At 37.3% G+C, this 60948-nt stretch overlaps 1 protein-coding gene across 1 annotated transcript; it reads left to right on the top strand.

Moving 5' to 3' along the window:
- The first annotated feature begins 13995 nt into the window (after nt 1-13995).
- On the top strand, nt 13996-31185 carry LOC145768730 (tRNA-dihydrouridine(16/17) synthase [NAD(P)(+)]-like). The gene is made up of 15 exons (XM_082580310.1): nt 13996-14260; nt 16546-16702; nt 17334-17446; nt 18945-19078; nt 20831-20967; nt 21447-21565; nt 22031-22123; nt 22309-22385; nt 26642-26702; nt 27061-27180; nt 27868-28017; nt 28559-28643; nt 28890-29036; nt 29184-29372; nt 30278-31185. Exons 1-15 carry the CDS (start codon nt 14057-14059, stop codon nt 30388-30390), a joined length of 1899 nt encoding a protein of 632 aa, XP_082436436.1. The 5' UTR covers nt 13996-14056; the 3' UTR covers nt 30391-31185.
- The last annotated feature ends 29763 nt before the right edge of the window (nt 31186-60948 follow it).

The following is a 60948-nucleotide window of genomic DNA, read 5'->3' as shown; positions in this document are numbered from 1 at the left end:
TCGGAAAAGATTGCTTTTATTTCTCCCGACTCCGCAGCGGGCTCTGTTTAGGCAGCACCACTCTCTTCTCTCAAGGGTGGGAGTTTGTTGTAGACTTTCGGAAGGACTTGGGATGGCAGGATGTTGTGTCCTATCGGGCTCAGAGGTCCACATTTCTAATCGTGCAGCTGTCGCGCTTGTGTGTTCCAATGGGCCGACTTTGATGAAGCTTTTGCGTGACTTGAGTCTTTGACTTAAGTCAAACCTGCTTTTGCTACACAATGCCCCTCCCCCCCTCCAGGACAGGAGAATAACTAACTTTTATGATTTAATTTAGGGTGCTTTTAACAGAACATTTTTGCACGTAAAGCATTAAATTCCCACTTTGGGCCCTTAATTTGCTCGCAAAACACTCGATTACCTTTCTGGGCCCTTTTGCTAGATTACGGGCCCCCAGAACTAAAGAATAACAACTTTTATGCTTGTCGTTTAGGATGGTTTTTAGGATGATGAACCAGTCGTTTAGGATGGTTTTAACCAAACATTTTTGCGCGTAAACTATAAAACCACAATTTCGGGCCCCCCAACAAACACAGGCATTGGGTAGGGTACGATTCTAAGCAAAGGAAAACACGTACGAAGGGTACGCCGTACCCTTCGTACCCCCCCCCCCCTCTCATAGGCCTTGCCGGTAGCCTATTAGAAAAGCTCAAGGACTTGCTTCTGTCCAAAAAAAAGACGTCCACAATTGCTGTTTCCTTCTGCACCGACGTTTCACGAGATGGCGCCAACACACCAAAAAAATTTATCCTGGGAGTCGTGACTGGTGTTGGTGTCACTCTTCTCGGGATCAACCTGGCTTGATGTCACCCGCAACAGTCTAATTACATCTGTCTTGACTTTTTCTCGCAGTGCATCAGCATCATCAGTGGAAACGTACGTAGTGCAGAAATTGTAGCCACGACGTCTTGAAGGAGGGATGAAGACATGATGCAATAACGTATTTCATGTCGTTGAAGCACTTGTTGAATCGTTTTTTCACCCCTTCAAGGACTTTCCCTTTCAACTCCCCACAGGTCACAAGATCACTAACGGTCGCTACTTGCGGATCCTAAATAAGATTTGACGTTACAAGATGGTCTCGGCTTCAACGCAGCAACCAAGCGAATTAAATGATAGATTTTTTAAAGATGTTTTGTACATTGATTGCTTATTCCACAATTCTTGTGCTTTTGAAAATGCAGGCCGATGATGTTTCTTATAAGCAGCACACGCTAAGGCCTTGTTTGCATCCGAGGTCGCAACGAGGTTAAGCGTGTGCGCACTGCGCAGCTTATCGTTGGTTGAACTGCATGTAGTCTATATTCTATAAATCATATATAACTTTACTTCGGCTATTATTAAAATTAAAATGAACATTATCGATTTCATGCCTTGATCGCAGGACCGCAGCTCCATACCAGAAAACGAGATTTCCAAAACACCGAAACTTTACAACCAAACCGATGATACAGCTGCTTGACCACGCCAGTGTTGCCAAAAAAGGAATTTTTATCACTCTAAATTAAAAAGTAGCGGGTAGCTGGATTGCGACTGAAAAAAGTAGCGCCTCTCCCGCTACCGCTAGTTTGGAAAAAAGTAACGCCGCTACCGCTAGTTTTACTAAAAAAGTAGCGCGCTACTGCCCACTTCTGGACACGAGTCAATATATACTAGCGCGCTGCGGGTTTCCAATACAGACTATGTAAATGGCGGAACAAAGAATAAGTATCGATAGCGAGACACGGGTCATTATATAGGCTACTAACGCGTTACGGGTTTCTAATACAGATTATGTAGGCTAAATGCACAGACACTACATTATTGATTATAAGCAGCAGCAGCTCGTAACAACCTAACAACGTAGCTTGGTCCGCAAAGACGTTAAACTAGCGCAATGAAATTCCACGTCGATATTGTTAACGCAAGTTTCTCCACGTGTTAATTTTATTCGTAGGCCTTTATCCATTGTTCGTTCAACCGTTTCGCCACTGTCCAAATTGTTTGCTCCACGTTGGCAGTGATTGACGTTGGTTTTGCAATGCCATCGCTGTCAACGTGGAACCTTTTTCGCTATAAATACCAGTTCATTTGTAGTGTTATTCATTCGCAATTCAAAAGTTGTACTGAAGAGAGCTAAATGCTCGAAATCCGGATATACAACAAATTCATGTTGTGCATGAATTGGAATTAAAAGCGAATTGAAGTTCATCTGGTCCTTTGTCTCCATTCATAGAATTTGAGCATACGCTGACGAACGTAGATGGACGCACAACTATGTATATGTAACGTAATTGTGAAAAGGCAATTAAACACTTTGTGGAATTGTAAATCTAAGGCTTGTGAAAAACGCAGGAATGAACTATAAGCCTGCAAGATTGCACAGATTCCAGTCAGAGAACATAAAAATGACGTATACAAAGCTCGCAGTACCTACATGCTTATCTGGCAACACCTTTTCTTTCTGCTTTTATTTTTCGTTCGGCAACATGACTACTTGTTTCTGTCATTGTCATGCTATTTTGCTGTCATCATAAGTTCAGTTCAGTTGTTTTTATTTCTGACCATCATATCAAAACAATACACGTCAACATAGCAAAGGTAGAAGCGACAAAACGCGAACGTTAAAACGTGCTTGAGACCGAAGTAAGTTATTGATTTGAAAGAAATTTGGCACGGTCGCAACACCTTCAGAAAAATTGAAGATATAAAGGGAAAATAAAAAAGAAACCTAAGTCAGCGGTTCTCAACCAAGGATGCCAGAGCTTGGTTTTTCCACCAAGATCTGGGTTTTAAGTTTTTTTATTTCAAATTTAGGTAAATCTAGGTTTTTTTCTTCTTTAACTTTGTACAGAGCTTGCACGGTATTAAGGCACTGGGGTCTTTGATAAATGGTCCACACTGCAACACAAAAATGATAAGGTGCCGGTAATGTTTTTTGCATCAGCTACTGGGCTGTCTTTAAATGTAGCAAACCTCGCAAATCACAAGGTTGCCAGATGGTATTTTTTTAATTTTATTTTTTTTTATTTCTTGGCGTTTTATTTATTGAGTGCATTTTTTTTAAAACCCTTTTGATTATGTTATTTGTTTAGTGTTGATGTCTTATTTTTATCAGTAAAAAGATATCAAAATCTCTGCTTTGTTGGTTATGGTTAGTTTTGATATAAATACGTTTAAAGCAATGCTTTTGCGATCAACATTTGTGAGATGTTGAAACTTGAAAGGTAATATTAACGCAATTTATATTTGGTAGTCAGACATTCGAGAATCAGTACTTAATCCCTTAGACCATGGTTGGGTGAGTTCACTAATCAGTGGTTCTCTAAAAACCGGGCTGCAGACGATAAATAAAACTTAACTTTTGCAGGTGACCGTAGTTCCTGGGCTACGCCGTGTGACACAAAAGGAAGAAGTTCCTAATGACAAGTTTTTGTGTGTGTTTAGAATGTAAGGAATATTTTGTAAACGAAACCGGTTTTTCCAAAAGTTTTGGTCATTTGAAGTGTGTTTAAAATGCCTATATGCTTTGGCTCCTTTTTGGGCTACGGTACTTGCAAAAAAAATTGGTTTAAAATGTGTTTTTAGCTGGGTAATTTTGTGGAATCTGGCAACTTTACGAAGTTTGCTTCTTTAAATATAGCAAACCCGCAAATCTTGAGAAAGGTTTCTACAATTGATGGCCGATGAGGTTTTCAACTGTTCATAGTTTGCACCAAATAGATAGGCCTAGACTACAGACAACCTTATCATTACTTGCTGCTAGTCTAAATCTATCTTCTTCATGAAAACCTATTGCGGTAGGCTTTCAAATGCAGAAACCTTCTCAAGCTTTGCGAGGAATTCGGAGTTTGCGACATTTAAAGACGCCCGCTGAGAAAACCTCATAACACAAAAATATTTTCCCGTAACTGTACAAATGTACAAACCTTGTGAGGTTTGCGAGGTTTGCTAGGTTTGCTACATAGAAGCAAACCTTGCAGAGTTGCCAGATTCCACAAAATTACCCAACCAAAACACGTTTCAAACCAATCCCAAAAACAAATCATTTTTTTGCAAGTAGCCCAAAAAAGATCCAAAGCATATAGGTATTTTAAACACACTTGCCTGTGGTAGGATTTCTTTGTGGGGTTTTCTTTGCCTGCCTTGCTCTTCTTTGCTATGAGCTAAACGCATCAAGACGTGTTCCCCTTATGACCATCAGCACTCTTGATAACGCACCATGGCCGATCTTCATAGCAACTGTCCATACAAATCTTAAATATATCAGCTAAAGCTATGTGGGCTAATAAAGCTATAGCCTAAATATATTGTTTTCGTAACATTTTCTTTTTTTTATTTTCCCTTTATATCTTAAATTTTTCTGAAGGTGTTGCGACCGTGCCAAATTTCTTTCAATTCAATAACTTACTTCGGTCTCAAGCACGTTTTAACGTTCGCGTTTTGTCGCTTCTACCTTTTTCTCGACCTTTGCTATGCTGACGTGTATTGTTTTGATATGATGGTCAGAAATAAAAACAACTGAACTGAACTGAACACTTCAAATGACCAAACCTTGGAAAAACCGGTTTCGTTCACAAAATATCCTTTACTTTCTAAACACACACAAAAACTTGTCATTAGGCACTTATTCGTTTTGTGTCACACTGCGTAGCCCAGGGCTGGAACTACGGTCGTCTGCAAAAGTTAAGTTTTATTTATCGTCTGCAGCCCGGTTTTTAGAAAACCAGTAATTAGTGAACTCACCCAACCATGGTCTAACTAAGGGATGGAGTACTAATAATAATAATGGTGTTGCAAGCACAGCAGTGCTTTTTCACCTTCATAACTTACGTATCAATATTAAATCAATAAAAAAAACGAAATAGAATACCAACAAGGAAGTCATAAACAAGAGGAAAAACACCAAGAAAAACGAGTCAATACTACCTAGATGATACATATCTTATTTAAGGCACAGCATAACACTAAAATCAAACAAAAACACCTGGGGCTGGAGACACCATATAAGATAGAATATAACTGTCAGTAGAGATAGGTATACAATACATCATACAATAATGGGCTACATACGTTATATACTGTACAAGTTACAAGATGTACTGAATGTCAACATTAGTGGAGGCGGCCAGTAGCCTACTTGCAAAATATGACTACCCAATTGGGTCAAATTTAACTTCTCTATTTCGCAATTTCGCAAAGTACTGATTCCCGAATGTCTGACTACCAAATATTGTGTTAATATTAACTTGCAATAGGCTATCTCACAAATGTTGATCGCAAAGGCATTGCTTTAAATGTATTTATATCAAAACTAACCATAACCAACAAAGCAGAGATTTTGATATCTTTTTATAGATGAGAATAGAACTTGTGCAACATCAACACTAAACAAGTAACTTGTTCAAAAGGGTTTTAAAAAACATGCACCCGATAAATAAAAAGCCAAGAAATTTAAAAGAATACAATAAAAAATACCATCTGGCAACCTTGTGGTTTGCGAGGTTTGCTACGTTTGCTAGGTTTGCTACGTTTGCGAGGTTTGCTAGGTTTGCTACACAGGGTTGCCAGATTGGCCTTTTTACGGCCAAATCTCAGAAATTTGGCCTTTTTGAAAAGTGTTTGGCTGGACAATTTTTGTTTGGCCGCTTGGCCTTTTTTTGGCCTTTTTTAGTTTCCCGATTGGCATTTGTTTGGCCTTTTTTTCTTTTGGCTTTCATAGTTCTTTTGGTTATCCCTAGCAACAGTGAAAAGTTTTGGTGTAGCGTTTTACATCATGCCCATTTCAAAGACCTTGCTAGCTATGCTTTAACATGTCTCTGCATCCCTGTCAGTAATGCAGTAGTAGAGAGGATTTTTTCATTACTTACTGCAGTAAAATTAAACACGAAACAAAATGCAGACTGAGCTTTTGGAAACGATTTTGCGAATACAAACGGACAGGCTGCTGAATGGAAAATGTTGCACAAACTTTGATGGCAGTGCCATAATGATAAGGCGTTTCACATCTGATATTGTTTATGGTGAAACTAGCAGTAACGAAATGGCAGAGACGCTAGCTTTCCTATAATAAGGAGTGTTCATTGTGGAAGGATGTTGGACATAAATGCAATTGATTTCTCTGATTTTGCAGTGTTGGGTGTTTAATGTAGCCTACAAGTAATTATATTGGGTATAAATATCGTATATACTATTTTATATTGCATTAAGTGATATGCCAATATTAACTCCTTCTCACTAGTCACCTGGGTCTCACTGGTGGACGTTAATGGCTTTTTAGTCTACAGGATGACGCTTAGCCTAATGTTGTATGCATATTTCAGTTGTATTGTAATTGTTTCCATACCTATCTGTTTGTATTTTATGGATTGCATTTTTTCAGGAATTTTACTAAGCGATTCTTCTTTAACAGATAACATGTAGAACAATAGAAACTGGGTAAATATGATCTAATTTGTTGTTGAAAGTAAGTGCAAAAACACCACTGATTTCAACAAAGAGAACAAAACCTCAGGTTTGGCCTTTTTTTCTATAATTTGGCCTTTTTGGGGGATGCATTTGGCCTTTTTTGTTTTATCAATCTGGCAACCCTGTTGCTACATTTAAAGACAGCCAGCTACGGCAGTCAGTGAGGTACGGTAGGCCTACAGGATGCTGAAGAAATGATCCAACTTTATGAAAATGTGGATGACTAAAAATTGGAGTAGTACAACTATTTGTGTTACTTTTCCTTTTGTTGGTTTTGTTACTGTATTTCTTTTTTACAATATCATTTCTTTTTGCGTTCTGACAAAGAAAAATAAATTGAATTGAATTGAATTGAACATTTATTTATTTTGAATTTGAGTTATTCTTTTCAACATTATGTTCAAATGAAAAAGGCTAAGCAGGGTTTATTGCTAAGAACCAAGTTATTGTGGTTGTACACCAAACTGTAAGCAGGCATGATGATTCTCCTCAGCCGCAGTCTACAACTCACACAGCAAAAAGTTTAGATCAAAAGTCAAAACTAACCTTAATGGCTAGCCTATACACTCATACATCTAGTCAGTTTTAGAAATTTTGGTTAAACACACACTGAACCTTGATAGCTAGACGCTTTACCATAAAGGTAATTTTGAACCAAAAATTTTTGCTGTGAGCCCATATAGGCCTACCAAGCTCTTGTTTTTGTATATAGTTATTTTACATATATATTAACTACAGGGCCGGATTTACAAATAGGCTAGGCAGGCTGAAGCCTAGGGCCTCAACGTCCAGGGGCCTCGAAAATCAGTTTCAAAGTTTGTAATTGTTTTAAAAACTTGACAAGTTTAAACCCTACTTAAAGTATACGGTACTATATATATATCGAACTTTTCAGAGTAGAAAATTCGGTGCAAGTATAGAATCCGCCACTTTGGTCAACATGACGTCACAAAACGGACGCAACTATTATTGGAAGGGTGAAAAAAAGGATGTTGAAAAGCGGCGGAAAGAAGGTGATAAAGCGGAATGGATATGGATTTTTTGACAATTTTAACAATTAATTTAACTACCATACTAACATAAGCATGTATAATATACGGTATAATTATATATACGTGTTATGATACTATTTGTAGCTTTCTGAGGCTTCTGTGTAATGATTTAAAATGGGTGCAACCTAGTTCGTACCTTGAACCATTCGTACAGTCAGTTCGTACCCTGAAAAGATCGAGAGAAAAAATTAAAAAAAGCCGAAGTCGCTGATCGCAGTTTCATAGCACAAAGCCGAAGTCGCTGATCGGAGTTTCCCCAAACAGTTTGAAACAAACTCGAGGGTTAGGGTTAGCGGAAACTACGGAAAAATGTTTGCGGAAACTGCAATCAGCGAGGGTTAGGGTTAGAGCATAGATTACTCTATGGTTAGAATTAGGGTTAGCGGAAACTGCGGAAAAATGTTTGCGGAAACTGCGATCAGCGAGGGTTAGGGTTAGAGCATAGATTACTCTATTGTTAAAATTAGGGTAAGGGTTAACGGAAACTGCGGAAAAAATTTTGCGAAAACTGCGATCAGCAAGGGTTAGAGCATAGATTGCTCTATGGTTAGAGTTAAGGTTAGCGGAAACTTCGGAAAAAGGTTTTGCGGAAACTGTGATCAGCGGACTTCGGTTTTGAGCTATTTTTCTCTCGATCTTTTCTGGAGAAAATTATAAATTGATTGCGGAAACTGTGATCAGCGACTTCGGCTTTTTTTAATTTTTTCTCTCGATCTTTTTAAGGTACGAACTGACGGTCCAAACTGTTCATGGTACGAACTAGGTTGCATCCATTTAAAATGGTGCTGAAAGCACATGCAGTTTTTTTTAACCGCTTTACTACATATTTTCTGGACCTGGGTTTTTATTGCCTCATCTGGGGTTTTTTTAGCACACAAAGTAAGTTTATTGGAAATTTATTGCTGGCATCCCTGTTCTCAGCCAGTGGGCCATGGCTCACTGGTGGCCATGGAAGCATTTTGAGGTGGGCCACAGACATATTTAAAAAATTGAAAAATTTATTGAAACATTATGTTTCATTTTTGTCACTATAGTCAATTTTACACTTGTGCAGGGCTGCGATTTGTGCCTTTTTCGGTGACGAGGTCAGTCGACACACGCCATCATTATTCGACAAGTTACGCCGTGCCTTACGGAAAAAAAAAAACGAAAAAAAAAGGAAAATAAAAAAGAAAAAAAAAAACTGAGAAAACTGAGGTCTAAACGTCGTCAGGTAGAGGAACAATCGGGGGGGGGGCATCACGTGATGCAATCATAAATGTGCTGACTTACGTAAACTTTCTTGCGCCAGGTACTTTAAAGCAAGGTCTAAAAGTGACGCTTCACACGAGAAACTCCCAAGGCGTTAGCGTCGCCATTTTGAACACTGCGGGAGAATGCTTTGATCGAAGTTCCAATGCTTGGCATCAAACATTTCGCAACGCACGTTTCGTGCTATTTGACACAACGGGTTTCTTTTATAGATGAAATAACCGAAGTAGACTACTTTTAGTTGTCAACGTCTATGCCAGTTTGTATTTCGTCGTTTCAGCCAATTAACAATATTGCTCTGGTAAAATGACTGTTGGATACTTGCTATGAAAGTTTTTCACATGTAGAAAACAGCCTAGTTTTCGACCAGATGTTCAGAAATACAGATGAAAAAAGCCGATATTTTTATGGAAAGGAGTTCTCTTCCAGAACATTTTGAACACTGCGGGAAAATGCTTTGATCAAAGTTCTAACGCCTGCCATCAAACAATTCGCCACACACGTTTTGTGCTATTCGACACAACGGGTTTCTTTTATAGATAAAATAACCGAAGTAGGCTACTTTTAGTTGTCAACGTCTATGCAAGTTTGTATTTATGTCTGACTTATGCACTTGTTGTTCCAAGATTGCACAAATGTTTTGCAATGTGAATAAAGAATAGTAGACAGATAAACACGGTTGCAACTCGACTTCTTTCCACTAAAAGAGTTTCTGTGATTACGTACGTAATGGGTGATTTCGCACATTCATAAAAGCACACAACCCAGCTAGCAAAACCCATCGTTTTTACATTGATTCAACGTCTGCAGACGTTGAATCATAAAAAATGCATGACATAGTTTGCTGGCTGGGAAGTTTGGACATCTGCAGGAAATTTGTCTCGCACCAGGCGAGATGCCATCTTTTGAAAGATTTTACAATGATAGATTTATGTAGCCAGTGCATGATGACGAAAATAAATTTAAGATTTCCTTTCCGTTATATAACTTACAGCAGGTGATTGATACGAACACAATAAAGCCTACTTCTTACGCAAGTTTTTTACATCAAGAAAATAGCCTAGTTTCCGACCAGATGTTCAGAATCAGAAACACAGATAAGAAAGGTCGCTATAATTATATAAGAGTTCGCTTCTAGAAGAATAGTAGGTAGTCACTGGGAGTGGACAACGCAAGGTAATAGGCAAGTTGTAAGAACAGCATAGTTTTGCCCAACTACAGATAGGATAGTCTTCAGTTAGTCAATATCCTATAATGACTAAAAAATGAAAGAATACTCCGACAACACGGATGGCAAAAGCTTCGATCGGTCTTACCGACAAGCGGTTAAGGTTCAGCAAACAGCGAGTAAAGTGCGGGATCTGTTCGAACGAGCTATCGAGAGAAGCATTGCCACGTCACTTTGGAACTTATCATTCAGGTAAACTTCCGGCTAATAGCGTTTAGTAGCCTAACGTCGCAAAGCATTCTCAATTTTGAACATGTTTAATTGAATAGTGGTAAGCAAAAGCATGCTTAGTAAAATGTGCCTACTACGTTTTCACTTTTCAACAATAAAATTTTATGGATAAACCCGTTCAAGTTCATAAGGAACAACGCATCGATACATTCTTTTCTCGACGAGACAGTGATAATGTTTCTGAGTTTGCCCAAGCACAACCAACAAGCAGTTCAAGTTCGGTCGGTGAGCTTCCATCAGCAAATATAAGGTCAGGCCCTGGTGATAGCACGGCTTCACTAGATGTTCAAGCTCATCGGTAATCAGGAAGTTAAAACGACCTCTCATGTTGAAGTACCAACAAAAATCGAAAGATCTGGGTCTGAAGTTGCAATGTTGGCCTACTAAAAGAGGCTTGTTTGCCATCTTGGCACACCTTAAATGCTGTAACATTACGCCGTTGTTTTGTATTATCGTAGTATTCTTCCGTTATCTTTTATCTGCAGTTCAATTTTCGCTTTATCTTTGCTGTGTTTTTTGGTAACATGCATATTCGCTCCTAACTGTGTTTGCGTGCGGGCAGGTGCATTAGGCCGTTGCGTTTTGAGGTCAATTTTTTTAAAATACAAGTAATAGGTTTGGCTAGGTGAGAAATCACATAAAACCACCCAAAAAAAAATTTGAGCAAAAAATATCAATGTTTAGGGGTCCCTCCGCCTCCCCAAAAATGTCCGAGCCCCATTTTTCCTTAAAATTGCATAACTTCTAAACCGCTTGAGGTAGAAACTTTGTTTTTGGCTCTAAAGACTCAGAAGTCACATGTTCCTATCTGCTCTAAGAGGAATGTGTTCTTTAAAGTGTTGAGAAAAACAGTTATGAGCCAAAAAATGATTTTCAGGCCATTCGAGACTTTGAAAATCATAGTAACTGCCTAATCATGCATATTTTAAAAACAAATGTTTAGTTGCAGAGTAACTTGTGTTGAAAGGTTTTGTGTATACCATAAGTAAACAAAGTAACTGTGGGAAAATATCAAAATAAATGTGAATATTCTAAATTATCCCAAATTGGGGTCATTCTACCAGAAAACATCTTTAGCTCAGGAATGCATTTAAGTTAAAATACAAAAAAATTCAGGTGGATGTTTATGAAATGCATGTGTCAGCTCAGTAACAAAATAAAAAGAACAACGCTTAGTCTGGTAACTGCCTATTTCTCCATAACTTTGCGCTATGTGGCTTACTTGATTTCTAGATACAGATGGTACTGCTAATTTGCATTCATCAAATGCTGGCATTTGCACAACAATCTAACCTCTTAGTGTAATTTATTAAGTTAAGAATCGATTTCGCTATAGTAATAGCATCTTCAGCTAGCACATGTAAAAAAAGAAGAAAATTTGAAAAATACGTAAAAGGAACAAATAAAGCAAACTCCGATGTTATCAACACGCATAAAAATTATATTTTAAGTAGATGGTTACATAATATTAAAATCAAAACCTGCAAGCCTAAATCTTAACTGGTGTTCTCCCACGATTTCCAACAATATATATACTGGTACAAAATTCAAGAAATACATTAACCTGATCATCCGTCTAGTAAATTACAACAGTTTAAGAAGGCAAATACAAAGAAAAAACGCAATTTAGTTTCAGTCCATTGCCGTCAGTTTATATCGATAAAGCGTCAATAAAGAATAAGTGTAAATGGGCATCCATCTAGTAAATTACAACAGTATCTTTATGTTTTCTCTTGAAGGTATCACAGTTGTGATGTGAATTTGTTGCATTCAGTGTTCGCTAGCAGTTTTAGCTGTTTACAGTGTTCATTACGATTCCTTTAGTGTTTGTTTGTGTTCATTCAATATTCTTTAGCAGGTTCCTCTCTCAGTTTAGGAACTAAATTGAATTAGGCTACTGTACGTTGCTAGTTAACGTTGTTCTTTTCATTTTGTTACTGAGCTGACACATGCATTTCATAAACATCCACCTGAATTTATTTGTATTTTAACTTAAATGCATTCCTGAGCTAAAGATGTTTTCTGGTAGAATGACCCCAATTTGGGATAATTTAGAATATTTACATTTATTTTGATATTTTCCCACAGTTACTTTGTTTACTTATAGTATACAAAACACTTTTTAACACAAGTTACTCTGCAACTAAACATTTGTTTTTAAAATATGCATGATTAGACAGTTACTATGATCTTTCAAAGTCTCAAATGGCCTGAAAATCATTTTTTGGCTCATAACTGTTTTTCTCAACACTTTAAAGAACACATTCCTCTTAGAGCAGATAGGAACATGTGACTTCTGAGTCTTTAGAGCCAATAACGAAGTTTCTACCTCAAGCGGTTTAGAAGTTATGCAATTTTAAGGAAAAATGGGGCTCGGACATTTTCGGGGAGGCGGAGGGACCCCTAAACATTGATATTTTTTGCTCAAATTTTTTTTTGGGTGGTTTTATGTGATTTCCCACCTAGCCAAACCTATTACTTGTATTTTAAAAAAAGTGACCTCAAAACGCAACGGCCTAACGTGCTTAACCATTTACGTACTAAGTGACACTAAAGAAATGCCAAAGGAAAAAATCTCTATAACACAGTAGGTTACGCTAGCTTTATAGCCTAAGCCAAGGTATAGCCTAAATAGCTCTTGTGACATCATATTACTATTCGACAAACAAACGCAGAATTTTTGGTCGTTCGACAAGAAAGAAAAAATTGCAGCCCTGCACTTGTGTGTTTGTTTAGTTACAATGAATGATGCTGCTGTTTTTAGCTACAAAGTGGAAATCATCATTCTAATTATTGCAACATAGCCAACAGTTTTACATCAACTCAGTTTTTACAACACTCTATGATGTATGGTAACAGTAATAGACTAGTTTGTGATTAAGCCATCTTTATAAGCGATAGCTTTGTTGAACTTCTGCAAATTTGCTTTTTAGTAGGCTACGTGCAGCATTTTATTTTGTGATTATGTTGGGGAGGAATTGACAATACTTGAAGCTTTAAGTTTGATGAAAATTACATTCATTATGTATATACATCAATTTTTGAAAACAGAGAAGAAAAAGGACAATGTGTATTATGTTGTAAAGTTCTTAGTCATCATTCATTGAGGCCATCAAAACTGAAGCTTCACTTGGAAAATGTTCATCCAAATTACAAGGATGAAGATGTGAACTTTTTTTTAGCGAAAAGAAGATAGTGTGAAGCGTCAGCGCCTGGATTCAACAAGGGAATTCCAGCGACATTCCAAAGGCAATGTTCTGCTGCTTTTTGTTTATAAACCTATGCATAATTTTTTTCTAACATAAAAACTGAATGGGCCACAGAACTTTTATGCAAACAAAAATGGGCCACGAAAGAAAAAAGGTTGAGAACCACTGACCTAAGTAATCTATGATAAAAGTGACTTATAGCACTAAAATGCTAAATATCTGACTTAAATGACTAGCCTAAGTAATCTGTGCTATTATAACTCTATTATAGCATTTTTATTTTAGTTTATTAATGGAATTTAACGCGTCCCAGCCGAAAAGATACTACTATTAACTGCAATATTTGTGATGCAAAAGCTTGCAAATGTTGTGTAGTTTTCTACATAATGTTTTTGAGTCATGGCAAATTTTCAACAGTCGCTGGTTGTGTGTTACTGTGTACAGGTTGATTTCGTTTTATTTCAATACAAATTTCACAAAATTAATGGCATTTATAGATAAAAATTTGTTGTTTTTAGTTTAATTTGCACAAATTTTGAACTGCTTTTGGGCTTGTTTCAACTTGTCAACTGGTTATAGCCAAATTATTAATATAGACTATGGACACTACTAATTTGGAATTAGGAGATGGATATAAATTTTTTAAAAATGTTTTAAAATCTCCAAAATATGTTGTTGCACCAATGGTTGCTCAAAGTGAACTTCCTTGGAGAATGTTAGCAAGAAGACATGGAGCCAATCTTTGCTATACTCCAATGTACAACTCAAGAACCATGTTGATGAATAAAAATTATCGTAAGGAGGTATTGTAGTCTGACTTTTTCTCTGCATTTATTTATGATGTTTTGACTTATCACACCTTTGTGATGCAAATGTCATTCATAGTAATTGATTTTTATTGGTTTTTCTACGTTCTGTTATAAGCTGACTATCAAGTTTTGTCAATATTCTTTCACTGAATTTGAAAGTATTTTGTTTTGGCACTAAATTTTTATCATCCTTTTACGTTTTGAATTCCTTTTAAAAACTTATGTTTCATTTTGACTGAAAAATGTGATTGAAGCTGTCCAAGGTGAAACAAAACCCTACGGCAGGGGTGTGCAACGTGCGGCCCGAATGCGGCCCGCGAAGAAAATTTGTGCGGCTCGCAAAGATGTGCCAATTTTGAACTGTGTGCGGCCCGCGAAACGTGTTTATAATTTAGTTAAGTCTGGTACGTGTGAACAATTCACTGTGGAGTGGATTATTATAGATTTCGCACCTTCTGTTAACCATTTTAGAAATCTCCCACTGGCCACCGCTAATCCATTGTGTTTAATTATTTGGAACGTAAAAATGTATGGTCACATAAAAGGCTTTATGAACAAATTACGACTTTGGAAAGCTCACATACAGATAGGAAATCTTTTCCACTTTCCAACTTTAAGAGACTATGGAATGCATCCTGAGAAGAAAACTAAATTTGAAAAATTGTTGTATGAATTTTTGGCTCGTTTCAAGGACTTCAAATCTCATGAAAAATTGTTTGGTATATTCTCTTCGCCATTCAACACAGCCATTGACAAAGCACCAGCTGATATCCAACTTGAACTGATTGATCTTCAAGAGAAAACGGATTTGAAAGCAAAGTATTTAGAAATGAATCTTGGCGATTTTTACCAAAAACATCTCAACCAAGATGACTTTCCACATTTGAAGAAATCTATTGCTTTAAAAATGGCTCTTTTTGGCTCAACGTATTTGTGTGAACAATTTTTTTCTAAAATGTGCGTCATGAAATCTCCCTATAGATGGGTTATGACAGACGAACACTTGGAAAATGGAGTTCGAATTGTGAGCACTTCCATTAAAGTAAATTCGGAAAAAGTTGTTGCGAAAAGAAGCCAGCTGCAAACTTCTCACTGAACTCGTTTAAAGTCGGTGTGACAATAAATTTGAATGGCGGTTTTCTTGCAGAAATTTACTTATACTTATACTGTTAACTTATAATTTCTGCAAGAAGATAACCCCTAATAATGCCATAAGAATAACATGAACAACAAAAAAACTACTTTTTTGTGCCTGCAACTACTAGAAATCAAATCTTAAATAAACGTGCGGCCCGCGGTTTCACCCAGTTATTTATATCTGGTCCTCCTGTAATAAAGGTTGCACACCCCTGCCCTACGGTACTGATTACTGAAGTAGGAAGGCAATACTTTTAATTTTTTGATCGGAAAATGAGTTGAAATGATTATATATATATTTATCATACACTGAGAGGTAAATTACATTTTGTGAAAAATGAGAAATTGCATGTTTTTGTTTAGTTTGGAAAATAACAAACTTAGTCTTTAATTTTGATCTAAGTTACATTCTTTCGGTGTTTTACTGCCATTGTTTTTATGTAAACCATTTGTGTTTGTATGAGTTTTTGTGTCAACAAAAACAAATAAACTGAATATAATTATACAGTACCGTATTTTACGGACCATAAGGCGCACTTTAAATTCTTTTTTTTTCTCATAAATTGATCGTGCGCCTTATGGTCCGATGCGCCTTATGTATGGATCAAGTGCGGTGGTGCTTTATTGCCTACACTCAAAACCAGTACCGATATACTATTATATATGGTCCTGTGCGCCTTATGGTCCGGTGCGCCTTATGTATGAACAAAAAACTAATCAAAGCAATTTATTGACAGTGCGCCTTATAGTCCGGTGCGCCTTATGGTCCGTAAAATACGGTACATGATTTTGGATTATTGTTACATGCTTTTTTCTGTGATTTTTAACTGTTTGTTGTTTGATCCACTGAACATTTTGACTTGTATATAATTATGTTAACTTTGGGGTTTTTCAATTTCAGTTCATATGATAGTTTTTGTTTGGACCTTGTGTCCTCAAAAGATTTTTATTGCATGTATTCTTTTAGATGAAAATGCACGTTAAAAATGTAAGCAAAAACTGACTTCAGTGACTAGAACTGTGTTTATGTATGAAAGGCTTGAAAGCTTCTTTAGTATTATACAGTATAAATTGTCACAATCTTTAAATGAATGTAGGCTATTTCAAGTATTCCAATATAGTGGTTGAGCACTCTTTTACAGGTCTTACAGCAGTTGAAGTGTGAAGAAGATCGACCACTTATCGTACAGTTTTGTGCCAATTCTGTAGAGAATTTTGTTCAAGCATCTCTTCTTGTTCAAGAATACTGCAATGGGGTCGATCTAAATTTAGGATGTCCTCAGCATATTGCTCAAAGAGGTACATATACACTACAGGGAGGGCCAAAAGTAGGCTTACAGTTATAAAAAGTAGGGTTTGAGTTTAAAAGTAAATTTATTGTTTTCATGTGGGTACTTTTAAATTTAACCAGATAATTTGAAGCAAGCTTCATCTGACCAAATGATTTTGTCCAACATTTCAACTTGTTCTCCAACAAATTGGTCAAAGTTAAATAGCTGCAATAAGTGTAATAACTGTAAGGTACCGCATTCATTAAGAAAAATTCTTTTGAAGTTTCAAGAAGCAGACCATTGAGTTTGAAGTGTAATGTATCTTTGTTTTTGCTTTGCTATGTTCATTGCTGCATGACCGGATTTGGTGATGTTACTCATCCATTGTTTTATATATCAGTTAGACACAATACTATCAATTTCCACTTTTGACAAACTTGTTAGCACATCATCTTATCTCATATTTATATATAATATAATTAATTGCTTTTTTGCTTACAGTATACCGTACCCCCAGCCTTAATCTTATGCCAAAGAAAGTAAAAGGTTTTCAGTTATTAATAAATTTATCCATGCAATTTACTGTCTAGTAATTAATTGTTTAAATGATTTACTACAATATCATTTCACATCTTATTCTTATACCAATTGATTTCAAGGTCATTATGGAGCTTTTCTTCAAGATGAATGGAAAGTTATTCGAGATATGATATCAGAAGCACGAAAGCGAGTACACATTGGAGTTTCGGCCAAGATTCGTGTGTTTCCTGAGGTATGATCAAAAAGAAAAAGTATAGTGCTACTTTATGTATTTTAACTGTCGTTCATGTGCTTGTGTGAATGTATGGTCTATGGAAATAATAGGCCACGTGTGTTAGCAACTGCATGCCACTGATACAGCAAATGAAGACTTTGTACTGAATCTTTTCGACAGGGTTTGCGCCAGTGATTTACAGCCTTTCTACAAGTACGGAATGGCCCGTTTCGGCTAGTCCGATTCGGCTACAGTTTTGAATTGTATTTTATTCCACAATATCGTTTCTTTTGCATTCCGACAAAGAAAAAATAAATTGAAATGAAATTTAGCGCAAAATATTTGAACTATTAAATTGAAATGTTTGCTCACATAAAATCGACATGTATCCTACGTCACCGTCTGTATGCAAACTTAGAATATATTAGAATCTTCAACTATTACAAAATTTCAAATCCAACGACGTCTTCTGTTTATTTAGAGAATGTTGTATTTTATTCCACAATATCGTTTCTTTTGCATTCTTGCATTTTATCCAGTGTTTACCTTTGAGTGCCTTCCCAGACTACAAAATTCGTCATTTCCACACTGATTCAACGTCTGCAGACGTTAAATCAATGTAAAAATGACGAATTTTGTAATCTGGGCTCGTTCAAAATAAGTGTTTTACATCAAAACAACATTTTTCATGATAACAATAGAGGTTTGTCGTATCCAGGCTAACACCTGGTGGTTGAAGATTTAGATTAAGTGGACGGGAAGGCAAGGAAGCCAATCTTCGTGTCCACCTTCAGGCATGCCTTTAAGTGTCTTACCAAAGACACAGCCGCATGCTCTTGAGCGGTGTCGAACCGGCACCCTTTCGATTGCCGTTCCAGGGCTCTCACCACTCGGCTATGCAGAGGTTAATGAGATAAAGTCCCAGCGAAAACGTGTCAACGAAAAAAGGACAATTGCCAAATAGTGTTTGACATGAAAGATGAAGTTAAAACCTAAGTGGCAGTTTAGAATAAACCTGGGTTTCGGCGTTACTTGTTACTTTATCATGGCAGAGGCATCATTAGTACGCAACGCAAACTATTGTGTGTTGCAAAATAATGTGTCAAGATGATGTCACAATGCAAATTAACATCAAACAACAAGCGCTAATACTAGGCTACAGAAAGTAATAAAAATGTTGCTTCCAATGCTTCGTGAGACTCAGCGTGAGAACTCTCATTACCTCCCTTATTGACAAACTATCAAATTTCAATGTCTACCGCAGCTGTTTGAACTGCATTTACAAAGTTACTCGGGTTCAATCTTTGTATTTTAAAGTAAAAATAATCGGATTAGCCGAATCGGACTAGCCGAATTTGACTGTAGCCGAATAGTAGCAGACCCCTACAAGTACTGTAAAATATGATACAAAACTGCCAGATTTAAGGTTCCAAAGAGATTTTGCTGTGGTTCTCCAAAGTTATTTTTATGTTGCAATACTGGCTATTGGTGCACCCATTCTGTAATAACATTTCAGATAGCACGGACAATTGGGTATGCAAAGATGTTGGAGGAAGCCGGATGCCATTTCCTTGCTGTTCATGGAAGAACACGAGATCAGAAGAGAGAAAACACGGGTCTTGCAGATTGGAATCAGATTAAAGCTGTTAAGTGAGTTGACAAAGTTATAATCAAATTGCTTACTACACCAAGAAACTTGTCACACTTAAATACTAAGTGGTAGATGAAACTTTTGCATTGTATAAATAGTAGGATTAGCAGCCTAACTTGCATACAAAATTTTGTCTTAAAATTCGGCATGTTTTTGCTCATGCATAGCAAGATAAGGCAAAAAAAGCAACCCCTCTAAAAAAATTTGTTGTTGCACTACATTAGAAATTCTTTCAATATTATTTTTACAATACATTTATCTATGAAGCTTTTTTTACAACTGGATTGTTTCATACTGCTTCCTTTTCTGAGAAGTTTGTTTTACATGAAAGGCTAAAAAATCACAGTAAAAAAACTTTTGTATAACACAGTTGGTACCAAATAGTTTGCTCCTGTTTTCAGTCAGGCAATGTCCCATTTCAACAACATAAGATATGCAGACGACATCGCCACATCAAACTCCAGTTTACAAAACTGACTTGACATAGTCATTAAGCAAAGTGAGAACCTTGAACTTAATTTGAATGCAACGAAAACCTTCTGCATGACTATCTCATCAAAGGTATGCACAATTAAAATACGGAATACAGTAATACACCAGTCTCACAAGTAAATAGTTTCAACTATCTGGGGGTGTCCAACTGTCCATGTTTGGAAATCTTCTAAAATCTTTCAACATAGACAAACCAAGATTTTGTTATCCTAATAAGAACTAGAGTTTATAGTGAAAGCCACCTTAAATCACCCCCGGGAGTTGCATTAAATTCATCAGGAAAATCTCGACAAATCTGTCTAACTTTTGCTTAAGACGATTTAGCTTGCTTAGGTATTTTTGTATTACAGAATGTCAGTAAGCTATTCCTAAAATCCAAACTATTGATTTTCGAAAAGACCACGTTTGTGAAGAGGAAGTGTTTTATAAGAATTATTTAAATACGTAACAATGAATAAACAATGGACAATTTGCGATAAAAGTTACTGCTTATCCAACTAGGCATTGTGACATATTCCTGCTTTTATGGGTTGATATGGTTTAGTTGTGTCACAGTTCCTGATTTACAATGCTTCTACAAAGATTTTGACAAAAATTACTCTCAAGAAACGCAAAAAGTTTGTCAAAAGCCACAATTTGACAAATTTTGACTTTATTGTCAATTTTGACTTTATTTTGACCTATAAACAGTCCCCAAGGTGCTGAAAACAACTTTATTCTTTGATTCGTGGACAGACGAGATCCTTAAACAATTTGACTTGATTGACTTTTGCGGGCCCTAATAATAACATCTTTATTATGTAATCATAATGTATTTTTTACTCGGACTTCACAAAGCTGTCTTTCCAGGTCGTTGCTTTATTGTTACGTATGAATAAGTTATTTCAATATGTGATTAGTTGTAATAAAAAAATATCTGATTTTCTACCACATCATCCTCTCCAGCACATTATTCCAGTCAGTTACATGCTTACAGAGATTTTGAGTTTGTGCAATTAGTGTTCACTCCTTTCAGGTGACGGTAGAAGATTTACCTGCCAACGTTGTCATCTGATGTGATTGTTGTGAATGGCTTCTTGTACAACTTACAAGTGGATGATAGTGGTTTACCTGACATAAAGATCATATTCACCAAGAAAGAACTTATCATTAGTTTACTACTAACCTTTTCAAATGTTTATTATAATTTCCAACATTGATTATCAATATCCATGCAAAATTGCAAATATCTCTGTGTGAGTTTTATGTGACTTTATCAGGCGCAACGTGAAAATACCAGTGATTGCAAATGGTAACATCCGATACTTTCAAGATGTTGCCAAGTGTATGGAAGATACAGGAGTTGATGGTGTAATGGTGGCAGAAGGTCATCTCACAAATCCGTATATATTTCAAGGTAGGACAAGAACTCTTCACTCAGAAAACCTTTCTTTCTCGTTACATGTTTTAATGCGTTCAAAACATGCTTTATTACTTTGAACAAATTAAAGAAGTTGATTTTATCCTTGATTTTCGGCAAAACCATGTTTTCATGCATGTTTTCTATTCTGTTGAAGCACACCATGCAACAAAATTGTAAACTCACTGTTTGTTGGTGAGCTTTAAGTCTCATTGACCGGATCTAAGTACAGAGGTTGTAAACGTTGTGTTTTCGATTTTTTTCCGGTATTGCTATTGGCATCTGTTTTATCAACTAATGAACTAAAGCAACCATTTATTAAGTAGTTTCCAAGAGTTCTGCTTAAGTACAGTGCACGCCACACACGGGTGTTTGAGCCTTTGTAATTTGATCTTAACCCTATTCATCTTCAGACCTGGAATGTGATGTTTCCAGGTAAAATCACCACTAAGTTTGCATGCTCATTATTATTGCAGACATCACGATTAATGTCTATGACGCGTTAGACGAGTATTTGTCGCTGGTAGAGACGTACCCTACTTCTATAAGCCATGTTCGGACACACGCTTTCAATCTGCTTTCTACTACACTTCAGGTAATTAGTTATGCAATGAAACACATAAATTAGTTGAAACAATTTTCTGTGTGACATGTATTATGTTAAGGTTTTCGCGATGACCTGCAAATTCAAAGTCGCTGAGTTTTATTTTCATCTAAAGAAGAAAAAAAAAACGAATGTTTCTTGGAGCCTAGAATGCCTGTTTTATTTGACGTTGTTTGCTTGTAGCACATCACTGAACCTCAATAGTCAATACTTTCATTTCTCAAATGCAAACCAAGTGTTACACTGAGTCCTGCGTTCTAATCCTAAATTTGCTTAGACATTATTGAACCAACTTCAAAAACCATGCATTTTTATTTTTGAAAAACAATTTTTTTTAAAGTTTTTTAGACATTGGTGTTCATTTGACCGCAAACGGTTCTTGTTTCTGCCTGTAATATGATGTGTTAAATTACATGATTGGTAAATTTTTTCATTTCTTACATACCGGTACTTTAGTGCCACCAAGAAGCCCGTGATTGGCTGGCTAGTGCCTGCACTATTGAAGAGATCAGCTCGACATGCATGAGACTGAGAAAAACTTGTGAGCAGGTATATTTTCAAGATATGTGTTACCGTTATAGCTGCATGTGTAGCGAGTAGCCTAATTATATCCGCACGCTGCTAGAAATATGTATGTTCATTGTTCGTTATACTATATTTTATATATATGTGCGAAAGTATATTTGTCAGAGTGTATGAAAACACATTCATAATAACTTATTCTCAATATTCAGGAAAGCATAGACGATAGTCTTGTGGAATCAAGTGGCCTCTTGCATTGGATGTGTCAGCCTTATACCAGGTCGAGAAGGTACGTTCATAACGGTACACGACAACTGGGCGAGACAAAGTGGGCGATACCCACTTGGGCGAGACCAGGTGGGCGACGGACCAGGTGGGCGACGAGTCAAGTGGGCGACGAGCCAAGTGGGCGACGGCCAAAGTGGGCGACGGAAGCGAAAGTTTAGCCGTTCGGAAAAAAATATGACTTTTAATTTTTACTTTAAAATACAATGATTGATTTGTAGAAGGGAAGCAATGAGAGTTCTCACGCTGAGTTTCACGAAGCATTGGAAGCAACATTTTCATTATTTTTTGTAGCCTAGTAATACTATTAGCGCTTGCTGTTTGATGTTAATTTGCATTGTGACATCATCTTGACACATTATTTTGCAATTTGCGGCGTCAGGGTTTATCGCGAAGCTTAAGAGAAACCCCTCAGAAAAGAGACAAACGAATGGCTAAAGAGTGGTTGAAGTCAGTTATGAACGTTCCCTAACCGTTAATCAAAGCTTGTCAGTATAAAATATGACTTTTAATTTTTACTTTAAAATACAATGGTTGATTTGTGGAAGGGAGGCAATGAGAGTTCTCACGCTGAGTTTCACGAAGCATTGGAAGCAACATTTTCATTATTTTTTGTAGTCTAGTGATAGCGCTTGCTGTTTGATGTTAATTTGCATTGTGACATCATCTTGACACATTATTTTGCAATTTGCGGCGTCACGGTTTATCGTGAAGCTTAAGAGAAACCCCTCAGAAAAGAGACAAACGAAAGGTCAAAGAGTGGTAGTAAGAGTAGCCTAATTGTAATCAAAGAGTTAGAAAGGAAAACGCCGCAGAGAGTTGTTGCAGCAAAATTTGATGTGGCACAGGCGCAAATTTCACGGATATGGAAGGCACGGGAAAAGCTCTTGAACAACCATCGTAACAACAACATCGACAAAACTCACCTTAAGCAAGTAGAAGTTGTGTTTTATTTCTAGCAAACACAACTTCTTCTGGTCCATTCTTCAGACCAAGGTATCATCAAGAATTTCAAACATCATTATCGATGGAGTATGTTGCAAAAACTTCCGGTCACCATCGATGCTAATAAAAACGCTGCAGCCACCAACATAGCACGCGCAATCTGTTTGTTTTTTTTTTTCGCTGAGACTTTTCGGTCATTTGTCCGAAATGACTTGTAAAAATTCGGTCATTTTTTATTTATTTCGGTCATTTTTTCTGATGAAAATATTTCCTTTCAAGTAGCTGATACAAGCCAAAATTTGCACTTTCTGACTCGCTACAACATTAAGTTTCGCTGAGAAACGTTGTCGTGTTTTACCTGAGAAAAGTTGGAACAGACAAACGTTTCTTCAACGTTCATCAGCGAAACTCAACCTTGCAACACTTGGCCGAATTGACTATATATTTGTTTGCACATTTTGACCGAATTGGCTATATTTTTTTCGGACATTTTTCTAAAAAATCGGTCAATGACCGAAAAAAAAAACAGCGCACAATTAGTGTTCTTGACGCTATAAATCGTATGTGCGCGGAAAATCCAATGTCTCACAGAGACTTGCCATTAACTTACATTTACAATGTTGAACCATAGAGAAATAAAACATAGTAACTTTAGCGGGTTTAGCATACTTTATGTCACACAAAATATAACATAATTAAATAAAATAAACTCAAACGTTTTCGACACGTACGTGTGTCGTCATCAGGAATTAAATCTGCAATACATAAAGTGAAAAATCGTAAGATAAATTTGACTATGCACTGTAGCTGTAACGACAATCATTACAGTGCATAGTCAAATTTATCTTACGATTTTTCATTTTATGTATTGCAGATTTAATTCCTGATGAGGACACACGTACGTGTCGAAAACGTTTGAGTTTGTTTTATTTAATTATGTTATATTTTGTGTGAAATAAAGTATGCTAAACCCGCTAAAGTTACTATGTTTTATTTCTCTATGGTTCAACAAAGCAAACTCTCTACCAAAGCTTTATCATTTACAATGTTGTATGTGAAAGTACCAATAAAACTTTAATCCGAATGCTCTAGTCTAGACGCTGCATCAGCAGTTTACAGAACACATTGTGACTGACGGTCATTACTAGGGCTATTTTGTTTATGACCTAAAAATTGAAAAATATGACTTTAGTTTTAGATATTCTGTCAAAAATTTTATTTTAATGGATTATTTTTAGAGCATCAAATTTATGCTAATCTCCGTAGTTAATGATTCATATGTAAGTTTTTACAAGTAATATATATAAGTTTTTATAAGTATGTATATGTAAGTAAGTTTTTATAAGTAAGTTTTTACATGTAAGTTTTTACATGTATTTTAAACAATAACACACTCGAACAACTAACAAAAACTTCTGTTTCGCTTGAAAATCACTACAAACATTCAAATTTCTAATGCATGTACCTACCAAACCAGCTACTTAGTAGTTAAGATCTCACCACTGGCTGACCTAGTGACCTACCGCAAGTGTTTATAATATTCAGAGACTGGATTGTGTGTTGCAAAATAATGTGTTAATATGATGTCACAATGCAAATTAACATCAAACAGCAAGCGCTATTATTAGACTATAGACTACAAAAAATAATGAAAATGTTGCTTCCAATGCTTCGTGAAACTCAGTGTGAGAACTCTCATTGCCTCCCTTCCACAAATCAACCATTGTATTTTAAAGTAAAAATTAAAAGTCATATTTTATACTGACAAGCTTTGACAACGGTTAGGGAACGTTCATAACTGACTTCAACCACTCTTTGGCCATTCGTTTGTCTCTTTTCTGAGAGGTTTCTCTTAAGCTTCGCGATTAACCCTGACGCCGCAAATTGCAAAATAATGTGTCAAGATGATGTCACAATGCAAATTAACATCAAACAGCAAGCGCTATTACTAGACTACAAAAAATAATGAAAATGTTGCTTCCAATGCTTCTTGAAACTCAGCGTGAGAACTCTCATTGCTTCCCTTCCACAAATCAACCATTGTATTTTAAAGTAAAAATTAAAAGTCATATTTTATACTGACAAGCTTTGATAACGGTTAGGGAACGTTCATAACTGACTTCAACCACTCTTTGGCCATTCGTTTGTCTCTTTTCTGAGAGGTTTCTCTTAAGCTTCACGATAAACCCTGACGAGCAAATTGCAAAATATTGTGACAAGATGATGTCACAATGCAAAGCGCTATTACACAAAAAATAATGAAAATGTTGCTTCTAATGCTTCGTGAAACTCAGCGTGAGAACTCTCACTGCTTCCCTTCTACAAATCAACCATTGTATTTTAAAGTAAAAATTAAAAGTCATATTTTTTCCGAACGGCTAAACTTTCGATTCCGTCGCCCACTTTGGCCGTCGCCCACTTGGCTCGTCGCCCACTTGACTCGTCGCCCACCTGGTCCGTCGCCCACTTGTCTTGTCGCCCAAGTGGGTATCGCCCACTTTGTCTCCCCCAGTTGTCGTGTACCGCGTTCATAATCCTGTCTACTCTAAAGATTTGGATTTTAAAATCCTGTCAACTTCTTGCAGCGTTTAAATATTAAAGATATGTGTTGCACCTTCTGATCTTACATTGGTTGCTTTACCAATGTTTTGCAAACTGTAACAGTGAAGCCAACCCAAGTGAATCATTTTGGTGCATTTGTTATTTTTGATGGTTTACTAGAAACCTATTTACGTGGTGCTCTAATTTTACATTTGAGCGCAAAAATTTCTTTTAGCAACTTTTACATTTTTTCTGTGCGTGATAATAATAATGCTATGGTCTTTATTTATTGTCGCTCTACAACTGCTAAGGTCTTTTAGCGACAGGGCTCATTTTCAATTTTTTGATCAGATTGAGGATGTTATCACATTATTACCCGACTCATCCTCTTTGCGTTACATGCAAGAAAGAACACAATCGGCACCGTTCTTAAAGTTTTCGATTTGATCCGACCTCGAATCGATCTCAGGTCTACCAGTACTGAAGGCGAAGTCGAAACCCCTTGGTCACTGAGCTGTTACCCGTGCATGATGTGATCATGGGTGCTTGATTGTTTTGTTTAGTGCTTCAAAGTATCAAACAAAAAGTCCCTTGATAAAATAGTTCAAGAACTGCTGTTCTTGAATATCCCAATCCCAGTTTAAAACTGCTGAAATGCAGGTCATATATTTTATTAATGTTGTTATAACATGTCAAAAAGATCAAATTGATATAAAGCAATTGGCCTAAACAAGCAATTTTGATTATTGTAACTGCCAATCAAATCTTCCGCAGGCAAAAAGTGAAAGAAAAATGTTGCATTGACTTGAGTGAGGACGGAAAAGTAAAATTATCGGTAAGCACAGCTTGTATTTTGTATTACATTTGTGTCTGCTTTTCTGAGGTGCAGCATACCAGATAACTAGTATGACGTGTTACATTGTCCAATCACAAATAATGCGCACTGATTGTTCTTTTGCCATTTGTAGCACGAACAAATTAAACATACCTTTTGCAAAGTACAGCCGCCTGTGCTGTTGACTAAAATAAAACTAGCTACCCTTCGATTGCTTTTAGGACAACAGCTGTCAATATCTTCCATCAAAAATCATCCTTTATTCATCATCCTTTTTTGTAGTGTTGCTATCATAACTTGGTTAACAATTTGTGAGAACTTTTTTTCTTTTTGATTTTTACATCTAAGTTTCATCTAGAAAAATAAAAAAAAGAAATTGTTGAAAGCTCGTTGCCGTATGGCAAAGGTGGCTAGCAAGAGAAAAGCAGAGCATGAAAGAAAAAAAGAGAGGGTACGAGAAGAAAGAAGAGCCTTTCTGGTGAGCGACATTGATTTTGTTCCTCTGAGAGTCATTAGGTGTTGATCCAGTTGTTTAAATTTAATGTCGTCTATCACCTGTTGCTCCGGCATGTGTTTATATATAAATTTAACCCACCGAAAAGATAACATTTGCGGACTTAGTTCAATTCAGTTTAAAACTGCTGTGTGATAATAAGAAGTCGTTAGTTCAATTCAGTGATACAACCAGTTGTTCTTGACCCTGTGAAAGCTTAGCTCCTAGGCAGTAGGCATGATCACAAAATTTAATGGTACTATGTTAAAACAGGGACGGTAAATTAGAATTAAGTTTAACATACGCATCGAAAAAACTCCAAATGTTTTCTTGTATCAAATCTGTACATTTCGCGTTGAATTGTATGCTAAATAGTCTTATCCAAGGCTGATAATATTTTTGAAAAGTTGTTCAGCCAACGGTTTTTCCTTAAAACATGCTATCTACTTTTAAAATGGGGACACGGTTATCGTCCAGCTAGAGCAGCACGTCAGGTGCAGACAATGTGTGCGCCTATTTGACCGGCGCCTAACTGTCTGCTCCTAAAAGACGTGGACCCCCAGCTAGTGTTGTAGAACAAAACATTTGAAAATGCTTCAGAAAGTCAGACTTGACTGACATGAGTGCAATACGTTTTGAAGCAAACACGACAAAAAGCTGGCAATTTTACAGGAAAGCGACGATTTGCACAAAAGCAGAATAACTCGTACAGCAGAACGCAAGCAAGCTGTTCTAGAACGGATGGAAGCAGCTATGCGTGACGACAGTGATTCCATCGTCGTTTGTCTGGATTTGTCCTGGAGTCACGCTATGGATGAAAAGGTTCAAGTGCTATATAATGACTTTTTTGACGTTTGAACGTAGGGCTTGTGTCTTTAATCGCTCTCACGCATTGTTATCAGAGATTTTAGAGACACAGTGATTGGTTGCTTTGTTTCCACAATGGTAAGAAAAGAATAACTGTAATTGTTTTTTTCTCTTTTTTTAACCTTTTTTTCTCAATATCAAGTTGTGGTTTCATTAGCATCCACTTTTGCTCGGGTGCCAAGTAAAAACGGTATCCACCTGGTTAACATTATATCGCGAATATTCATAGTAAAGTTTAAAAAATAAAGGTGGTCCCATACTTAATTCCAAATATCAAGGATGAAAAGATAAGGTTCTCATCACACTAGGCCTTCGGCACTACGGATAGTAGGGTGGCCAGTTCTTTTCTCTCGACCGCCTTTCCTTCAGAGATTATGCCTGCCCAATTTATCACATCCTAGGTAGAGGTGAGCGGTGTTTTCAACAAGCAAGTTTAGTGGAGAGTCATAGTGAAGTAATTCGTATAATACTTAACCGAAACATGCATTGCTTTCAGGAGATTGGTAAGCTTTCCAACCAACTCGGAAGGTTATATGGGAGCAATAGAAAATGCGAAAAACCAGCCCATGTCTACTTTACAGGTGTATTATTGCTATTTGTCTTATCCACAATTAATAACATGTCTTGAACTTAAATTTGAATTAAGTTTTAAAATGAACAAATGCATCTGAAGAATTTTTGATTTGTGATTTTATTTTTCATTTTTTGAACATTTCTAGTGTATCGTAAATGTTTATGCATACCGGCCCTCTACTTATTTATGACCGGGTTGTGAAAAATTCTAGACTCTTCTAGTTTATCTCCTCGTCAATCAAAAACGTTTTTAGGTTTTAACCAGAGTTCGTCTCTGTGGAGAGAATGCGTTCGAAAACATGACGGCTTTGCAGACTACAAAATTGATATGACGTCACAGCCTTACCGGGAACTCTTCCAGTCACGTGACATCATCTACCTCACGCCAGATGCGCCAACAGGTGACCACCATCTACGCAGTATTCTACTTGTTACGTGGATGCTTGTTGCTGGAAATCGTTACGATTCTGATTTCTGACTTAAGCAAATTGTAATCAAAGAAATGATACTTATTTCATACCATGTCAACATTGCCTTTTTTAAAACAGCTTTAGAATCGGTGGAACCTGGAAATGTCTACGTGTTGGGAGGACTAGTGGACGAAACTGTCACAAAAATGCTAACGCTAGATAATGCCACAGAGGCCGGTATTACGACACGTCGTCTTCCTGTAGTGGAACATATGATACGCTCCGGGCGTCATTCAAATTATTCCACCGTCTTTTGCGTCAACCAAGGTAGCTTTTTTACTGCAATGTCAAATTCAAGTCGATAAAGTAGTAAAAGTGAATTTTCCTGAATCTGCTTTTGTGTGCTGTAGAATGTTCTACAGTATGTAAGTCACTTTATAATCTCGTCTATATTTGATTGATCGATTTGATCTTCATTCTCGGACTGGGATAGCTTCTTTGATAGCTTAATCCTGGCAGTTTCGCATGCTTGTAGAGGGTTTGAACCACTGACGCAGGCCCGGTCACTGAGATTGACTGAGTGAAGTTTTTTTTTTATTGTTGTTGAAGTGTTGCCGGGAAATTAATCCATCCACTTGGTGCTGCTGAATGGAGAGCAGTCCTGAAATACGTTGCTCAAGCGCACACCCCGAGAGTCGAACCAACGCCGCTTGATCTTGAGTCGGGCTCGTAACCACTGAGCAATCGATAAGTGCGATCGAAATGCTTAAAGTTAAAACGATGTTTTTGAGTCGTTCAAACTGCTAACATTCCACGACAAGGTTTTCAACAATCCAAGGTTCTCAGCTGCTAAATTAATGTTTGAACGATGAACTTGTTCACTTGTGCGAAACTACTTTTGTAATTAACAGACTAATAGCAGGTTTCTTTTATTTCACACACTTTTTGTGTGTCTCAAACATACTAAACCTAGAGGGGTGGGATAAAACTTTTCCCATGTAAATACATTTGCTAATTGGTTACGAAGATTAGCAACTGAACACAATCTATGAAAATCAGACTTATCAACAGCAGGCGTATTAGTTTCCAAATCTAACGCTTTGTCTACGCAGTGATATTTCCTTTAGCATTATAATTCGACTAAATAATTTTGATGCATCCTTTCAACCTTTTGTGCTGTATTTTGCATACATCATGATGAACCTAACTCTCCGACCTTAACCTTTTTCCAGTTTTTGACATTCTCATCGCCTTTCACCTCACTGGAGACTGGAAGAAAGCGCTTGCTGCGGGTGTACCCCCACGGAAGGGTTACGTCATAAATGAGTTACAAAAGGACAAATGAAAATTGGATTCCAGATAATTGAATATGAAATTGTGCTGTTGATGCATTGAAGTGGCTTCAGTTAGAAGGTTTGTTTCCAGAGAGAGCGATTTTTTCATTGGTGCACAAGAGGACACAAAGGGATTGGTTGGAAGCCGGAATCTGTTTTTTTTTCGCTGAGACTTTTCGATCATTTGTCCGAAATGACTTGAAAAAAATCGGTCATTTTTTATTTATTTCGGTCATTTTTTCTGATGAAACTATTTCCTTTCAAGTATATAGCTGATACAAACCAAAATTGGCACTTCCTGACTAGCTACAACATTAAGTTTCTCTGAGAAACGTTGTCGTGTTTCTCAGCGAAAGATTGAAACAGCGTTGTCGTGCCATTTTGACCGAGTTGACTACATTTTTTTCGGACATTTTGCTAAATAATCGGTAAATGACCGAAAAAAAAAACCTAGGCCGGAATATGCTAGATAATAACAGATGCTCGAACTTTCACATGCTAGTTTGACCAGTTCACTGCAAATTTCTATATAAAGATAACTGATTAAACCCATCACATACGGTAGAACTTGGTGGAAGATGGGTAAGTCGAGCATATCTTTTGGGCGCTTTAGTTTGTAAAACTTCGACGTTGTGTGAGCAAATGCTTTGAGGTTGATTGAGAAGATGTGGTGGTTCGCTTTTGAGCTGAAATGTCACATTAAAGGTGCACTGCAACGAAAATATATAGCTTTTGTATTCATAGATCTTTATGACAAAAAGCGATTTGTAACAATAACATTTTTTTGGGGTTTGTCATTAGCTCAAAAATCTAATAAAAGGGATATTGATTTAAAGGATTCTGATTGGTCAAAATCTTTGATGACGTAGTTGGTTCTTCAGGCAGAATTCAGAACCACTAGTTTGTATACAAATAAACTATAAACAAGTGGGCTACATATACAAAGAACAATTTTATACTTGAGTTTTACGCGTTGAGATGTTTTTTTGTATGGCTCCCGGTTGTGGTAACGGAAGAAACGTGAAAGGGGTACACTTTCATCGTTTACCTCTGAATAATCAAGACAAGCTTAAGAAATGTGGATCTCTGCGATGAAACTCAAAAACCCACCAGTCAACAAGCACTGCCGTGATTAGCATTTTGATCTTTGCCCAGGACTAAATTTTTTTACAAAAATTTAAGTTTTTGTTTTCAGCAGCTTTAACCTTTTCACAAATTAGGGCAGAATTCCTTATCTGGCAACACTATTGAGGCAATTATTACACTATATAGTGTAAAAATAGCCACATCCTACTCAATTTTGTGCTGAGTACCCATAAACGTTGATACATAAAACAGAAAGACGTTTAGATGTTATTTTTTGTCGATTTTTGTTTGAGCGGTAGTAGCCTAACCCTCTTAAGGCCCATGCCGTTTTTGAGTCGAAAGTCCCTTTCTCTGTAGTCCCGTCATAGGACTTTTACAATACTAAAGACTGAGGCATTTGATAGACTTAATCATGTGTGCTATGGTGGAGTCTTCATAACAATACTGAGAACATTGTGTGGTACATGTACCAAAAAATTTCATACTATTGGAGATAGAAAACTTGTCATAATTTGTACTGTAATAAGTGCATCGGTGAAAAAAATGTATGTAAATCATGTAATGTTTCATAGTGAATTCATCACAAATGAAAGGACATTTCAATCTTTCAACTATTATTTTCTTGTCAAACAAGACTGGTGTAAATTTCTTTCAACAGTTTGAATATAAATACTGTCCCAAGCAAAACACTGGAGAGGTGGAAACTGTATTTACAAAAGAATTTTTAATAATAATACAATAAACAGCAAGATAATTTTCATTTTCATTGAAAATCATCAGGCAAGTGGTCATCAATGGCCTCTTTGTATCCTTCGTACTGGCCATATTCTTCAGGAAATCTGTTGCAGATTGCAAGGACTGCACAGGCAGGAATTACTTTACGTCTCTTTCGACCAAATTTTCCATATATCCAGAAGTTGAAGCTGCGATAAGCGACATATCTGTACAACCTGTAAAAGAAAATGTGATTTACCGTACCGAAAAGTGCAAAATCATCATTTTTTTTTCATTGCAAGATTATCAGTAAATCACAATGTAGAAAAGCCCTAGGCTAGAGCTTTAGAACATAGGGTAAGAATGGAAACCTTGAGATTTGAGACCCAGGCAAGGGTGCATGTACACTTGTACAGTGGTAGGCTAACTGTGGTCTCTGGATTTTTTACATTACCATAGGCTATGTGCAACGCACATATATAAGAACAAAATTCACCATTTGGGTTCTAAAACTGCAAAGTTTGGATAATATTTTACAACTATCTAAACTGACCTGTTTGAGATTGGATCTCCGAGATCCTCGCCGACCACATCCTTCAGTGCAGCCATAATTGCTTCTAAGACTTCTGTATCCAGGCATATCTTTTCAAAGCTGCCGACCTGGTTTATGCATTGGCGGGCTATGTCCGTTTTGGTTACCATGACGTCAATCTCCTGGCAACATTCATTTTCCATCATTGTTGGCATGATGGCACAATTTCCACACCTACAGTCTTACACCATTTCAAATTCTCGATTCGACTTCCGTCGGAGCTCGAATCCGAATCACAGTCACCTCTGTGAAGGCGCTGTCTTTTTGGTTCAAACAAAAATCCTTTTCTGATTTCAGACATCTTTAAAGATTATGACTTGTGCAATGCTTCCAGTGTTAATGTATGAAGGTACCAACTGAGTGAACAACCAACTACGTCATAAGGCACATAGCGCCATCCGGTGGCTGATTTTTTTCGTTATATTTGCCAAACAAAAAAGTTTATCAAAAAAAATTTTCGAAAAAGATAATACTTAAACACCAAAGAATCAACAAAAAAATTTTCATTTTTCATTTCAGGTCCCCTTTAAGCTTTAGGCCCGTTAAGACGAGTAAGCGCGAAAGCTTATAAATAACAAAACCAGCTAAAAGTTTTTTTGTTTTTTTTTCTTTATCCTGATTGTTTTGTCTCTGCAAAAACTTGTTGAATTTCCCTCTCCTAAACATCTGTCAGCATACCGTATTGCTGTGACCTATTCTATTCTTTCTATTCAGCTTCATAAAAACGACAAAAAGTAGACACATGGCATTGATTTCATCCCAAACCTAACACCAAGCAGTCTCAGAATAAACAAACGGCTCAATTATTTTGCAAATTTTATCAAAAAAAACAAAAACACCATTGCGGGAAATATAAAGCTACCAAAGTTTAATAGGTTGTTTCTTATATTTTTCATGAGGTGAACAGAATCAAAAACAAACATATCTTTTAATTGTTGCATGTTTCGTGGTGCTTATACAGTAGTTAGTTGTTTAGTTAGTTAGTTACGCCAGCTACTTTCAAGAAGTTGAAATTTATTGTATTTTATAAATATTTGCAGATTTCTGATGAGGGCTTAAGTTAGGCCGAAAACGTTTGAATGTTAAACTATTTGCAAATATGTAAAATCTACTGTTGTAATGCTCAACCCTGTGGTATTGTTGTGTCTTGCCTGTCTTTGGTATAAAAAAGCAAACTTTCTCCCGAAACTATATATGAAATAAGTTATGGTTTGCTGTGATGATTAATTCCATTTACATGTGATGCAACGCCATACTTGAGATATAAATCTGCAAATGCAGCAACATTTGAGGAGTGATTGTCTGATATGATGGCACGTACCTTAAACCCAACTTCATGAAGACATTTTATACTTTCAGCAATATGAGATGCTATCCATTTTCCTTCAACTGTTATTTCAGGAACAGCCTTAATTACAAACGATATTTTTTTCTGAGACCTACATTCATAAAAGTCATAATTCCTTTGTATAGATTTCCATTCGGATCACTTCCGACAAGCTGCCCACTGTGATACTGAACACCTTTTTGAAGATACATTTCGTCAATTAAACGCACAACTTCTTTTTCAATTTTTTCTTGCTGAAGTAATAATTTTGCTGTCGTCAAAGGTTCAATCCCTCCCTTATTCAGTTTACTTAATAAACTCAGTGATGGCAAAGGAAAGTTTTTTAGCATCAGTTTGTATGCTGGGAGTGAAGTGTACCTCAAAATAAGTGCAAACTGCAAAAGATCAGCAGAATACTTTGGACCATCAGTGGTTTTCTTGTATCTTGATCTGGTCAGTTCATCAAGAAGAGGATGCAATTGATCTTTATCTTCTGCAGTGTTGTGTATATACGATGGAAAGTTTTCTAAAACAGACTTGCTTTTTAGCGTACAATCACCACCTTTTCTAAACCAATCAGGCAGTGGTATAGGTGATGATTTGTAAAATAGCTTAACATGCATTGATCGATCAACAACAATAGTCTCTGTTACGACAGGGATGTCATAAATTGCAGTTTTCAAATTTATAAAAGGTAGCCTTTCTTCCAGATTTAAATTTGCCACTCACATTCATACATTTGCACCACTCAATAACCCAGATCATGCAAATATTTACAATTTTTTTCTGTATTTTCCCTGAGTTGTTCCATCGAAAGTCCAATACAAGAATTTGTGTCCTTTATTAACCCAGTAGAACGATCGATGTTAAGCCGGCACGAGTGTCCATGCCAAAAGCATCCCTGGAATTGGTACACGGTTTGAGATTCTTTACAGAATCCATCCACAAAGAGTTTTCTAACTTTGATTTCTCCACCATTAAAATTATGCTGAATATGGCAACCCTCTTGAAAAGAAACAAATTCCAACCATTCCATGGCTAGGTAGCCGTACTTGTGAGAACAAGTGGGTTTCCAATTCTCAACCTCCTTATAGCGGATGAATCGACCTGTAGGAGCTAGTTGAGCTATCGATCCCAAGTAAAGCGCGTTCGCATCCAGCCCAAGAACACTTTGACATAATTTAGCATTGTCACTGAATTCATGCTCTCGAAGTTGCGTGACACCTTTCTCGTGATAGCGATGAAAGATAATAGAAGGACCACCAACAATATTACTCTTTAACAGTTCATGGAGATCTTTGTTCTTTTCATCTATTAATAAAAAATTGACACCATGCTCGAGAGTAGAAAATCGATACTTTAGAGTTAACCCAGGAACAGAAATTCCATCTTTAAAGAGATCTAAAAATTTTGATTTATAAAATTGAAAGCACTTTTCAATGGCAATTAAAAACGGAACGACATCTAAATTATTATAATGCACTAAAAAATCTTTCATGGTTTTCATTCCTTTTTCTTTCCAAGTTTTTTGACACAGTGAATAGTCTTCATCCGATATATTACAACCTTTCAGGTGGCTGTAAAAACATTCGTGCTCTGGAAGAAACGTGTGATTTAACTGTGATAAGTCTGTTAACCACTCATTGGGGAAAGAAAACTTGGTTTGCTCCACTCCATAAGCTTTAATAATCTTATCATAAGAAAATCCAGGTGCTATATAATTCATTATGTCAAGAAATTTAAGATTTTCCGTTTTAATGCACATGTAACTGTTGTTTCTCTTTACGACAAACTCAATGTCTTTCTGGATCTGGCTAAAAAATTCTCTCTTTACCGAATTAAAATCGTAGCGGCCACTATTGAATCCAATAACTGGAAGTTCTTTTAAGTATGAGTGAAAACGTGATGTTAATTCTTTGAAAGGTTTGTTTTTTGGGTCTTTTTCATCTGTTAAGCATCGATTTTCAAGTTCTTCAAACACATAACTAAATTTATCGACAAGAATGTGATATGCAGCAGCTGAAACTTCACCTAAATAGTCTAACTTTTTTCTCACAATATCCTTCACATCACCTTCATCCACAAAACACAGGATTTTCAAACCCACTCACATTACTGCACACATTCACAGAACAAGCTTTATGTTTCCCATCCCAATGAATCGTGTCAGAAATGTTTGGTTTACAATTGATCTTTTGAAAAAAGGCACTCGAAATCATACGTAGCCCTATAGGGGAAATAACGTTGATTTTTAGGAACAATAATATTAACATCCTCCAAACGTTAAAAATGGTTTTAGGAATGTTGTACGTACACCCCACCTACAAATTTGTTTTTGACATTCATGTCGCATGTTTTCGCATGTCTCACATGAGGACTCACGGGCCCAAATTTTTTGACACTTTAGACACACAAATGTTTTGGAATACAGCAATAAATTGCAAATGTAGCTAAAATGGTTATCGTACAAGTTTAAATACATAGTTTCAGAAAAGCGATTGGCACTTTGTTGAACTAAAGAAGCAACAATTTGTTCTTTTTTTTCTAACTTGTATACGGAAATATTGATTTCAAACAATTTTTCGATTTTATCTAAATCAAATAATGAAACACCTAAAAATTGAATCGAATCAACATTAGATTTGCCATGAACAAACAATGTATGTACCTTTTTCTACCGAGTTTGTAATCCAAATGTGTATTTTAACATACCCCCCTACAAATAACTTATCAGCAAATATAACGCTTTTTACCATTGCCATGAACAAGCAATGCATGTACTATTTTTTACCACTGAACTGTACTGAATCCCATAACAAAGCAAAGAAATACTCATTGCTACAGTTATGACTCAACAAAAACCATCAACAGTCTGATTAAATCATTGATCAACTAATCATGAATAAAATTTTGTTGGTGCATACCAACAACGAATTAACTTTAACCATTGTTTAGTTAAACAATGATTAACTTTATTCATTGTTTAAGTTAATCACTCTTGGTGCATTCGACCCTAAGTTTTTTATTTCTGCTTGCTGTTTTTATTTTCTCTTGTAGTTCAGACATCAAAGTATCTAGGTCATTGGCTTTTGTGGCATTGTCAATAACCTGAGGATCTTGCGAAGTTGAAGGGATGTCCAAACTGTCTACTCCAAGTGCAAAAGAAATATCTTCGGACAAATTCCTCAAAGTTCTGTTAAATTTTGTTTGACCATATTGATGACGCTGACGTTTATGCACGCTATGCAGTTTAAATGGTGATTGCCCACTTGTTTCTAAAAGTTCATTGGCCCTCTTTAATGCTGTTCCTTGCTGTAAAGGACTTGATCTTTCGCTGGCTGAACTAGTGGAGTAGTGGTACTAGTGCAGTGTTTCTTAACCTTTTTTGGCTCAACGCCCCCTTCATTAACTGGCAAAATTTTACCGCCCCCAAACAAAAACGATTAATTGTGAAAAGCAAATATAAAACAATAAATACTATTAATACTACAAAAATTGCTCAATGCCAAGCAAAAAACAAGCAGAGCGATATAATTACATCAAATATAGGCTAGTTACCAGTCTCTAAAACCCTTGCCTTACAACTTGTTTTACCAGAAATGGGGGACATCAGAAGGTCCTTATTCAAATAGAATTCTACTTTTTACTTCTAATTCCACTTCTACTACTGGTAGTCAGTGTGAACCTTGGGCTTGGTGAGAAAGTGCCAGTTTCTTCACATCCGATGTAAAGCCAGTGAGAAACATTCGAAGATCACCTCTTATGGATATGTCAATTGGGTTTCGCTGTTTGGTATGTAGCAAATCTACACAGCGGAATCCCTTTTCCACCAGGTATGAGGTAGGAAATGCTACCACAAAGATACGAGCTCTTTGAATCGTTACGCTGTGCGGTAGATGGGTTAATGCTAATAATTTAATATAGAGAATAAAATAGGAATACTAATAATCAAAACCCCCCCTTAAGCCGAGGCAATCATACCGCCCCCTGCAAAATCAAAATGCCCCCTGGGGGGCGGTACCGCCCCCGTTGAGAACCACTGTACTAGTGCTTCTGAAGTGCAGCTTGTGTTACCATCATTCACTTCCATTTGACTTTTCGTAAATGCTGAACAGTTGCGGCAGAGTTTGTAGCCAGGGACACAACGAGTCTTCTTGCTTTTGAGAAACAGGGCCATCTCCGAGCTTATTTCATGGCTTCCATATTTATGAAAAATATGAACACTATAATATAAACGACGACCTTTTAGAGTACATGCATAAAAGTGAGACAAAGTCCAATTTGAAATTCTTTTGTTGCATTTTTCCAGTTAAAAATTCTTATGTTGCATATTGCGCGAAGATTTCATATTTATTATGTTTTTTTTTGCTTTGGCATGCTTTCCATAAACATCACAGCACTTTGCTGACTTCCATGTAAAATGTTTTCTTAGAAGTTTTTCATGGTGAAAGCAAATGGAACTACATTCCTCTTCCTTGCCCAATGTTCCTGCTCTCCATGCATAAACTTGTTGTTCATCCTCTGTTAAACCTTTGAACAAGATAAAACCTTGCTGGTGAACATATGTCATTTTATGGCATACAGTTTCTTCACCTTTTATAATTCCGATTGAAGATGGATCCATAGCAAGTATTTCTTAAAAAGCACAGCCCAGGCAAGTATATACAAGTTTTACTGACAAAGTCAATTAATGTATCACCTTAACCATTTATTTTCAAACAACCTGAAGGACAAGGTTTACATTATCAACACAATAATTCACATTTTTCATCGGCTTGTTGTAAATAAGGCTTGATTTGCTCACACAGTTTCCAGCAATACCTTCACCCCTGATATCACAAAACTTATCAGTATATTTCTTTTGACATTATTTTCGATTTTCTTTTACATTATTATACTTACAAAAGTACAAAACTAGTTGACATTAATTCACTAAGTTGTTCAAAATTTCACCATCATCGTGGCCAAATGAGATATTTTACAATTTCTAGCTAAATTGAAAATGTTCACGCTTCATTTCGTGAGCATATTTCAAAGACGTTTGCACCATATACAAACCTTAACAAGATCTCAAGCTGCGTAACTTCCATATGGTGATACAACCAAGGTGTCAATATTCAAAATGTGTGACATCATCATTTTGCATCGACCAAGAGTGGAATCATGAAAAACCTGTAGATGGATGCTTGAACAATGTTTTGGCGTATAGCAGCGACCTCTACTTTTTTGCAGCTTTGCCATATGTTTCTTTGAAATAAAAAACTTAAATGGCTGTTTTCACCCCCAAAACATTATCATAGACCTTTTTAATGTAAAATTTTGCATTCCTCACCCTCAAAAATGGTGGAATAGAGAGCAAAAATCGCTCAAGCGTGACTAATTTTGCGCGACAATGCATAAACTTCGATTTGCGATATCTCCGCAACCGTTTGAGCTAGAACATTCAAATTTTTTGCAATCTTATTTTTTAATGAGGTCTTTCCAATGAGACCAGTTTGGAAGAGATCCAAGAACGTGGGTGAACATTTTTGAAAAAATTCTAAATTAAGCAGAGAATGACCCTAATGCTAAACTAAACAAAAGATTGCTTTTGCTCATAAATATAAGACTGTCACTACAGATCAGGTTAAATAGTGTTCTAATAAGTTTACTAAAGATACAAATTTACTCTTATTGATTCAAAAGCTGTTTTTTAAAAATTGTTCAATTTACCTCCACAATTCAGGATTAAAAAACTCCTCAAGATCATTCGAACACTTCTCTCCTTTGGATTCACTTTCGACGCTCCTAAAATTAATAAATAATTAGGCAACTGCATCACATTTTGAAATAAAACAACACAACTCACCGATGTATCCTTTTTTCGTGTCTATTCCTGTTGTCACTTCGAGAAAATGTTCTTGAACAGAAGTGACATGACCACTTGACCAGCGAGTATTTTTGTGCATGTGACGCCATAATCCATTTTCATTTTTAAAACCAACACCACAAAGTTTGCAATTATACATTTTAAACACTTTCTCATTTTCTAAAAAAAAAGACACTTTCATTAAAAACGGACGAAACACAACACAAACGCTTCAAAACACATGCACAAAATGTTGTATTTTTAGACATATAATAAAAATGAAGTAAATAAGATTTGCAGTGACCAATAAACTGTCAACATACAAAACATAGAAATAATAGTAGCCAACCAAGTAAGTGAAAATTCATTTTCCTCTTGATACTCACTTAACTGATGGTACAAAAGCAACGCAATGTATAGCAACAAAGAAACTCAAGGCATACAACGTGGTACAGAACGCTAATTGATTACGACGCGCAGTGCAGCGGTAATCAATTTCAACGTCTGTACCAGAAAACGCTGAATGTGATTATGCAGTGAGGCTGGTCACAAGTTACATAATATCAACGTAAATTAAATGATGACTACAACACAGAACTTACGAAATACTTAATCTATAGCCCATTTCTGGCTATAGCTTCATCAAGAAGAATGGCATACCCCTCAGGGATATGATTGCGTATTTCAGAAAATTCCCTCAGGGACTAGCCATCTTCTATTAAATCAACAAAACTATTCATGTGGCCGCCTAAGAAGGCGGCCAAAAGAAGAGTCATTTCCCCTTTCCTTCTGGCTATCGACCTCTCGGCCTGACTAGCCCGTCTGCATATTTCTCCTAAAAATATATGAAAGTTATGAATTAGAAATGTTGACTTTAAATGTCTAGTTTAACAATTGATTTAGGGTAACGGGAATTAAACGAACCTCTAATAGGCGGACAGAAATATGTCCGTAAATGATAATTCTTTGAGGGCGTCTGCCTGGTCTGACAAACCCCATTCCACATCTAGGTGAAAACTGCAAATATACATTGTTTTAAAAATATTTCCATGAAAACAAACAATCCGACTGTTTTAAGAGAAATAAACTTCCTTTTTTCTGGTAGTATTCATTCTTTAAGAGTAGATCAAAATTTTACAGTTTTATTTTTATTATCTTATTTTCTGTAGTGAAAGTAACAAATACATTGAACAGACACATAAATTTTTTCAAACATGCTTTATCTACACTATACAATTCACTGAATGCAATTCAAATATCATGGACAATACGAATATTTCTTTTCAAAAAAAGAATAAATTGCATGAAACTGCACCTGATCACATAAACGAGAAAATATGCTATCCTCATTCAGTTTTTTAATGAACTGTGGTGGAATCACAATTTTTTCAAAATACTTCTGAAGTTTAATAAATCGATCTGAGTTAAAAGAAACTTGAAACCCTTCTGATCTGAGTTGCTTCATAACTTCCTCAAAATGATACGCATGCGGCGAAAATGAACTGAAAGGGCCGTCGTGCTCCCAAAACATTACAAATAAGTAGTTAACCTTTTCCATTTTTAAAGCGATGAAGGGTTTATTAAACAACAAATGTCGGGTAACTTTGCATAACGATTCAGCATCGAAATTCTTAACATACAGAAAACCTTTCCACAAATTACAATTTTTCGGAATTGAGTTTTGACTTTGCAGCAGAGCCTTAATTTCAGAAACAGATTTCTGAACATTTTCATTGACGTCTCTTTGCAATTAACAGTTGAATTCAGCAAAAAAGTTTGCGCACTCTAGTTCTGCCATGATGACTGATTCAGATAAGAGTTGCTTCGTCTTACATTTCCAACAAACCATACTCCTTTGTAATAAAAAAAAAACTTAACCAGATTTTTTTTTTGACAAAGAATATTTTTAGAAATATTGCACCATAACGTTTCAACAAACATCCTTTGAGTTCATGCAGGTCTATGTATGATTGAGAAAAAGGAATCTAAAAATATGACATTATGAGAAAACTGAACTGAATCTAGACAGACATATTGCATCATAAAGTTTCAATAAAGTCTTTTGAGTTCATGCAGGTCTATAATATGCTTGAGAAAACCGAAATCTAAAAATATGACATCATGAGAAAACTGAATCTAGACATATTGCTCCATAAAGTTTCAATAAAGTCTTTTGAGTTCAGGTAGGTCTATATCGACGGTCGAAAACAAAACAGTCGTAAGTGACATTTAGAGAAATTCCATTTTTTGCATTTTCAAAACCTATGCACTTAGGGCCATCTACTACTATTTTACTACTATAGTTACAGATATTAATGCTCAATATAAAAGCATTAACGAAATTCAAAAAAGAAAAAGAAAATTGTTTTTTTTGCCTTTTACTCCAAAGTGTAAAAATGCACTTACGACTTTTTTTGTTTTTGACCGTCGATATATGCTTGAGAAAACCGAAATCTAGAAATATGATATCATGAAAAAACTGAATCTACACATATTGCTTCATAACATTTCAGCAAACATCTTATCTATGCGACAGTTAAATACGCATACGCAGATAACCTGGCTATTCATTATTCTCACTGCAAATGGGAAACAATGCAGAACACCTTGACTAAGGATATGGACATTCTATCTTCCTATCTGCACCAATGGGCCCAAGTTGAGTGAAGCGAAGACCGTGACTTCTGCCTTTCACCTATGTAATAGAGACTCGAACAGGGAAATTAACATCTAAAATAACGGTCAGACACTTCCTTTTGAAACCATGCCCACATACCTTGGGGTTCGACTTGATCGGTCTCTTACATACCACAAACACCTAGAACACTTACGCGGAAAAGTGACAGCTCGCTCTGCTCTCATGAAACGTCTTGCTGGTACAAGGTGGGGTGCTAGCCCCTCAGTGTTCAGAACAAGTGGTTTAGCCTTAGTCTACGCCCCTGCTGAATACTGTGCTGCTACTTGATGCAGAATCGCCCATACTGACCTTGTTGATGTGCCAATCAACAACTGCCTGCAAACTGTCACAGGTTGCCTCCGTCCAACTCCAACTGACTGCTTGCCTGTCCTTGCAAACATTAAGCCAGCTGCACTACGGCGCCAGCATGCTGTTCTTCCCCTGTGCCGTAAAGCCCTAAACCCCGGCCATCTGCTACACGCAACCACGCTGAGATATTCATCAAAGCAGCAGGTAAAATCAAGAAAGCCATTTGTATGCGCTGCACAAGACCTTCTGGCAGCCTCTGGTGGAAGCCCTAGCAAACAGTGGTGCCACGCGGCGTGGTGTGAACAATGGTCAAGCAGCACATCCCCACTTCGCCAAGTATTTAGATCCCCGCCCGAGAACCAGCTGGGCCATGGCCTCTCTAGACTTGCCTCACCAAGGCGTAACCGTTTGCTCACTGGTGTTGGACGCTGTGGTGCAGACATGTTGCGCTGGGGCTTGGCAGAGAGTGCTACTTGTGAGTGTGGTGAAATAGAGACGGCAGCCCACATTATCAAGGATTGCTGGCCATACAGACCGCCTCATGGTATGGAAGACCTAGATTCTATCGACGACGACACCAGGCAGTGGCTAACCAACGGATGCCCTGACATATAGCGACAACACGAGAGAAGAAGAAACATCTTATGAAATTATGACGTATTTGGGCCATAATGTAGTTTTAAACTTTACTCGCGCATTTCCTACAGAATAATGAATAGGTTGGTATCTTCACTAGTAAGCAAAACCACCTGCAAAACCAAGCAGGCTACTTTATAACATATTTACATCATCTTCGACAAAACAATGTCAAGGACAGAATTAAATGAAATTCCTTCACAGTCCCGTAGGGACTTCCCTACGCCTCCGACGTCATTGCTTACCAGCACTTATTGCCTCTTTCAGACTTAGTGCCTCCTTGGTTAGGAGGTAATACCTATTCGATTTTCGCCTCTTTGTTGGGAGGTAATATTACCTCTCTTACTCGTTATAAACCACATAAACTACTACTTTCGCAGTGTGCTAAAACAGGGGTGTGCAACCTTTATTAAAGGAGGGCCATATATAAATATCTGGGTGAAACTGCGGGCCGCACGTTTATTTAACATATGCTTTCTAGTAGTTGCAGGCACAAAAAAGTAGTTTATTTTTGTTATTGATCTTATGGCATTATTAGAGGTTATCTCCTTGCAGAAATATTAAGTTAAGACGCATAAATTTCTGAAGAAAGCTGCTATTCAAATGTATTGTCACACCGACTACGAGTTCAGTGAGAAATTTTAAGCTGGCTTCTTTTCCTGACGACTTTTTCCAAATTTACTTTAATGGAAGTGCTCGCAATTCGAAGTCCATTTTCCAAGTGTTTGTCTGTCAGAACCGATCAATAGGGAGATTTTACGACGCCCATTTTAGAAAAAAATTGTTCGCACAAATACGTTGAGCTAAAAAGAGCCATTTTTGAAGCCATGAATTTTTTCAAATGTGAAAAGTCATCTTGGTTGAGACGTTTTCGGTAAAAATCAAAAAATTGATGACTTCTTTCCGCAAATTGTAAAATCGTTGCAACATACAGTCTTTGCTTAACCAACGCACCTCGGAAAAGTATAGTAGATCTTTATGTGTCGTGTTGAGATCATCCAGACACTTTTGAAACTGACGATGGTTGAGCCCTCGTGCTCGAATGAAATTACTGCCTTAATAACCGGGCTTAAGACGTGTTTGAACTTCAAGGGTTTTGCGCACAGGTTTCGCTGGTGAATGATACAATGAAAACTTGCTATGTCATCATCAATTTTTCTCTCCCTCAAGGCAAACTTCAAGAGACCTATGAATCCAATGCCAGTTCCGGGCATGGATCGAGCATCATCAGTTGCGATTCCGCGTAAGCTGGACAAGTCCAATTCAAACTTGTCAAAAGCATCAAATAGGCTACGTTAGTAAAGATGTCAGCACCAGTTGTCGTGCCCTTCATTGACTGTAGTGACAGAAGCTCTTACGTTTCGTTCAAGCCTTTGTCCACTCCTTTTGCAAATAAGGCCTACTGTGCTGTGTCCTTCTGGTCCGTACTTTCATCGATCGCAAAACTCCATGAAACAAAGTTCTTCACCTTATCCCTGAGAGTGCCACTAATATCGCAGGCAAGATCATCGATACATCTCGCTATCGTCCATCGTGACAGACTCATTTTCTCGAACTCACTCTTCATTTTAGGGCACATTTCTTCTGCGACATCGATACGACACTGCTTCACAAAATTACCGTCAGAATACGGTTTCATAGTTTGAGCTATCCTCTGAGCAATTCTGTGCCTCTGATCTACTGACGTTCCGAATAATTAAATACAATCGGATTCGCCGTGGCCGGTGGGAGACTTCTAAAATGGTTAACAGAAAGTGCGAAATGTAAAATAATCCACTCTACAATGAATTGTTTGCGCTTACCAGACTAAACTAAATTATAAACACGTTTCGCGGGCTGCACACAATTCAAAACTGGCACATCTTGGCGGGCCGCACAATTTTTCTTCACGGGCCGCATTTGGCCTGCGGGCCGCACGTTGCACACCCCTGTGCTAAAAGATCGCTCCGCCTCGCATGAAGTGCACGGCAAGGTCAAATACAGCTTGGCAAGTTTAGTGATGTTCAGATAAACTAGCTGCTTTTCTTCTTCTTTACTTAAATACAAACACAAATTATCACCAGTTGTGAGAGCTAAATTTTTGGAGATTTTATAAGTACTGAATCTTCTGATTTTGGAAATCATTTCATCTGAATTAATATCCCAAAAATGGCGTGTTATATCTTCTGATGAAGCTTTTACATCTCCATTCAGCAAGTCTTCCACAATTTCTACAAACTCTAACTTGTTTGCAGAGTAGCGTGTGCTCAAAAAATTAGAAGCATTGGATAGAACGTCTGCATAAACTTGTCCAAAATAATCAGAAGAAGAAGGGGTGTTGCTGCTTGAACGACATCGGCTGGTACGAATATTTGGTTCATTTATTTTCAGAGCAAGTGCAGCATCTTTGCAGCTGTCCAGAAATGCGCTTGCATTGTTATTAGAAGCTGCGTCTGCTGATAGCGACTCCACCAAAGCGTTAATAATTTTTAAGCATTTTCCGATTGAAATTTATCTGCCCTGGATGTCAACATGGACCAGATGAAAGACCATCAGTAAATGATGAAAAACACATAGCATAAAGAATGTAGAAAAGTTTTTCAACGCAAGCAGAAGTGACTTGGCCTTACTGCGGTTTGCAGCATCTAATTCAGGGGAATCTTGAATGTCGATAAGTCAGTCAAGTATTTTTTCATAATTTCTCAAGAAAAAATCTACTGCTGGGTAACGAAGAACCCAGCGGGTCGGGCACAGCTGCCGGAGAGATGCACTTGCAGATTCTGTTTCGTCCCCTAAGTGAAATTGTTTGAACATGGAAAGTCGTTTCGGAGAGCCTTTAATATATTTCACAACAGCGCAGAGAACGTTAAATGGCATTCGTACCGTCATTGCATATATTGAACACATCTTGTAGCACAAGGTTGATTTGATGTCCTGCACGGTGGAAACACGGAGCATGTGGATTCGCTTCTCTAAATTTAACTTGATGTCCATTGAGTTGACCGCGCATGTTTGCTGCCTCGTCATTTGCTTGCCCACAGCACTGCATTATATCAATCTTCAGCGACAACAATGCTTTTTTTATTGTTTAAAAGATAGAGTTGGCATCAGTTCGAGCAATATCATACAGTCCTGAGAAAACTTCATGCACTCAAAACCTCGTTTTTGCCAAGATCCATCTACAGATACAATTGTGTCTTTATTTCCATCTTGTTCTTCTATAACTTCATTGGCAGCCTTAGTTGGCAGTTAATTCTTTTTAAAGGTTCTAATTCCTTTAACAAAACTGAAGATAAAGCTTTTGCTGTTAGGTTTTGTTTTTTAAAATCCAACGACGCCTTCTGCAAATCCAACAATTGAATATTATTCAATATTCAGACATTGAATCAATGTAAATACGAACTGTTAGGCTAATTGGGTTCTTTGAATCCTACGTCACCGTCTGTAGGCAAACTTAGAATATATTAGTTATTTTTGTCATCAAATTACCTAGCCTAACTATATTTTTAGAAGCAGTACTGCCAGACCTTTTTTATTTTTTGTGCTAAAATTCGTATCATCAAAACTACTTTACTTCTGTAGCTTTCATGTTTTATACAAATTGTTGCAACCATAATCTTTCTCCTTAATTTGCTTTTGACTACAATTTTTTTTGCATTTTTATCACTACCTTTTTGGTGAAAATACAGTATAATTGCATTTAAATTGCCATAAAATTATTATTTCACTTGTAACTTTTGGTAAGTGAAATTGATTGAACAAAGTTTATTTGAACAGAAGTGTCTGTATTTTATTATATTTAATTATATCTCTATTGTTATTTACTTTTTTCTGAATCCGCAATTTTTATTTTTCTGAGTCTTTTATGACATCACAACATAGTTTTTGTGTGATTTTGCCGGCATATTTTTTTCACAACTGTTAGGCTAACTGGGTTTTTAGAACAAATTTTTGCTGGTTGGGATAACTAGGCTACGGCACCCGATAGTAGGCCACACATTTGTTGATCCAAACTAATCATTTTAAAGCTTTGGTAGAGAGTTTGCTTTGTTGAACCATAGAGAATCTCTAATCATTTTAACTATTCAAAAGTCCTAACTTATAGACATAAACATGACGAATAAAATTTCAAAAAATTGAATAGGGAACTTGCCGAAACGGGCCATTCCATGCCTTCACATACATATCTTAAAACAATCACCATTTGTGTTTTGTCATAGATGTCTGTGATTTCATCACACATCTCAGCTAAAAATCTGCCTTATTAATTTGATCTCTGATATCGTTTTTGCCTACTTCCATGATGTACTCTAAAAGCTCATTCTGAATCATCTTTGATGTTCCTTTAAACACAGAGCTAGAATGTGCATTTAAACTTGAATCAAGTTCACATGCAAAATCAATCAAACCTCTAAATACACCAGGGTTTCTTGAATCCACAGTTTCATTGTGACCTCTGAGTGGCAACTCAAATTTCCCACACAATTTGATGCAGTTCATAATTTTTGATAAAATTTGCCGATTTCCTTTTACTTTCTCATTGTAGCGAGCAATTGATAATCTGTATCCAGAATCACGCTGGGAAGCAATTTTAGTTGTACCTAAAAGAGATAAATCTACCATGTTGTTCAAATGAAGTTGTGATTTATCAGGTCTTTCTATGTTTCGATTGATATGATTTGAATCTTTAATTTCAGACTTTGTTCATGATATATCACCACCAAACAGTAAGCAAAAGCATGGTAAGCAAAATAATGAATTTTTTGCACTGCAGCCACATAGCTACAAGTTATTTCTGTATTAATGTTGATTAAAATGCCGGGTATAACCTCCACTACGTGAAATTTCAAGGGGAGGTGTTTGCCTATCTTCAAATTCAATGTTGATCTTTTCTTGCAATGATAACCTATTGAAAGTTATACTTTGCAAATATTGAACAGAGTTGTCCATTAGGGTGGAGTGAAAAAAGAAAATTTTGATTTTTGCTCTGTAATAGCGATTAAAAGTTGTAGTGTGGCTTGACTATTAAGCTTTGAAAATTTCAGCGTTTTAAAATAAAGTTTTCGTCTGCCGCAAGCAAGTTCAAGATTACAAGGGATGTGCTGATTAAATATCACAATTTGCTTCAGATTTTTTTCTGCAACAAAACCATCGCATGTGACGTCATAGAGGATATTTCTTACGATTCAATTAGTCCATTTAAGCAACATAATCGGAAATATGCAATTCTTAAAAAGGGCCTGAAAAAGCCATTGCAGCGGTTTGTATGTCTGTTGCATTTTAATGAATTACCACTGAGACACTTGATGCATTATCTTGATGGAGTTACATCTGGTCCACTAAGTTTTTCTGGCTCCATTGGTAAAAAACTTGAAGACTGTGACAGTTTACCAGTCACAGAGTTTGAGGCTGTTGATATTCAACTGCCTTCAATTGACGTGAGCTTAAGCACAGACCAGCAGTAGCCTACTGTACTTGTATGGCATCTGTAAAGCAATTAGCTCAGGGCGTTGTGATGCCAAGCTTGCCTATTGTAATCCAAGAAAGATGAATCACTCCAGATGGCTGACAACAACCAATCGCATTTTGAAGCTTTATGTTTCACGAAACAATCCCTGTAAAATCTGAGAGCGTTGGTCTTCTTCATCGTGTATCACACGGCCGTAGCCCAGAGCATCACGCAGGCTCTTGCTCTATCGTTGAACTCGGCCAAATCCTGTGCAGAGCACCTTGCTTTTAGGTCAGGGCATTCGAGTAGATGTTGCATCGTTTGCTCCTGTCCGCATTTGCAACTTGTGCTCCCCATGGAATACCCCCAGTGTCTCATCAAGGTTTTACACCTGCCAATACCAGTTCTTAAGCGGTTGAGGCATCGCCAATACTTCCACGGTTCACGTTTTCTGGGAGGAAGGCTCTCCATGGGTGTGAGCTCCATATTGGCCAATGTCGGTCCGGCTGCCAGTCTCTCCTGCCATAGTTGAACCCGCACATTGGCGGCGACATCGTCATGACCTAATGGGACAACTGAAGCAAGGAAACTTTTGGTGGAGTAGCCTACATTGCCAAGTTATACGCTCCAACGTGGTTTGCAGTGAAAACGCAACCTTCCTGTACTACTTACTGTAAAGGAGCTAAACACTTTGTTTCACGTAGTTAAAAGGTCGCGCTGTCTTAGCGCTGAACTAAAAGCAATAGTTGTCCCTGGTATCAACCGAAATGCCTTTTTTGCTCACCAAGAGAACCTATTGCTGTGGATGTTGGTAGATGAACGTCTGTACAACAGAAAATTAGCACTGAGAAGGATACTTTCCAGAAAACAAGGTCATGGAGATTCCATTCGTCTCTTTAAAGTTCCACTCTTGATCTTTGAAGCAAACGAATACTTTGAACTGATTGATTGGCAGCATACAGAGAGATATGAACTACCGCTAACTCGAGACATACCGGACAGTCAGTTAATGTCCTTCATTCAAGATGCTGCAGCTCCAGAGCTTGAATTTCCTAGCTATCCGTGTCACACGCAAGCCATGGAAGGGGCCGTGCGCCTCGTTACTGAAGCAGCATCTGCGGTGTGTGGGCAAAAACAACGGGAGGGATTTATTCGAAGTAGACTGCAGTCAAAATTAGAAATGCCTGTATTCAATACAAAACGAGAGTTTTTGGCAAATGGAGTGCTTAATGAGATTTAAACTCATGGGAGTCGGCAGAGAGGGGCACTTGTCCCCCTGGATTTGGGTTTTATAAACGTTTCTTTCCTTATGAAAACGATACTTTCAAAAATGTTTCTTACCTTTGGGCGATAATATCTTTTTCATCCAATTTTCTTCGAAGTAAACCAACATTTTTCCAGGACTATTTTTTCGCGCTTTCGGAAACTATCGCTAAGTATGCCTTGGAAATATCTTTAATTGTAACGTTTTCGCTCGTGCCGTCCAAATTTACGTTACATTTCATCAATACACTTAGCTACGTTGCACTCGTTGTAGCTCACAAGATGAAATTTGGCTTAAAAGATGTTTGCCCCCTCCCCCTGCAATATTTCTGCCAACGCCCATGTACTGTATAAGCTGATGATTTAAAAAGCGTTTACAATATTTATATGGGATCAAAAGTAAACAGGCAACCGAAATCTCAATATTGTCATATTAAGAAAAACACTTTTCTACTGTAGTTTGCTTTACCTTCATTGCACATACTTGCTTAAACTGTGGTGATGAACTTGTGAAAGGAACAGAAATTTGAAGAAAATAGCTTAAAATCCGTGTTTTTTCTTGAATCAGTTGATCATATACATGCAACAAGCGTTCTAAAAGACGTATTTTCCACTGCATTGCAACGATTTATGTGTAATTTACAACTCTGATATTGTTAGATAGAAGTACCGAAGGTAGAAGTTAGATAAAAGTGACGATCTGCTAATTGTGATGACGTCATAGCTCCAAAATACCAGTGAAAACTTCAATGGACTTGCGGCAGACGTAAACGTTGATCAAAATCAAAAATATTTCAGCATGTGAATACATTTACCACATCACAACTTTTAGTAACTATTACAGATTGATTCTATCAACTTTCATTTTTAACCTATGTTTCACTCCACCCTATTGTCCATGACCAGATCACAACAGCTTTAACATTCAGTCTTACATAGTTTTACATAAGCTATGTGTAGGTAAGATAAAAGATAGTCAGGCAATGTAGCCATTTTGTTACTTGCAATAAAATCATAAATATTGTTCACCTGCTTCAGTCAAATCAGTGTGGTAGATATTCAGGTGATTTTTTGCAATTACGGCCATTTCAATGCAAAATCCAAGAGCTCTTGCCAAAGATTTTGTTAAACATCACGAAAATCTGCACTTTTGTTTGGTAAGAGGTGACACATCATGCACAGCTGTGACAGGAATCCATTTTTAAGTATTTTACAAAACACTAATTTATAGGTTCACTTTGAAATCTGGACATCATGACCAATTGATACTCCTCTTCCGTTAATGCTTGCTAATGCACCAATGAAGTTTAGAAACGCATGGTTTGTATTAAGGCATGTCGCTGGTCTGTTTTGACAAACAAAACATTGATCAGCCAGATTTAGACTAGTTCCTAAACCAATTTGAAAGCGAGAGAAGGAAGTTTCAATTAACACATAAACATGATTTCACGAACACAAAATTGTCCATTTGTTTCAACATTTAATTTGCACTGTTGATGTGATGGTTGCAATTTGGTCAAGAACGTCATTGGACATATCTTCAATCCTACGTTGTACTGATGTAGCTGATAGTGAAATTGAATTCAAGCGATTGCAATTTACGTTGAAAAAAACTCAGATGGTTTATCCATGCAGGGGTTGATGATTTTTTTTTCTAAATGACGTTTAAGTTTATTTTATAACTATTCGCTCGTTCTGGAGTCACCATGAATAATAAAAAGTTAATCTGAACTAGCATCGTGAATGCTTTTGCTCTGCCTCTGTCCTACTTGTCGCAACTATTCTGTTTTTGATTAGGTTTAATTGTGACACGATGTAGCAAGCTGTACTCCAAAGCACAGGCAAAGGTTGTGAACTAGAACAAAAAAGTATCGGTCTTTTTTTCGGTAATAAATTGAATATGGTGAGTTTTGGCGACCCCAGGAAAAGTTAAAGCGACCCCACAGGTTGGAGACCACTGTTATAGAGGTATGCCATGTTTGGTGTTCAACTGTTCATTTTTCTGCCACCGGACAAGAGCCTGGATGAGAAGAAAATATGATGAAGTGAAATGTCGTGTAAAGCTACCAACCATAGTTCCCTGCAAATTGTTTGTAGTCCAGTAGATCTTTGTATTTCCTCCTTTTCTTTCACTGCTTGTTTACTATGTGTGTTTATAGGAGAAAAAAAAACTTGCAAAAGCAGGAATCAAGTTAAAATCTGTTCTGACCTTAACTGATATTGTTGAGTGTTTATGCAAGCATGATAAAATTGAAAAGGATTTTATTGACAAGGTAGTTGTGATGAGATTGAAAAGTGTTGGTGTCTCATTAACTGTTTAACATTAATGGTGTGAGTAAAAACAGAAAAAATGACAATCAGGGCTGTGGAGTCGGGTGAATGACTCCTTGGTTTATAACTGGCCGACTCCAGGCATGCCGAAATCCCTCCGGATCCACAGCCCTGATTGCATCACCAAATGTATAGATTTGCATGTGATCAATGTTGTCATGTTAAATACAAGTGCCCATTCTTGGTTTTTCTTCGGGGTCTGCAATGGATATTGAATGTGTGCGGTATGTACAGTTACGTACTCCTGTTTTGCTTCAGGTGAACAAGTTTTTGAACGGTTTTCACTTCTGATTCCTCCGCACCGATGTACAAGCCAGTGGAACCAGCGGCTAAGGCGTATGGCAAGCTTGATGACACGAATTTTTCATTTATGAAGTGAATGGTTACGCCAAGAAATGATTGCATCCTGACATTGCTCCACATGTATGTCGTAATGGAGGCATACTTGGTTTGAGCTAACTACTTCTCATTGCAACTTTGCAGCACACAAAATTTTCTTCTATGCTTCTTTTAAATGTGCGACGATTAGGCATCTCGTGGCCTGGTGTTAGTTCACGAATAAGTTTTCTGAAATTTTCTCCTTCTACTAAGCTGATAGATCTTAGATCACCAACTATAGTGTTGAGAATCAATTCCGTAATCTGTTTTGAGCTTGCAGGTGTTTTGGGAGCTCTTATAAACGATGTTAACTTTTGGACCTGGATGTTCCAAGTCTGATGCTTTATTGGCATTGCGTGACTGTTTGCTCAAATTCAAAAAGACATGCTTACAGTTGAGATGTTTCAGAAGGCTTCTTGTGCTCCCACAATATCTTTAATTGTCTTGCTGATTCATATGTCCAAACTGTGGACGAGACTGCCACGCCATGATTGGACTTCAGAGCCATATGAGAAGCTGCCGTACCCAGAGTGCTACCATCATCTGAAAAGATGGAAGGATGCCTACTACTACTACTTGCTGAGGACTGTTGTGGAAAAAGGTTCTTTAGCAGAAGGACAAATTTCTGCTAGGGTTATTATACAGGAAGTGTGCTGCGTCGCACGCCTATATGGGGGAAGCGCAGCTCCTAAAGACAACTACAGAGCAGGGAACTGCTAAACGAGGGAGTGATTAACTGAGGAAATCTATGCAGTTCCAAGTCTTACCCAGGACTAAGAAGTGGTTGAGAGCTACTGTAATTCATTCGATGACCGTGTGCAAGAACGATGATTAGCTAAAGAAAGATGGAATGAATGAATGCAGTTTCACGTCGTGCTCAGGACGGAGAGCTACTGTAATTAATTTGATAACTGTATACGAGAACGGTGACTAAGCTAACTAAGGAAAGGAATGGATGGATGGATAGATGGATGCAGTTTTACGTCGTGCCCAGGACGAAGAACTAAACAGTGAGTGTGCAGAAAAGCCTGGGGTACCTACAGGCATCACAGCCCAGTGTCTGAAGGGAGTCGTCCAGACGGGGGCGAAACACATTGTCATCGCTGCCGTCAAGACGCCCCGATCGCGAGCCACAAGTATGGCGACGACCAAGGACGACAACGACGAGGGAGATTAAAAGGCTTATAGCCGACACAATAGCATAAAAGTAGTATATAGACATTGTAAATTAACACTTAACTTGAGTCCAGGGGTCCAACTCGAACTTGAACAGGACACAACAGTGGTAATAGCTGTCGCAGTCGTTGTTGAAGCGTCCGGTGAAGAGAATCGTACAATACTCCACAGGAAAGTAATCCAATATCATCCAATGCAAGTTTCACGCTAATCCAAAATCACGTCGGGGTCACCATAAATAGGTGAACACGACGGGATGTCTTCGGAGGTTGAAAGTTGCAGAAGGTTGAATCACGTCGGGGTCACCATAAATATGTAGCGGACGTGGTAGTTTAGCTCGCGCGCTCATATACAGCCGTCCGTGCTGACGGCGACATTCCTGGGCAGAACCGAGATCAGAACTGGCGAGGAATGACCAGGACACGATAGTCTTCTTCACTGTCTTATTTATTGACTGGCTTGACGGAACAGTACTTGACACAAGATAGAATTCTTCAAGACTGCGTTGTTTATTAACTTGACCGCTAGTTTCAGAAGAACAGAAATCCAAACATAGCGAAATGAGAACACCGAACTAAAAGAACTTCAACTTTGATTACCAACAGAAATAACAGCGAGTCTTGATTACAAATAGAATAGTCTTGAATAGCGTTGAATAGTAGAACAGTCTGAATAGTGAAAAGTCTGGTATAACAGTATCGTAAGTATAGTCGAATAGCAGTCTGGTAGTCTAGTGGTCTAGTGAAGGATCATAGTTGCAGTTTCTTAAAAAGAACTCTAGTTTAAATTGGAGAGGCGCATCCACAGGCATTGCCAATTCTACATGCGATCATCTAACGTAATACAACGGTGGATTCACTAGTCGATGAAATACAGTGGTACTGCGATTCAGGCACAATGCAAAGATTGATTACAAGACTGCATTCCGAAAGTACGCGGTATTTGTTGATTGGAAAGGAAGATTCTGGAATTGGACGTGACATCAGGGTGACGCGTGTTGCGTCAGAGAAAATTAGCTCTCGGGCGCCACATGTAACAACCATGCGAGGAGCTTCGTTTTTTACTAAAGCAGCAAATCCGGATGTGTTCCCGAGCATAGCTGGTGCTCCATCCGTGCATATAAAACAAAGTTTTTTTTTCCATTATTCATCAAGGTAATCACGGACCCCCAAGGGGCCGCGAACCCCAGGTTGGGAACCACTGCCTTAGAGCGTGCAGAACCGAGGCCACCGTGAGTAGAGAAGGCCTGTTGCATAGTGGTGGTTTTCTGCTGACGTCATCATGAATGGTTACAATTAATTACATCAGAGCTGCCCTGCCAAATAAGCGCTTTCATCAAAGTCTTGTGTTTTTGTCGCGCTTGATCTGTTTTTCAGCCCATTTTTAACTACAATGTAATTCGCCTATATCGACTTTGGTAATTGTGACACTTTACTTATAACGACGATTTTTCTTGGTCCCCACAAAATTCCTATCTTTTACATGCATTCTACTGCTACCAAATCCTGCCGTATTAAAAAGTCCAATTTTAATGTAGTAAAGGTTGTTTATTTTAATGGTAAAGTACACAGAGTGTTTACAGTGTATGTAATGTAGGCTATACAACTTAAAGATTAGAGCAGGGGCCGGCAACCTTTCTTCAGTCGCGGGCCAAAACAAAACTGCGCAGATGTCAACGGGCCGTACAAGTTTTCCATTTGCACTTCCGTTTTCTTTACTTTTCATAATATTGTTAAAATTGGCGTTCTTATCAGAGTATCTCCATATTTAGCTACTATAGGCTTATATAGATTAATATGAAGAAAAATAGTAACAATTGGTAACGAAAAACACCAAGTACTTTATTTATTGACAGCACAACATTAATGTGATATTTGATGTTGTTTCCTGCTAGAAAGTTTCTGAAGGTCAGGGGATAGGTTGGATGAGGCAAGAATCATAACATCTTGCAAGTGGTCATCAGTAAGTTGTGTCCTCAACTTGCTCTTGGCGAGTTTCATTGACGAAAAGAGTTGTTCGCACGTGTAAGTGCTACCAAATATTGATGCCATCTTTTTGGCATGATTAACCAAGGTGGGATATCGCTTGTATTCGAGATATTTATTGTAAAAGTCAAGCAGTGATACACCTTCAGCATGAAATTTTGATTTTAACTCGTTATTGCACTGCAGCTCAACTAGTTCCATTTGATACTTCTCTTGTACTGCATCCACCTGTACATCAAATGGAGTACTGAACAACTTAATATCATTCTCGAGAGAACGAATATCACCAAAGCGAGACGAAAATTCAGTTTTTAAATGTCGTACCTTAGTACTTAGTACCTTTGCACACAATGCTTCCTGATGAATGAGACAGTGTAATGTTACAATGTTGTTATTAATTCCTTGGTCTTCCATGTGTTTTTGAAGCAAAGCCACAACACCTTTATTTTTTCCCACCATTGAAGGGGCTCCATCCGTTGTTATTGACACCAGTTTTGCGAGATTCAGATTCGTGACTTCAAGGCATTGAAGTAATGTCTTCAAAATATCGGCTCCTGTAGTAGTACCTTTGATAGGTAACAGTTGAACAAAGTCCTCAACAACGTGAAAATCTTTGGTTACTCCACGCACAAATACTGCCAGCTGAGCTGTATCTGTCGTATCTGTGCTCTCATCTATCGCTATTGAGAAGAACTGTAGATCTTCAAAGCAATCTTTTTGGCTAGACCTCACATTCTCAGACATCTCTTCTATTCGTCTGGTTGTGGTTCTTCCTGAAAGACTGACATCTGAAAATAGTTTTTTCTTTTCCGGACATACGATTTCAACAACAGCCATCATACATTTTTTCACAAATTCGCCATCAGTAAACGGTCTCTTGTCTTCTGCTATTAATTTTGCTACCTTGTAGCTAGCAAGAGTATTCTTTTCTGATTCAATATTTTGTTTTTGGAATACAGAACTCTGCTGTTTTAAGCTCTTTTTTAGTCGCTCAAGTTCGTCTTTCCTCAATTGACCTGTGAACTTGGAATAATAGGCATGCTTTGAGTTATAATGGCGCTTTATGTTGAATTCCTTGTGTACAGCAACTGAAACGTGGCAAATCAAACACGTGGGTCTACCAAAATGGTTAGCAAAAAAGTACTTGTTCTCCCATGCTTCATTAAAACCTCGGCACTCAGCATCAACTTTTCTACGCTTTGCCAACATTGTAAGATTGCTAAAAATTTGCTTAAATATACGGTTAATTGACTATTACTAACGCAACTCATGTAGCCTGCAACTAGCATGCAGTAAATAGGCTAATATAACCGGACTTCAAGGTGAAACTGCCAAGTACCTTGATGCTACCTTCTGCAAGCTTAAGCTAAATTTTGCCCCAAACCTAGTTTACTATAACAAAGCGACCCGTGATCGATAGGTCGCGGGTACAAAGGCGCTTTGTGATAATTTCCTATGCTTGGTGGATTCTAACAAGCAGCAAATTCTTCAAAGACAAGAATCACTTGTTGAAAAAAACGGAAAAATGGAACTGGGAGTAAATTATAACTCTAAAAAATAAAGTAATTTAAAAGTCTGGACCGGCTGTCACTAAAAAGGCCAATTCCTGCTTCCTAAGCTACACATATTTCTAAATTATCAACCTTCAAACAAACTAATTCTTAAAACTTCAAATCTATCAAACTATCTGTCAGGCCTGCAACGTCGCTCTCTCTAAAATGCAGTTCGCAGAGAAAGAATATCAAGGAAATTCAAAATGGCGACAATGCCCTAACTAAGCATTGTTGCGGCATAAGTACACAGGCTACGTGATTACAAGTGAGCGTTACGGATAAATATGGAAAAGTAAAAATTGCGAAAGTTTTACATAACATTTAGTAATCTTAATTCTGTTATGTAAAACCAAATGGCAGCATAAAATAATGGGATGTTCGTTTTGGCCCGCCAACTACAATTTGCAAAAATGCTGCGGGCCGGATAATTTTGCTTGGCGGGCCGGATCCGGCCCGCGGGCCGTAGGTTGCCGACCCCTGGATTAGAGTAACGCAGTGAACTACAGCATATACAGTAAAGACATAAGAAGAAAAGCAAACCAAAAATCTCCAGTTCTGAAGTTTTGTTGTCATGATATGTCAAAATGTATTTTTTCTAAACGAATTGTTTGGGCAATCATTCAAATTTTTAAACGTAACTTGAAAACAAAATAAAGTTACTAAAGCATACATTACACAAGGTTATTGCCGCACAACAGTAAAACCATATAAAAATGACTGGCTGACATCAAGCTGTTGCATCATTTACTGTATACAATGATCAAACGATTACATACAAGGAATGCTTAATTGCTTACAAGAGTAGGTTTAACAAAAAAAAATTGTAGCTATGCGACATCTACCAGCAACTGCACACCCTGCAAGCTGCAACTCCTAGTTGGATATTTTACTTTTTGAGTAGGTGGTAACTGTTCAAGATGGTGTTTCATTGTACACTCTGAATGAGAGTCTGTGAGAGTCGACCTCTCCACTTCATCATACCTTCATCAATGGAGATGTGCTAACTCAGGGTATACAACAAACGCCATCTAGATAACATCATGTCATAAACGGGTCTGATCTTATACAATTTATCATCATTATTTTCATGCATACTAGACTTGTCGTTGGAATGCAAAATGCTTGTTAAAAGTTTAAATATATTCATACTCATGTACTTTCCGAAAAATGGTGTCTCAGTCAATTCATCTGTACTCCAAAAGCTTTCTATAGTGGGTTTTGATACCAGACCCATTAGGATAACAAGCCCCAAGAAAACTTCAGCTCGTTTGTATCTGTTTGTTTCCAAGCCTGACACCCCGATTCGGGTCTCAGTGAACCTGTGTCAACCTTGGAAGCCCAATATTGACATGCATACCAGTTTGTCTCTGTAACATGACAATGCAGTAATGCATCAGTAAAAATTAGCTGAAAGTATTCAAGAGGGTTTTCCACATTAAAAATGTCAACTTCAGCTGTTGCACCTTGCTTTCCCTTGAAATACTGTGCAGGGGGGCTCCTTGTGGCTGGTTGCCAATTATATTGCATTCTCCGGGCTTGCAAACTGGTGGTTGGAGTTGGTATGTTGAGGATTGGGGTTGGTATATTGATGGTTGTTTCTGCTTCCTCCTCACCAATACCCATCGCATGCAGCATCTCCATCTCCTGCTCTGCCCTTTCTTCTTTTATGACCACATCTATTGATGTTAAAAAATTTGTCTTAATAAATGCACATTTCTTTTCAATATTGCTAGATGTCATGGTTTGTGATCTCGAAAATAAGGTAGCGACTGTCGGAGAGCTACTACTGGAAGAAACACTACCTTTGAGTTTATTACTATTGCGGTGTCGAGTTAGCGCTGATGTTGAATGGTATATGATAGTTGCACAAAATTTGCAAAATGCTTTCCCTTTTTCTGCTAGTCATCCAGAAAACTTTTTGTTGGTTAGCCATTCTTTGACAAAGCTTCGTTTCTGTTTAATAATTTTTGCCTTCTTTGCAACACTCTGCTTTGAAATTCGTTCATCATCAGTAAGATATTGACAGTCATCTGAATCTGATTAGGTTGCACGAACAGTGTCGGTACTCATAGTGACACTGACAGTACGGGTAAAAAAACTTTATAGCCTATGCTAAATTGCTAATAGATCTAACACAACTATTCAGTTTTTTAACATCACCGGATATTAACAGCTTTTAAAATGTTCGAAATAAGTAAGGAAAGTATTTGATACCACAGCTAGAATCTGAAAGACATTTTGACTATGATCACATGGCCACCCTACCTTCCTACCTTGATGATGAAAAATGTTATTCTTTTCACCGAATTGCCTTGGCTGACAAAATTATTGAATATCTAAAGGACCAATTCAACATTTTGTCGCTCCAAGTTTGTCGGTTCCAATGCTTTTAAGGACAGCTTGTATGAGAATTTCAATATACAACTGGACTCCAAATGGTGTAAGTGTTTGAGTGATTCGAAGCTGGCATACACAACTCCAGAATTAGATGATGTCGCTATGTCACCATAATTGAAAAATTGATAAACCATATATCTGCCTCTTGATTTCTGATTAAGCCAATTATTACAAATGCACTTAAAAACATGTACAGTAACACTATCCAGAACGAAAAGTAAAGGGCAGTGATTGTCATAAGCATGAGGATAAACAATTGAAAAATGTTATGGAGGAAGCAAAAAAACGACATGGCTTTGCGATTAATGGAGTTATTATCTGTAATGACTGAAATAACAGAAAAGCTTATCGTTTCGAAACCTATAACTTTTCAAAAAATCAAAGCATGCAGCATCTCAGCAGGCAGTTTACGAGAGGATAAAACATGAACCACATCTTTGTGTTTAGAAAATACGCTGTTGATCATAAAAACAAATGCTGAATTGGCAGGTTCCATGGTATTAACTGCGGTCCCAGTGACTGTTCCACCTTTATAATCGAAAAAACGATTTAATATGAATTTCATCGATTAGCAGAACAACTGTCCTAAAACTTGACAATTCAACTGGTGAGCATAGCAATGCAGGAAATGAGCATTGGGATGAGCTGCTTTAACTCTTACTTTCAGAACTTCACTTCTGGTTCCGCTCATGGCAGTTGCACCATCATAAGTTTGTGTAACAAGTTTTCCCAGTTAATTCTTTTTAAAGGTTCTAATTCTTTAAACAAAACTGAAGATAAAGCTTCTGCTGTTAGGTTTGGTGGATTAAAAAATCCCCAAAATCTTACCTTGCCTTCACATACATATGTTACAACAATCACCATTTGTC

This window comes from Aplidium turbinatum, chromosome 4 (assembly GCF_918807975.1).
Source record: "Aplidium turbinatum chromosome 4, kaAplTurb1.1, whole genome shotgun sequence".
In the NCBI taxonomy this organism is placed as follows: domain Eukaryota; kingdom Metazoa; phylum Chordata; class Ascidiacea; order Aplousobranchia; family Polyclinidae; genus Aplidium; species Aplidium turbinatum.
The sequence above is the reverse complement of the archived record's forward strand: the minus strand, read 5'-3'. Positions and strand labels throughout refer to the sequence as shown.

What these genes read in the sequence shown, in the direction of transcription:
- LOC145768730 (XM_082580310.1), top strand. Translation starts at nt 14,057, where the DNA reads ATGGACACTACTAATTTGGAATTAGGAGATGGATATAAATTTTTTAAA. An exon ending in ATAAAAATTATCGTAAGGAG is followed by an intron (nt 14,261 to 16,545) that starts GTATTGTAGTCT and finishes ACTCTTTTACAG; the next exon opens with GTCTTACAGCAGTTGAAGTG. An exon ending in TCAGCATATTGCTCAAAGAG is followed by an intron (nt 16,703 to 17,333) that starts GTACATATACAC and finishes ATTGATTTCAAG; the next exon opens with GTCATTATGGAGCTTTTCTT.